Source organism: Sminthopsis crassicaudata, chromosome 5 (assembly GCF_048593235.1).
Source record: "Sminthopsis crassicaudata isolate SCR6 chromosome 5, ASM4859323v1, whole genome shotgun sequence".
In the NCBI taxonomy this organism is placed as follows: Eukaryota; Metazoa; Chordata; class Mammalia; order Dasyuromorphia; family Dasyuridae; genus Sminthopsis; species Sminthopsis crassicaudata.
Window position 1 is genome coordinate 38525022 of NC_133621.1, and position 72089 is coordinate 38597110.

Genomic DNA, 72089 nt, shown 5'->3' on the forward strand with positions numbered 1-72089 from the left:
ATTCCCGGATCTCTTCCATGTCACTGTGAGACATTGGAGGATGTTCCAATATGGGTGTGGCTAGACTTAGTCTATGATATTAGAGGATAAATAAGCTTCATCTTTCTAAGTAATTTTGTGGAAAGTTTAATGGGGCAAAAGATGCCTGAGCTAATGTCAGAGTACTATGTAAGAGAATGTAAAAATTATGTTTTGGCAAAAATGTCAGAATTCTAAATTGAATTTCCAGGGGTGGTGAGTCAAATTTCCACTTATTATCTGTCTCTCAAGTAGAAAATGTTCAACTATCCCCATAAACTGAATTTTCCTTAGGGATAATCTGACTCTCCTTCCTTCTTGCTTGCAAACTCTTTCCTAGACCTTTTGCCTCATGCTTACAAATAAACCCAACTGCATGCTCTTTATAATATTCCTAAAAGCTTATTATTCAAAGTTATTTTAAAGTAGGGATTCATGATCTTTTTGCGTTGTAAACTCCTTTGGTAGTCTTAGAAAGCCTATGGACCTCTTTTCAGAACAATATTTTTAAGTGTATAAAATAAAATACATAAGATTACAAAGGAAACAAATTATATTAAAATATAATGATAAAATACATATTTTTAAAAATCAAATTTGCAAAATCCAGGTTAATAATCCCTGATAAAAAGCATTCATAATGGACTATTTTAAAGCTATTATTATTAAATTTATATTTTTAAATTTGCCTTAAATGAGGATAACTAAAAATCCATGTAGAACCAGAACATCGTGTAATTTCTCATTTAAATTTTAACATATGTTAAACAATTTCAAAGCTCTTTTTAATTTGAGTAATCCAGAAAACTCTAATGGAGGGCTTAAACTTGTATATCAGGGTGGACAACCTTGGGTAAAATAAATCCCTCCAGATGAAAATATGCAAAATATTATCCTGCTAAAATAGGCCATATCCATTGCCATGAATGCTGGTTCTTCAATAGCTTTCCTCTGTCTGCTAAAAAGATTTATAGCATGCATTTAAAAAAGATAATGACCTCATGTTCAATTTAAATCTCTAGCTTGAGAGAACATATTCCTACCCTAACAGTTATTTTTTTCCTTGTTCTTTCTTCCCTAGAAAACAATTAGAGTAAAACATCATAATGTACCTTGCTATCCTATGGATTTAATTATACAACAGATCAAATTATGTCCTTCTTTTACATCAGTATGTGCATACATTGTTACTGTAATGCTTAAAGCCTGTATCCTAGATGTGATTGAGCCCAAGTAGACTGCAAAAGGGATTAGGAAGAGTCAAACAACTGAAACAACTGGACAAATCTGGAGCTATCCATGGTTCTGAACAAGTCCAATGCTGATACTGCTAAATTGCATCTCAGGTACAGAATTAGCTCACTAAAGGGATATAAACACCTTCATCCCAAATCTACATCCAATACCATATCTTTTGGCATTTTGCCCATCTTGAGATTTATACAGCCTATCCTGATTTATAAAGCCCCAAGAAGCTGCCTACTCTTTTCTGGATATCTTGACATGGCCATCACTTTTCACTTTCCCCAATATACTGAGGGCTTTTCCTTGGTGCAATGATCCTGGGAGTTTGGAATTCTAGTGCCTCCTTAAAGAACATCTATTTTATCCCTAAAGTGTTTGGTGTTTAATACTTATTTAAACTTAGGATTGAATTTAGTGACCCTCGCTTCTGATCAAGATTTATTGTATGGACTCTAAGATGCTACCTCAACTTTATCCGATTGGCTAATATAACAAAAAAGGAAAATGTTGGATGTTGGAAGAAATGTGGGAAAACTGGAACACCAATGCATTGTTGGTGGAATTGTAAACTGATCCAACAATTCTGGAGGGCAATGGAATGATGCCCAAAGGACTATAAAACAATGTATAAAACATACCCTATGATCCAGCAGTGCCACTAAGTCTATATCCCAAAGACATTCAAAAAGAATTCCAAAAAGAGGGAAAGGATCTACTTGTACAAAAATATTCATAGTAACTCTTTTTGTGATGGCTAAGAACTGGAAATCAAAGGGATTCCCATAAACTGTGAAACAAGTAAACAAGCTGTGGTATAAGGTTGTAGTGTAATGTTATTGTGCTGTAAGAAATGACAAGAAGGATGATTTTGGAAAAAACCTGGAAAGACTTACAAGAATTTATGTATAGTGAAGTGAACAGAACCAGGACAATGTTTTACACAGTAACAATAATATTGTTTGATGAAAAATTGTGAATGCCTCAGCAATACAGTGATCCAAGTCAATCCCAAAGGACTAATTGTGAAGCATACTATCCATCTCTAGAAAAAGAACATGATGGAGCATGGCATTTTTCATTTTCATTTTTTCTTTTGTTCTAGCATTCTTGTATGAAATGACTAATATGGAAATGGTTTATATAATTACACATGCATAACTTATATCTGATTGTTTATCATCTCAAGGAAAGGGGAAGGGAGAGTGAGGGATAAAATTTGGAATTCAAAATTTTAAATAAAAATGTTTGAAAAAGTCTCATTGCATGGATCTGAGGGAAGCATGTCTTATGTGGCCAATTAAATACTCTTCAATAACTTATTAAGCATCTATTATGTACAAGACATTGTACCAAGCACTAGAGTTACAAGGAAGAAAAAGGATCTAGTTTCTGTCTTCAAAATTTTATACTATACTCTATGTGTGAGGAATGACACATGAAGAGATAACAGGTATAAAGTTTCTTTTGAAGGTATTCTGGTCTGTTCATACTTTTTTAGGAGATGAAGGGAATCAGAATCTGTTCTTGGCATAGTTAAGATGTTTAAAGCTTAACAGCCTAGATATAAACTTCCTCTTAGACTAATTTTCCTGTCTGAATTTAAAAGTATGAAGTGCATTTTTATTTTTCAACAAAAGGCCATGGGGTTGAGTTCAGAAGAGAACCACAAGGCAAAAAACTTCAGAGGGGGCTAACAATTACCATCTGGATGAGCTTCAATTACTAGGCTAAGGGAGATAGAGAGTTGTTGTTTTTCAGGAAAATTCTTCCATTTGTAAGGGAGGAAGCAAATTACCAAGTTCATTTGGCAAGTGATATAGCTTAGAGTCTGAATTTTTTTGGGCATGCCTTTGGAAAAATTTATTTCTGTTAAAGTGCTATTTTTGCCTTCATGGAAGAAAATGACTATTCTTCATGAGAAAATGGTTTACAAATGACAAATGTCCAAGATCTTTCCTGCCCTGTCATAAAGCAAGGTTTACTGCCCCACAAATACACAAAACGATTAGAAATAGATTTACATGTAGTTGTGGGAAAAAATCTGGGAGAGGGAGTCTTAGAATATTGGGAAATCTTATTTCCAGATAACACTCAAAAGGGACTATTTGGTTGGTAAAATTGTGGGTACACGTCAAGCAAAGTATGGAAACAATGATGTCACATTCCTTAACATAATGAACATACTAAGGAGTCAAAATAGCTTTGTACATCCAGAAATCGGTCTACAAAATACAACCAGGCTTTGTCACAAATTGTAATCTTTTATCCCTTGAGAGGCTCTCATTTCAACAATAATTTACAAGTTTACTTTGCAATATGTACAATGAAAACAAAGTTAGTCACAGAATTGATGATATATGCACATATACATAATATGTAATATATTTATGTATACAAACATGCATGTTCCAACAGATTTCAAAGATTATTCTATCATTCTCATTAATAAAAGTCAAAGAAAAATTAATTCAATTGACAGGTTTTATTTTTGGTCAAGTGGTGGCATTTCCATTTATTTCTATGAGACTCACTATTGATCACAGTGTGTGTGTCTTGTCATATAACAACATCATTTTAAAAGACCTGCTTCTTCTATGGCTTTCTTTTTCATGGTACATGCTAGCAGTATGTCTACAAATAAAGAGCCAATTTAAGAATGACTAGTTTTTCAATAATTTAGTTTTATTGATAAACTAATCTCAGTTCAATGAATGTCCTATCATCCTTAAAAATCCTAGATTTTCCTTAGTCTGTTAGCATTAATCTTTGATTTGCAAATTGTTTGTAATAGATAAAATACAGAAATCTTGATCTGTAATAGAGTGCAGAAATCTTGATCCACTTTTCATCTTCTTTTTGCTCTGTCCCAATCAATGCTAGCTTTGTAAAGAAACTAGTTACAAATATAAAATGTGGAGTATACTTTAAAATAAATATACTTTATTGTGAACCACACTTAAAAATAAGATAATGAAACTCAATTGATTGCATCTTTTACCATTCTGGAAATGACTTATTTATGTGACACTGAAAAAAGAATATTTATTAGTCTTCTTTAAATGCCTTTTTTATGTGACTTATACCTAATTTTGTAAAAATTCCTTAAGTTTTGTTAGACAGTCTGTCATTACCCAAGTTGCCCTCAAATCAAAAGTTTTTTTCTTCCTCTAGAGTAGCAGGGTTGTATTTGAGTGGCAGGACTGAGGTCACCTCATAGTCCTCCAGGATAGGCAGCAGGTAAATCACTGCCAAGAACAACATCATAGCCACTTGGGTGGCTACTTCCTTCCCAGTATGGCCTTCACCCCTGCAAGCTAGCTAGTAGCACCCCCAGTCCATTTTTTGAACCAAAAGATCAGACAGAACAGATTAGATGGAGGGATTCTATTGAGATAGAAACAAAGCCAACACAAACAACAGGGCATATATCACCACAGATCAAAAACAGATGGATAGGTTGGCCAGGCAACTGGGGATTTCTAGACCTGGTAATAAGCCTGTGGGCACACTCATTATTTGGAGACTATCCCAGCCTTGCTTTTCTGGTTCTTAGCATGCTCAGAGTCTGGCCAAGGGGACCCCTGTTCAGTGTCTGACAACTACTAATCCTAGGTTTCTTTTGTATCTACTTCTAGGTTTCACACTCAAAAGAATTTAAGGCAATTTAGTACAATTTAAGGCACTCAATTCAGTTCAGTATCGGTCCTGGAGCCTGCATTTTTCTGATTGGTGAGTGCTTCATTTGGTCCATTATATTTAGCTGGCATGAGCCATACTTCTCCGGCATCTTCTTCCCATCCACTCAGCTTAATAATATCATCATTGTTAGAAAGGGTATGTCATTTTATTTCCCTAGAGTTCTATTCAACCTCCCTCTGATTTTTCAAACCCAAATTCTCCTCCCCACCCCTTCTCCTCAGAAAGACAACTGACATGGAAAATATCATTAGAGAGGTGTGTGTCTTAAAAAATAATAGGATTTTGTAACTGTGCAACTGTGATGAATTTGGCTCTTTTCAACAGTGAGGTGATTTCAAGGCAATTCCAATAAGCTAGTGATGGAAAGAGCCTCCACATCCAGACGGAGAACTATGGAAATTGAATGAGGATCAAATATAATTTTTTCACCTTTTTCGTTGTTCATTGCTTGCTTTATTTTTCTTTCTTGTGTTTTTTCATCACACACATGTGTGTACGTAAGCACAGAATGACAAATATGGAGATATGTTTGGAAAAATTGTACATATTTAACCTATGCTGGATTTCTTCCTGTCTATGGAAGAGAGTGGGGGGAAAGGAGGGAGGAAAATTAGAGCACAAGGTTTTGCAAAAGTGAATGTTGAAAACTAATTTTGCATGTATTTAGAAAAATAAAAAAAAACTATTAAAAAAGTAACAGGTCTCGTAGTATATTAAGAGTGAGGGATAATTGATGGATGGCTCGTATCATTAATCCATAGGCTAAAAGTTTCAAGATTGAGGAAGATCTTCAGCCTTAGACTAAGACGTCTTTGAGAACAGAGACAGGTTTTTTTTTACCTCTCTTTGTATTCCCAGTATTTAGCACAGTGCCTGGTACTGATTAATAAGGCATTTCCTAAATGTTAACTTACTAATTGACAGGTTCAGTACATTGGAAGACTTCAAGGTTTACCAAAGGATTTGGAAAAGAGTCAAAATGTAAAGGGATGGGAGGGTTGTTCTCATAAATCCATTGATGCCCTGAAGTATGGATTTGCTCCTACTTCTTCGACTTTTCAGATCAGGACTGTGATGCATAAAAGTTTGAGAGACATGATTTCTGGAAAATTAATCATTTTATTAATTATGTTAGTAAGTAATTGATAAAGTGGCAGTCTCAGATGCTAAAGACCTTCTTATGAAACCCACTTAAGCTTATGTGTCCTTGGAACTATGGGTGTTCCTGAGGGTGGTAATCTGATTGGTTAATACTTAATGAGCAGAATGAATATACTAATGAGAGGAGGACCTATACTAATGAGTAGACAAGACTGATCATTCTCCCAGATAATTTCTATCCTAGAACAATCTGGATAAAAGATCTACACTTCCTCTCACCCACTCAAACTACTGTAGAACACAATAGGTTTGAACCAGACTGATGAAAAGATTAATCCAATCTCATTAACGTCAATATCTTTTAGATTCTGGCTTGATCTAGAAGAGAATAAATAAACAATAAGGGGAAAACCCTGGCTCTTCCCAATAATTGATAATTTAATAATCATTTCTTTTAGGACTTAATTTTTTTTCAAGTACAAATTCTACCATAGAACTCCTCTTATTTGACCTTTTAGGACTTCAGATTGTTTGTAATACCGTGTGTGTGTGTGTGTGTGTGTGTGTGTGTGTGTGTGTGCATGTATATATACATATATATATATATATATACATATGTATATATGTATATGTCACTGAGATTTGTGCAAAGTGGGACAATTTTGCACTAGGCAATTGTTCAAAGGCCACGTCATACTTTTTTTTTTTTGAAAAAAAAAAACATATTCAGAGAACTAAGCCAACTATGCTTTAGTAATTTTGTCATTTGTAAATTCAGAGTAAGTGATCTGTCAAGTATAATATCATCTCAAGGCACTTGGCAAACTAAATCAGAGCTAGAGTATGTAAGAAGAAAAGAGTTTTACAGTGGGGGAAGAAAACCACTTTAGTAGTTTAAAATATTATTTTCTTCTGAGACTCTTCAATAAAAACAACTTAAGCTTATATCAATTAACACAGTTCCCAAAGAAGATGCAATTCTGTGCTAATGGATTTTTTTCCTTGATAGTTCAAACCTTGGCTTGTTCCCAAGAAACATTTTCTAGTTTTATATGACTCCCTTATTGAGCTCTAAAGAGAAAAGTCTATCAGAGTAGGTTTTTAATCTTCTATATTATTTTTAGAGATCCTACATAAGGTATCTAGAAGCTTTCAACAACTGGTAATCCAGTCTCAAATAATATTCTTTCTAGCCAGTAGACCAGTAGAGCATGCCAGAAGAGATAATTATTAAGCTCAATATTATTTCTAATTCAAGTTTGGATGGAATCTGTGGCTATATATATTTCCATGTAAGGATGAAAGAGCTGGAAGATATTTAAATCATAATTTATAAAACATTTGGGGGATATGTTTTAGCATCTGCATATACATTTGATATACTGATCCTTCCTTATTCAGGGTTTTTGGTTTTTGTGATATAATGTGGCTATAGGACTCCCTTTATAAAGCAGACAGAAATTCATTATGTCACTGTATTAATTATCCAACAAGCTATCTAAGGGGCTACAATATCTGAGCTGCCCACTAGGTGATGTTTAATTAAATGTCAGATCAGCATTTTCGTTGGCTCATATGTGGAATATCCTTTCCAAAAGGATTGTTGTATCCCAGCCAGTTATAAAAAATATTAATTCTGAAAAGACTTGAACCATACTGTTCAGATTATATGTACATAAGTATATGTATCTATACACATATTCATAATATAACACACATCTGTATGTATACACATGCATGTTATACAGTATGCACATGTACTGTATGTACCTGTGTTTTGTACAGGCATGTGTGGCTGTAATTCATTAGGAAAATACTTTTCTTCTAGAGGAATATAACTGTGATATAGGACAATTAAAGAGCACAGGGCTTTGTTATTTCTGAATATCAACTTGTATGATTTTGGGAAAATAATTTCATCTTTTTGGCTTTAGTGCCCTCATCTATAAGATGAAAAAGGAGAGTGAAATAATGATCACTAAGAACCTTTATTTAACATTCCACAGTTCTATTTTGTAGCTTTTAGTGTGTCTAATTCTTGTCCTAGTGTGGGGATCGAGAAAGTTGTTTAAATTCGAATTCTTTGAGTTTCTGTTAAGTGCCTCATTTAGTGCTCCAATCTCTTAAGATGAATGGAGCATCTTTTTTTTTGGTGCTATTTCTAGAAAATATAGGTCTTCACAGAACTAATCAACTTTGGCCTCTTTGGCATCCGTGGTTGGAGCACAGACTTGTATTAGCGTGATGTTGAATGGTTTGCCTTGAATTCGAACACATTTCATCTGGTCACTTTTGACATTATATCGCAGTTCTGATTTTCTTATTCTAGGTGGCACAGTGGATAGTGTGCCAGACCAGGAATCAGGGAGTCTCTTTTTGTGAGTTTAAATCTAGCCTTAGGCATTTATTAATTATGTAACCCTGGGCAAGTCACTTAACCCTGTTTAGCTCAATTCTTCATCTGTAAAATGGGTCAGAGAAGGAAATGGCAAGCCACTTTTGCATCTTTGCCAAGAAAAGCTCAAATGGGGTCATGGAAAGTCAGACACATCTGAAAAATGACTAAATAGCAATTTGCATGTTTTTACACTGGGAATTAAGGAAGATATAAATGCAACATCCAGGATGCCCCTCATGTGTGGGTTATATGAAAGTCAGCCTATTCTAAGGCATGCTATGGGTCAACATCCACTCAAAACCAGAGTTCATGTGTTCCCCACCAAAGTGTTTCTTTTACAGCCAACCAGAGGACACATAAATCCCAAGAAAAAGACATTTAATTAAATAGTGAAGCAATTTAAATGACATATGAGCAAGTTTATTTTCTGCCATAGCTTTCAGTAGCAGCAGTGGAGAGGAACTGGGAAATACCACATCTAGCTAGGGCAATTCAGGTCCAAAAGTAGTGTGTGTACATCTCTATATTTTTTTCTCTGTCTTTGTCTCTCTTTTTCTTTCCGTCTCTATCTCTGTCTCTCTTTATCTCTGCCTCTGTCTCTGTCTGTCTTTCTGTCTGTTTTTCTTAATATTGCTTTGATTCTCACCATGCAGATGTCATCTCACCCTTGTTATTTCTATTTTGAGGATTTTTCTATGGTCAGTGTTTCAGTGTTGAGCCAGAAATTCCCTATCTCCTTAGTGCAGTCCAGAATGCATCTTGAAACATCCCAGCTATAGATTTAAGGTAATTTAGCCTAAGAATATTAGAATTTGTAAAATGAAATGCAAATTATTTTCATATTATTAAGTGTTTTAGATAATTCATACTATTGTTTCCCCACATCAATAATCTTATTTAAGAGGTTAGCTACTGCTCTCAGATAGTCAAGAGGCTTTATACAAAATCTTGAAATCTCTTTAGTTGTCACTCTGTGAAGGAACTCCATTGGGTAATGTTCTAATAAATTGCTGTGGGGGGAGGGGAGAGTATTGTTGCTGTTTGTTTCACTCTTGGCTTCTTTCCTGGATGTTTTATTCATGGATATCTTTTCAGAACATTTCATTTTCTGCCTAATTTTTAACTTCTATTTGTCTCCTAATCATCCTGACCCAACCTAGTTACTGAAGGCAGGTAAAGAAGACATATCCTGTAAAGTGGGGGTGGAGAGATGCTATTTGGGAAAGTACAATTTGACAGGTTTCTAAGATGGAATACAGGCCACTTGTTAAATGGCTTCTTGGTCTTTTCCCTCTATATCCAGAAAGCTTATCTAAGGAATGGATTTCCTGGGATGATCCTCATTCCTGGAATTGCTGGAGAAGATGCAGTGAAGGGTCATCATCAGGGTGAATGCAAATTGGAGCAGCTTGTTTTTAGATAAAAAAAAATCTCCCCTGAGGAATTCCCTTTCTGAGAGCCCAGATTTTCATGTAGGCAGATTGCCAATAGTAATCACACTTAATGTTGGGTTCATCCTGCCAGTATGTTGATAGAACATTACTCTACAACAGATAGTCTTTGAAAACCTATGGATGAATAGTCTTTAAAAAGGCTACATAGCCAGAGAGCCATACTGGCACACTGATCTGCCTTGATTAAGACTCTATGCAGCTCTTTATCTGTATGTTTCCACCTATAGTTTTGTATGAATGGTCACGTCTTATCCTCCCATCTCTAAAAAGGATTCATGAGCACAAGAATTCACAAATAGAGGGATTAATTTGGTTCTCTGCTTATTTAGGAGCTACATTCAGATGATGAAAAATATTGCCCTTGGCCCTTAGAAGTCATGACTTGCATTTGAGACATTCTATTGTAGACAGAATATTCACTGGGGCAGGTGGCAATTGCTTAATTTTTTTCCTGTTGATATTAGATGTCTTATTAGTCATATATAGTGTCATAAAGTGAAGGTATGCACTGATGGAAATGGGCTTCCTTGAATCTAAAATAAACAAAGCTCCAAATTTTAAACACTTTCTCTGGAAGCTAGAATATTGAGAGGGACTTTAATTTTTTTTAATTGTAAGGCAAATAAAAGAAATGTTTCCTTATAGAAGACTTGTTCAATTGGAGGTGAATAGTAGCAAAATCTAGAAAGAATTTGATGGACTACATGGGCCATTTGTATGACAAGAAATTTGATTCATTCTGTCATTAATTCTTTCATTAGAAGAGCCTTATTAAGCATCTATTATATATAATGCAGTGTTTTAGGCAGTAGGAAGATACAGTAGAATAAAAAAGAAATGATCCCTATTCTCATGGAGGTTATAATCTAGTATCTTGAACATCTTATCCTCAATTCAAATAACTAAATGTTATTTTTTAAATTACTCTTATGATTCAGCTATGTTGACTGCTATTCTGTAGTAGCCATTTTCTACTAGCTAGATTGTAAAACACTTGAAGTCAAAGATTATGTCAGGGGTTGTTTATCTCTGTGGGGTCATGGATGCTTTTGCATCTAGTGAAATCTATAGGACCTCTTCTTAGGATGTTTTTCATAATGGAAGGAAATAAATTTCAGTTAGATGCTAGTGAAAATGAAAATATCACTTTTTTTTCCAATCCAAATTCCTAAACCCCTCTTAATATGGTCTGTGCATCCTAGGTTAAGAACCCCTGTACTTTTGCCATTTTGATATTTATGGCCTCAGTGCCAAAGACTATGCTTTTATAGTAAAAGGCTCAAGTTTGTTAATCTGAAATATTGTGTATTACATTAAACTCTTTGTGGTGTTTTGGTTCCCTTGTTCTAGATGCAAAAAATGTCTTATGTTTGAAAAATTTTTCCCCTTATCCCGTTGTTTTAAAACAATGTGAACTCTGTACTAGTTTCAATTTGTTATTCTGCATCTTGAGTGTATCCTCTGGAGTCATGGTTGGTCATAACATTAATCAGCATTCTAAAGTCTTTTAAAGTTATTTATCTTTAATATGTGGTTTGAATATATAAAGTGTTTTGATCACCACACAAATCTCTCCAGATTTTTCTGAAATTCCCTTTTGTCATTTCTTATAGCACAATAGTATTCCATTCTATTCATGCTTCATAATTTGTTCAGCTGTTTTTCATTGGCCCATTTAGTTTTTAGCTCTCTGTTGCTATAAAAACAGTAATAATCACATATTGTAATATAGGTCATTTTTCTGTCTCTATCTCTGTCTCTCTTTGTCTCTGCCTCTGTCTCTGTCTTTCTTTTTTTTATTTAATTTTATAATTATAACTTTTTTTTGACGGTACATATGCATGGGTAATTTTTTACAACATTATCCCTTGCACTTACTTCTGTTCAGATTTTTTCCCTTCCTCCCCTGTAACGAGCTGTCGTCTCCAGAAGCTGCCGGATCACTCTCTGGGAAGAGATCTGCTGTGTCTACTCAAATCTTTCCGACAGATTCTTCTTCCTGTAGTGAACCGTTGTCTCCAGGCAGTTGCTGTTAACTCTTGTCCTTAGAAGTGACTTCCCTTCCTGTAGAGAGCCCCGTCAAGCCAGATGTAATGCAAAGTCTTCTTCTTGAATCTCCTCCAGCTCTTATCCTTCTCCAGGCCGATCTGCTCTCTGCGCCCAGTGCTGTCTCTTTTATCCTCCCAGAGAATGGGTGTGGGATAATGCAAGGGCTTCTGGGAAGAACCACCTCAGCCAATGAGCCTGCTCCTTCCATCAAGTCAACCTGAGTTCTCACCTTGTAATTGTCCAACCTGAATTCTCACCTCGTCACTATCCAGACAACCCGAGTTCTCACTTAGTAATCCTAACACTCCCCCAACCCCCTCCCCCAGATGGCAGCAGTCTTATACATGTTAAATATATTACAGTATATTCTAGATACAATATATGTGTGTAGAACCAAATTTCTTGTTGCACAGGAAGAATTGGATTCAGAAGGTAAAAATAACAGTTTACACTCATTTCCCAGTGTTCCTTTTCTGGATGTAGCTGATTCTGTCCATCATTAATCAATTGGAATTGGATTAGCTCTTCTCTATGTTGAAGATATCCACTTCCATCAGAATACATCCTCGTACAGTATCATTGTTGAAGTGTACAGTGATCTTCTGGTTCTGCTCCTTTCACTCAGCATCAGTTGATGTAAGTCTCTCCAAGCCTCTCTGTATTCCTCCTGTTGGTCATTTCTTACAGAACAATAATATTCCATAACCTTCATATACCATAATTTACCCAACCATTCTCCAATTGCTGGACATCCATTCATCTTCCAGCTTCTAGCCACTAAAAGGGCTGCCACAAACATTTTGGCACATACAAGTCCCTTTCCCTTCTTTAGTATTTCCTTGGGATATAAGCCCAGTAGTAGTATGGCTGGGTCAAAGGGTATGCACATTTTGATAACTTTTTGGGCATAATTCCAGATTGCTCTCCAGAATGCTTGGATTCTTTCACAACTCCACAACAATGCATCAGTGTCCCATCTGTCTTTCTTAATATTGCTTTGATTCTTAGGATAAAGGGCCCAAAATTTATCAGTAGGTCAAAGGGTATGCACAGTTAATTGATTTAAGGGACATAGTTTCTTTTTTTTAAATTTTGCTGTTGTTTATTCAGTTGTGTCCAACTTTTTTTTAATTATAGCTTTTTATTTACAAGATATATGCATGGGTAGTTTTTCAGCATTGACAATTGCAAAACCTTTTATTCCAACTTTTCCCCTCTTTTCCCCCACCCCTTCCCCCAAATGGCAGGTTGACCAATACATGTTAAATATGTTAAACTATAAGTTAAATACAATATATGTCTACATGTCCAAACAGTTATTTTTCTGTACAAAAAGAATCGGACTTTGAAACAGTGTACAATTAACCTGTGAAGGAAATCAGAAATGGACAAAAATACAGAGATTGGGAATTCTATGTAGTGGTTCATAGTCATGTCCCAGAGTTCTTTCACTGGGTGCAGCTGGTTCAATTCATTACTGCTCTATTTGAACTGATTTGGTTCATCTCATTGTTGAAGAGGGCCATATTCATCAAAATTGATCATCATATAGTATTATTGTTGAAGTATATAATGATCTTCTGGTCCTGCTCATTTTACTCAGCATCAGTTCATTTAAGTCTCTCCAGGACTTTCTGAAATCATCTTGCTGGTCATTTCTTATAGAACAATAATATTCCATAATATTCATATGCCACAATTTATTCAGCCATTGTCCAATTGATGGGCATCCACTCAGTTTCCAGTTTCTGGCCACTACAAAGAGGGCTGGAGGGACATAGTTTTAAATTGCCACCAGAACGGGGTACTCATCTACAGTTTCACCAGTAATGTGCTAATGCATTTATTTTCCCATTAGCATCTGTCATTTTATTTTTTTTGTCAGCCTTGCCATCTGGTGGATGTGAGGTGGCACCTTAGAGTTGCCTTCATTTTGAATTTATTTATTAGTTATTTGGAATCATTTTTCCCCATATTGACTATTGATGGCTTGGACTTTTTCCTTGAAAACTGCCATTTGCCAAATTGACATTTATCAATTGGTGAATGACTTATATTTTTTTTATAAATTTAAGATAATTCTGTACGTGTCTTGGAAATGAACACAGAGAAATTTAGTGTAATGATTTTTCCTTTCTAATTATAGCTGCATTTGTTTTGTTTGGGCAAAAAGTTTTAAATTTCGTATAATCATAATTATTCATCTATTTTCTGGAATCCTCTTGGTCCCTTGTGTGATTACAAATTCTTTTGTTCATAGATCTGAAAAAAAATTTGTTCCAGTGAACTCTAATTTGTTTATGATGTGACCTTTTATTGTAAAGCCATATGTACACTTGGTGGCTAATCTTGTGTATAAAATGTCTATCTAACCCTAATTCCTACCAGACTGCTTTCCAATTTTCCCAGCAGTTTTTGCTTCCTTTAGCATTCTCTGAAAACAATCCCCTTTGGTTTATAGAATATTTTTTTTTTGGTGGCATGGAAAGTACTTTTGTCAGAACGTTATTATGCTGTTGGTCTACACTTGTTTTGTTAGCTGGCTTGATCAACTGCAAGTAATTCAAACACAGCACCATCTGAAGCTGAGAGAAGCCAATAGTTTTCTGCCATCATGATTGTTTAAAAATGTTTGTGTATTAATTAAGTGCTTCCTATGTGGCAGACACTGAGGCTAGGGATAAGTACTGCACTTATGGTTTCCTTGATAATGGGAAATGCCATGTTAAGGAAACTCCTTTTACGGTTATAGTCTTGACATCTTCTTTGCAGTGGGAGCCTGTGAGATTAAGTGGGCTGCCTAGAGTTATACAGCAAATATATGTCAGAGACCTCAAACCCATATTTTCTTGACTTTGAGACCCAGCTTTCTATGTACTTTATTACATTGATTTTCTGAGAGCATTGGTAATACAAGGATCTCTGCTCCTAAGGGAAAACAACATGTCTACATATATGTGAATTAGAAAAACAAATGTGAGGTGATTCTGAAGGGGAGGCACTAGCAGCTAGGGGATCAAAAAGTCTCAGGGAAAAGGAAGCTAAGGATTCTTTTTTATTAAAGCTTTTTTATTTACAAAGCATATTCATGGGTAATTTTTCAACAATGACCCTTGCAAAACTTTTTGTTCCAAATTTTCTCCTTGTTCTTCCCACCCCCTCCCCTAAAAGGCAGGTAGTCCAGTACATATTAAATACATTAATATATGTCAAATCTAATATATGTATGCATATTTGTATCTTTACCTTGCAGCTAAGGATTCTAAGAAACATACATGAAGGCCGGTGCCATAGAAGAATGGAGATGGGAGGTGGAAATGCCATATATGAGAGCCAATAGACAATTTGATTGAATTATCAGTTACATGCAATGGACAATAAAGTTGGAAAATAGGTTGGAGCCTGGTTAAATGCCAAACAGAGTAGTTTACATATGGTGCTATAGGCATCAGGGAGTCACTGAATGTTTTTGAGCAGGAGTGACCCAGATAGGAAATATCATTCCTGCAGCTATAGGAGGGATGGATAGGAATGAAGAGACCTGAGACAAGGAAAAATTAGGAAGATATTGAATTAGCCAAATAAGTGCCATTGATATCCTGAACCAGCCATTAGATGAAAAGGAGACACCAGAATGTTGTGGAAATGGAACGGATAAGATTTGACAGCTGATTGGTTGTGAAGGGGCTTGGGAAGAGATGGTGATGAGTCAAAGATGATTCTGTAGATGCAAATCTGGAGCTGAGCATTACCCTCAATAGATATAAAAGAGCACTGAGTTTGGGAAAGTTGGAAAGACATGGGTTTTGTGTTGGATCTGTTGGGTTTGAGATGATTATTGCAGTACTATAAGACCTCTAGTCCATCGACAAATCAGATAATTGGCAGTTAAAAGAAAGAAAGGTAAATACAGCAAGCTATACTGGAACATCTTAATTGTGCATGAATTCAATTAATCATAAATTTGTCAAAACTGCCTTTCACTCCTGAAGATTCCTGATTATCTATCCTTGAGCAAAACACTACATTTCTGAGACTCAGTTTCCTCATCTGCATCATAAAAACAGCATCCCCTATAATAGCTACTTCTCAGGATTGTTGTGAAGAGGACAGACCTCTTCTAAACTTTAAAGGGCTAAAAGAATCTGAATTGCTGTTACTGTTGCTGTTGACATCATATTATGTGCCTGCTAAGAGATACCTTTAGTGGCATTTCTCAGTTTTTTGCAATTGTCACTTTATACAAGAAACAAGGTGACTTTTGGGAGTGCATGAATTTGTAACTGCAGACATGACACACCACTAATTGATACTATCTAGTTTTATCTGCAGCTTTGTCTTCTGGGATACATTTGCAGTCAGCCAGTATCTCCCAACTGAGTAGAGGAGCTAGCAGGGAACTATGGAAGCCAAAGATAGCTGTGAAAGGGTCAATGAGGCTGAGGATGCCATGACATTCCCAGAAGCCTTAATACAAAGTGAAAAACTGCTGGTGACATCAGCAGGCTCTCACCATATGGATGGCCAGCCTGTCACTCTGACTTTTATCTTCCTCTTAAGTAGCCTTCCAGGAGACCTTGTTATGTTAGTAGCTCAGATTCTAGGAATCCAATGTTGGTTTACAGCAAGTGTTCCTAATATCATGACCCCTGAGTGTCTTGAGTGGGAGAGAAGATCAAGAATCTGTCAAAATGTCATCATCCCTTTGGATTGTGGGCTGGCACTCTTTGTGTAAATGCTAAGTTATGGTAAGTTGTTCCACTGGGAACAGCATGAGTCTACTCAATATTGGATATTTCATGCTGTTTCTGCATGAGTACTACTAAGGGATGGCAGCTGGCTTGGAATATTAGTAGAGTCTTCTATGAATATTGAGATCATTGATTGAATTTGTTCTTTTTTTAAAGTACCTTAAGACTTTTCATCTAAATATGGAGGTTTTCTACACTATTATTTAAGGGATTTGGGAATAATATTACTATTATTTATTTTGAAATAGATTCATGATTTCTTTAGCTTAGGGAACTCTGAATGAGGAAGTTTTCCCTATTAATACAGTTGAATGCCTGCTCCACAATTTAAGAGTTTTGCTTGAGGTATTGAGATATTAAGTGACTTGCCCACAGTCATACAGCCAGTGTGTGTTAAGTCAGGACTTGAACACATCTTCCGGACTTTGAGACCAATTCTTTATCCACAATGCCTCCAAATGCCTTGTTTTAATTAAGAAAACAAATTAATAATTGCAGCTCACATATCAACCATAGTTAGAGTGCCTGTTGCATAGAAAGCCTTAATACATGCTCATTGACTTGATCTGACTCACATTTACATATCAATGGCGATATGAGATATAAAACACTTTGAAAACCTTAAGTTGCTATACAAATGCATACTATTATTATAATCGATCCAATTTGTGCATCACATTATCATGTATAAACTTGATTATTTCGATGTTCTATTCTCTCAATAGAATGTAAACTTTTTGAGGTCAAGAGAGGTTTTTCATTTTGTCTTCATATCCTTAGATTCTAAAAGGGTGCTCTAGATGGAGCAGATGCTCAAGCAAGTTTATTTTCTAGGATGTGGTACTTTTAAGGCTTCCACAATGTTTGCCCCACAAAATCCTTGCCAGGTAGGCAATAGGAATGTTGCAGCCTGCATTTATAAGTTATAATATCTGCTCTCACCTTTAATTATACTTTTTATCTCTTTAATTTATGTGTCTCTCACCTGACTAAATCATATTCTCCTCCTAGGTTTTGTTTTTAACATCTCATTTGAAAATACCTTTCTTTCCTTGGGAGTTAAGAGAAATGTTTTTTTTTTTTTTTTGGAATGATGTTATTTATCTTCTGTTGTTTTTTTAAGGTAGTTGATATCGATCTTGATCTATGTGAATTCCCTCCGGCAACGCTTCTGCATATGAAATCTGTGTTTGGCCATGTGCAGACACTTGAATTTAAATTAGACAGTATTTTAAAAGTGTGCTTAGTTGCTATAAAGTAGAAGTAGAGAATTCCATCATAAATGAAAGGACTGTTGGGAAATAATGCACCATTGTTAATGTTCTTATCTCAGGCTTGTGGTTTTTTTTCAAGGCTTTTGGGTATTCAAGTGATATTTTTATTCCTGGTCCTTCTTCCATGATAAATCAGAATGATTGTATACAGAATGGCTCATTAAACATAAAAGATATTTATTAGTCTGTGGCTAAAGTTTACAAGCTAGTGTGAGAGGAAAGGGTGCTGGATTTAAAGTCACAAGGTCTGGATTCAAATTCTCTCTGTGTTACTAGCTTTATGATTTTAGGCAAATCACTTGTTTTTATTTCTCTGGACCTTCATTTCCCCATTTTTAAAGCAAAAGAGATGTACTTGATCATCACTGAGGTCCTTTCCAGGTCAAAGCCTTGTGAACAGAGTTCACCAGAAACATTAGCCTCAAACAAGGGATCTTAATCGGGTATCTGTGAACTTAAAAAATTGATAACTATTTCCATATAATTGATTTCCTCTGTAATCATATGTGCTTTATTTTATGCATTTAATAATAATAGAATGAACTTATATAATATTGTAAAGTTTATAAGGGCTTTACACAAATAGTTTTTTTGAGATGATGCTCTTATTACAATCATTTTACAGATAGGGAAACTGAGCCTCAAAAAGGTTAATGGACTTCTACAGGGTAACAGCAGTAATTTCAGAGGCAGGATTTGAATTAGGGTCTCCCTGACTTCAAATACAGTACTTTATAGATTATGGCATTATTCTTAGAAGGGATACATAGTTTTACATTAGGTTCTTTGACACAAAAAAAGCAAAGAATCCCTGGTTTAGTGTGTGCTACTTAGTTTAAAAATCATTCCTCCCCTTTTCATTGTTATTTCTTTGAAATAGTTTTATTTTGTTTCTTCTTCTGGAGGAAGGATTAAACATTTCATTTCATTTAAACTAGATGAACTACAGTAAACAAATAAGAACAAAATTCAATAAAACATTTGAGAAAGAAACTATTTTTTTGCTGTTTATTTCCCTCCTACAGTTTTAAAGGTGAACAATCCTTTTTCAGTTTCCCCACCAGGAAACCTCTTTAAACTAGGTATAATCTTGAAGCCTAAGTATTCACTTAATTTTCATCATTCACAGTAAGTAATCCAGGAGTTTCACAATTCTCCATTTCCCCTTTCATCTTTGTCTTCATTTTGGCAGCCATCCTTCAGCTGGGTTCTAATTCTTTAATGTGTAATCTCTTCTTCCCCAGATGGCTTTTATTCTTGGAGACACAGAATTCAGAGCTAGTTAAAAATCAGGGGATCATTCAGTCCAGTACTATCATTTGACAAATGGAGCCACTGAGGCCCAGAGATGACGATTCTTCAATTTTCACTAGATCTGACAGATTCTACCAAGAATAATGGTTGACATTTATATGGTGTTTTAAGGTTTGCAAAGCACTCTTCATGCATTATCTCATTTGAGTTGAAAAGGTTTTGAGTATAGGCTGCCAATGTCCTGTGTGTCCATCATTTGCTAAGAGCCTGCCTATTTTGCGATCCTCAGCAATATCATAATTATCACTTGACACCTTGCCATTATTTGGAATGGAGAAAATAATAATCCTCCTTCCTCTCACCCAGCTCCCACCAGAGTAGTAAGTAACTGAAAAAGGGACCAGCACTAGTTTTGTTGCTAACGGTTCCAAACTGACTTGTGCCTTAAAAAAGAGAAAGATCCTCCCTGACCCTCTAGTCTAACAAAGAACTTGGAATATAAAAGGTTTTCTCTTTAAAAAAGAGGAAAAGAGATAAGAAGAGTGCTGCAAAGGAGGAATTTTCAACCTTTTCTATATCACAGAATACTTTGTTAATATATAAAGTCTCTAGTACCTTTCTTTGAGTAATTTAAGAAAAATTCATAATTGATAAAAAGCTAAATTTCAGTGGAAAATGAATGAAAATCAAAATGTGACTTTTTCTCCATCCAAGATCATCATGTAGTGGAATTCAACCTACCACACAATATCCTATCACTCATGTTATTTGAAGGTCATAAGAGTTGCCGCATTGGAAGAGGATGTAAGTTCATAGGACCAATCATAGATGTAGACATGTAAATGACCTCAGAGTCCATTTTGTCCAATGTCCTCATTTTGCAGAAGGGGAAAATGAGGACTATGGAGGTTGTATGATTTGTCCAGAGTCAAGTAGTAAATCACTGAGCTAGGATTTGAATCTAGACTCAGTGATCTTTCCACCACACCATGAAGTCTGCTGGTCCAGAACCAATCTAAATATAAGAAAGCTCACTACCAGAAGGTTCACCATTAGGTGAAGAAAATTTTTTTGTAAGGGGCTGAGGCTTTTGAGTCAATTCACTGAGGTGGGACAATCAAGCACTTGAGGCTAATTACTGATTGGACAATACTCTATAAGAGTATTTGGAAAATACCCTTCCCATTATCCTGTGCTGGCCCAATCATTTGGTGTATACAGAGAATTGTGGGAGGGACTAGGAGGTGCAGGGAGATTAGCCAGGGTCACTAGTCAGGAGAGTGGAGGAGGTAAGGTCTCAGAGATCCTAAGGACCAAGAATAAAACTTTTGCTTATCCTGACTCTGGCTAATTCTAAGGTATCCAGGGAGCTAATGCAGTCACCACAATTTTTGACAAGGCTATAATAGTCAATATATTTTATATTTTATATTGCATTTCAATTATTGTGAAACCACTTTGTATGCGCCATCTCATTCAGTCTTCCCAATAATTCTGTGAGGCATGTATGGCAGACTCTTTATAGATTACTCCACTTTCAAGCTAGAAAACCAAGGCTCAAGAAGTTGAATTACTTTACTGACTTGCCTATGGTCCCATGGCTAATCTAAGAAGCCAGATTCAAACCGAGCTTTTCTGGATACCTCTTCCATTATAGCTCACTAATTCTTGTTTCGTCCAGACAATTTATTAAAGCTTCCCATCTCTTGACCATCTCTTGACAGATGGTGGGAGACAGTTGGTATAGACTAAGACATACATTTTCAGACATTAACCACTGTGGCTAAAATTTGATTTTCTGGACTGCACCAATTGATTAGAAAGGAAGAGTTGGTTTTAATTTTTTGGCTGGAGAGATTAATGGGAGGAATTATAGAGATTAAAAGAGAAAAGGATATCAATGAAACATTTTAAAACACATAGAAGAAAGCAGAAGGAAGTTCAGAAGGGTATATTGGCAAATAGGGGAGTATGGGTACTACCATCCCAAACTTAATATAAATTTAAAAAATACTTTGTGTTAGACACTTATGGATTCAGAAACAACCTTCTTTTTCTCTTCACTGTATATGGAAATGTTCATTTATTAATGTTTGCTAAATTCATAGAATAATTTTTTAAAAGCAAAAACAAGTATTATGGTTATATGAACATAGTTTGTCTCCTGTGCTACTAGCGTGGGATATGCTTGAGAGAAGGACCTCTGTTGTTACTATTTTTGTATCCCTTTGATCCTGTGCAGAATGTGCAGAATGCCTTCTTAATACTAGAAGAACTGTTATTTAAGGAAACTTCAAAGGCTTAAATGTTGATTGAATTTGACCCTTAGAACGAGTAAGTCTCATAAAAATGTTTGTAAAGGTCATTAATTTGACAGTGGAGGATGGAATGTCCTCTCAATCAACAAGTACTTTTTATTCACCTGCTGTGTGCCAAATTTTGTGCTAAGCTTTGGGAAATAATATAAAGAATTGTAACATCTCTGCCCATAAGGAATTTGCAATTGCAATCTATGGAAGTTTCAAAGGAGCCTGGGCTCACCTGGGTGCAGACTCATCCTGAGGGCCTTGAGACCCTGGGGAATTGCAGATTTCTTTCTTTGGCTCTGTCCTGGCCCTACTATAACTATAAGGAAAGTTAGAGATATGCATAGGGTATTCCTGGATTCCAGTAATAAGGACTCTTCCAGAAAGGGGTTTAACATAGAATAAGAGCATGTGTTGAGCAGAAGTGTTTATTATCTCCAACTTAGAAACGGCATAAGAAGCAAAAAGCATGCATGAGCAAAACCCAGGAAATTCAAAACATCTCAAATGGTCCATTGTACTTCCCCCGAAAGTAAGGACAACTGTTGGAGAGCATTATCAGAGCAACTCCCAAAGTATAGGTCTCCTGGCCAGTTGGCCCATATTTTTCTGTAATCCATTGGCTACAGATTTTCATCAAAGAAACATTTTAAGCAGGTTAAAGAAATTTTCCCTCACTTGGTAGCAGACCTTAACTCAGAAACTCTCAAACTAACAAAAGAATCAATAACCAAGCCAAGTCCCGGGTGGGGCTGGTGTATAGGGAAGGAATCCCTTTTCCTCTCTTTGCTAGAAACCCAAGGGAGACCAAACATATGCAGAAGAAGAAACAGTCCATCAACCAGCATTTGTTAAACACTTATTATGTTTAGGGCACTGTGTTAAAAACTGAAGATATAGAAAAAGAAAGCAAAAGAAAAAAAGGAAAAATAATTCTTGTCCCTGAGAAATTCATATTCTAACAGAAAAGGCAACATGAAAGTAATTAGATATATTAAGATACATGTAGATTAGATGAAAGATAACTCAGATGAAAAAAATGCTAGCAGCTGAGGAGAATAGGAAAGATTCAAAACCCAATTGAATAAATCATCAACTTGTATTAGGGTCAAAAGACATTTATTAAGCACCTACTGTGTTTCAGGCACTGCTTTAAGCACTGAGATACAAAAAAGGAAAAAAAACTAGTCCCTGCTCTCAAGGAGCTCATAGTCTAATGGAGGAGACAAAATACAAACAACCAAATACAAGATATAGATGATAAATTGGATGTTGTTTACCATCCTTTATTTTTGAAGAGGACCAAGATGACTTCGCTATGTTGGGGTTAAGGTACAATGTGTCTGACTGTGATTGACTGGACCAATATATGCCCTACCACATGTTGGCCCCAAAAACTCCTTATGGACATTTGGGTCAGAGATGGCTCTAAATTTGCAGTTCATATTTCTTTGGAGATACTGTAACTTCTGCTTTGTTCACAGAGCACAGCACCTGTCCAATATCAACACTTCTCCATTATCTATAAGTAATGGTTCCATGTATTGATGTCTGGTGCTGGCTGGTGGAGAACCTTTATTTTCTTGGTATTGTTAGTTCAAAATTAGCAGTAGTAGCAGAGAAAAGTCCCATACTTTGCTGCATTTCATCCCCAGACCTTGTACTGAGTGTGTACACACACACACACACACACACACACACACACACAACACACACACACACACACACACACAGGCATACCACTTTTCTTCTACTTTACTCTTGGCTTATAGTGTTTTCAAGTTAAATAATCTACCATCAATGCAGCAACTGATCCTGAGGCAGAGGGGAGGGACTAAGAATAAGGAGGATTATAGAAAGCTTCTTACATATAGTTTTGTGAGAAGAGTTCATCAATCACCCATCATATTTGAAATAGCTTCTAATAATTAGGGACCGATGAAAAGTAGTTGTGTCATCCCAGCAAGGACTAATCTCTCAGCAAGAGACCAGACTAACCAGCCAGAGCACTGTGGGAAGCACATTAGTACAGCAAACCTGCAAATCCCCCAATAATTTCTGTTATACATCCTATTAAGGGAAGCATATATATACATGCACATGTACATATCTAGACTGTGACTTAGTCACAATTATCTAAGTCACTGGCTTAGACATCAATGTGTACATGGATATTCAAGGCAATTGGGAGTTGAGGTGGAAGTCATTAGCAGTCCTGGGGAATCAGAAAAAGTTTCAAGTTGAACAAGCTATGTTACTGAGTTTTAAAGAAATATGATTCTAAGAGCAGGGGTGAAGAGAAAAGCATGATGATAGTTTGTGCAAAAGTTCCAAGATGATGGATGAATTGTCATTTGTGAATACTTGCAAGAGTGGCAGTTTGGTAGGCCAGAATGAATGAAGGCATCGGTCCTTGTTGATATAATGACCAATCACAATTCCAGAGACTAGATGATGAAGTATGCCCTCCACCTTGTGACAGAGAGGTGGAGGATGAGATACATAGCTTTGGAACAAGGACAAAGTACGAATTTGTTTTGCTTAACTATGTGTATTTATTACAAGAATTTTCCTTTTCTTATTCTTTTCAATGAGGTGAGGTAGGAGGGTGAGAAAATAGATTTTTATTAATTGAAAATAAAATTGAATTTAGGAAAAAAGTACAAAAAGGGGAGTAACATGTAATAAGGTGAAATGGGTGGGTTGGAACCAGGTTTTGAAGACGTTTCAATGTCAAACAGAATTTGTATTTGATTTCAGGTAAAATAGAAGATTACTGAAATTTGCTGAGAAAGAAGGGTGATGTAGAAGAGAAACAGGGAGCTCTCTTTGGAACCAGTGTGTACCCATCACTGTCAATCCAGTTATTTTGACCATCTCCGTAGGTGATGGTGCATCATTTAGCTAAAATGATTAGAGCAATTGGTAGCCATTGTTACGATGGCTCTCTGAATAAGATCGTTTTGATTTGATATGTCTCTAGTCCATCACAACACTAGACTGTAACTTACATGAAGGCAGGAAAGATAGCATTCTCTCTCTCCTTTCCATCTTCCAGTCCCCAACTCCTTCTACCATGCTCTCTGTACATAAAGAATCTACCAATGTTTGTTTAGTCAGTGTCCTGTTCTCTAGGATATTAGAGTTTTGTTTCAATGGAACTAGATGGCAATGAAATGGGGGCCACAGTTATGGATCTTTTTTTTTTAAGGTTCTTGATGATGTGCTTTAAAATGAAAGCTCTTTCTTAATTATATGGGGGCTATTGGCACTATTATGTTTTGTTTTTATTTTTCATGACTTAGCCAATGTCCATTCCCTCCTACGTTTTTTCTTTCAGAAGAACATTCTTCCTTGTTTTCATTTAGGATGAAAAGTAGCCCCTCAGGCTGCTTGCTTTGGATCCCCTCGGATTAATAAGTACAAAAGCTATTATTGTTCAACTTTCATTACTGTTCTCAGCACTTTTCTATTTGTTTGAAGTTGAAAGGAAGCCAAGAAGGCATAAAAACAAATAGATTTTCTGCAGACTCTTGAGGCTTATCTACACAAGAACTAGCTTCCAGGTTCAAAGAAACTCAGCTCTTTTACAAGAAGGAGACTGATAAAAAAGTTTCAACTAGTTTGTTTGTTTTAATCTGTAATTTTGATAGCAGATTTCTTACAAATGGGGAAAATGGAAGTCCTTCTTCCACCCATCCAACCTGGGTCCTGGTCATCATCCTGGTTGATGCAAAAAGACACTGTAAATTCAATGAAAAGGAAAAAATAGGAGAGAAATCCTTGGAAAATTATTAAGTACGGTTCAATGAAGAGAAGTAAACAGAAGCTTCAATTCTGTAGCTGAAAAGTTGCATATCCTTGCCTAAGAGGGGTATCTTGAGCTCCTATTTTTGGGAATTCTTTGACTTTTCAGATTTTGCTTTGTCCATTTCCCAGATTTTCTGCACAATTTTCTCCAAATTGAGAATATTGCTGATCATGAATTGTGCATCTCGTGTACATCTCTGATTCTTCAGTATCTGTCTCTCAGAGGAGCTTAGTGGTGTCCCTGGTGGAAATCTGGAGGAGGTGTCTCCAATGGACAGATGTTTTCTATAGCACCAGACCTTTCATTTTATTAGTATGGGAAGGTCCCTCTATCAATGCAGATTGGCATTTGCAAAGCAACAATAATGCATAGAGCACTTTCTTTGGGGTCAGGAAGAGCTGGTTTGAGGGATACCCTTGACCCACATTGGTTTAATTACTCTGGATGAGCCAGTTAATCTCCTAGTGCCTCCAAACCTCATTTAGGACTCCATTTCTATACAAGAGAGAAAAACGTTGACCTAGCATTTTCCCTATTTCATCTAAAAGATTTGACTAAATTTCCCTCCAGAGGATTACAACCCTTAGGCTGCAGGATGAAGAATCAGGCTGAACATACCATCTTTTCTACTTGCATGGATTTATCCTCACTGGGACAATGTTACCCCATTCCCTGCACATGGGGTCAGTATCATAGATCTAACTTTGGAAGTGTCTGGTAGCTATGTGCGAGGTAAAAAGGCAGACTAGAAAGGTTAGGTCTATTCAGTCCTGAAAAGTATAAACTAGAAAGGAATCCCATAATTTAAATCTACATATTAGTGAAGTTTTTAAAGTCATCAATGCATTTAGCTAGATTAAATCAATCCTTGTTAAATGAATAAACTTCACTAGCACAATATCATAAAGAGATTCAAGTTCAAAACAAATAATAATAATAATAATAATAATAATAATAATGATCATTTATAGAATGTTTTCAAGTTTTAGTAAGGGATTTATGTTAACTTATAACTACCCTGTGAGTTAGATACTATTATTCCTATCATGCAGATGAGGAAACTGAAGCTTTTTAATTTGACTTGCCTGTGATTACATAGGTAGTAAGTGTATAAAGTAGGATTCAAAATTGTTTTTTTCTAATTCCAAAGTTAATGCTCTATCCCCTGAAAATTATTTGAAACTAGATTTTAAACATCCCAAGGGCATGAACTTCAAATCTATTCCCCTTATTGCTTTGTGTACTATGACCCATTGAACAGGAAAATAATTTTTGTTTGTTTATGGCAAATTTTGAAATAAAGTACCAATTGACACAGGGGAGTGGAGAGGAGGCAAATTTATAGATCTCCCTACTCTGAGTTGGATCACTCTGAAAAAAAATGAGAAGTTTAATGATTTAAAGTAAATTAACAGTGAGACCTAGAATATTTGAGGCTGTATACTTTATCCCTTAATAGAAGTGATAGAGGAGAATGGTGTAGATTTCTCTAAGTGCCCCCCAGGTGAAGATTTCTAAGCTAAATAAAGGGTCTTGGGTCTGGCCCAGTGTGAGAATTCTTATGCTATGTATAATCCTATTATAGTACATGTAATACCAGTCCAGTATTATCACCATTGTTTGTTTACTTCTTATGAAAGTTTAAGTTCCTTTGAGAATGATGAGATGTATGTGTAGAACTAGGCAAATATGATGTTTAAGGAGGGAAATTTTATGTCTCCATATCTTAGGGCAGTAGATCTTTATCCAGTCTGAGCATGCAAAGGCGAAACAGGAAACAATCAATGTGATTCCAAAGATGACACATGCTGATTCTTACAAAATGCACTGCATCTGACTCTCTAAGCTTCACTTAAGCCAAACTCCCATTAATTAAATTAATTAGTTGGATTAATTAAAATAGGGTTCTGCTTGTATGCTTTTTGGGCAGTGTTACCATCTATCTTGCACTAACTAAATTGATGCTGGAATAAGATTTGAATTAATTAAATTCATATTTTGATCATATATTGACAGTTATAATGGATTGTAGATCTTCAAATATTTTGTGTCTACCCCAAAAACTCACTCAGTCAATTTTCCTTGAGTATGTGTTGTGGAGAAGATATAGAATTAATGACTATAGGCATTAAAAGGAAAGATAAAGTTGCAGTCCTGATCTTTGAGCAGTTGACAATGTGGTTTTGGAACCAAGACATAAATGTGTCAAAAGCCAAGTAATGATACAGATAGATAACAATCCAGGAAAGTCCTGGCCCAGGTCAGGACAGGATTACTTGCCAAATGTGTTGCACAAAACAATAATATTATAAGAGTTCAGAAGGAAGAAGACATCATGTTGGACTGGTGTGGTCTAGGGAGAAATTATATAGGAGGAACAATTTGTGCTTGGTCTTGAAGGATGAGGGTTGGAAAAAGAACAACATTCAAAATAATTAGACCATTTCCTCCTTTGTACAGGCAGTTTCCAAATGAGAATAGGTTATGTTCCAAAAGTTACCTACTAAGTCAGTTGTTTTGGAACATGGAACGTATTTTCCCATCAACACAACAGTATAAATGGTGGCAAGGTTGTCTGGCCAGCCTGCTCCAGCCTTGATTACATTTTATAAGACCATGTGTGCCATATCTTTTGAATGATATTTATGTACTCCTATCTGTTGACTTCCTAGACTGGAAAACAGTGACTTCTCAAAGGCCTAGAGGACAGAAAATAGCTGGAGAAGTGTTTGGGTTAGGGGAGGGAGTTTCTATGAGAAAATATTTTCAAGATTCAGACTTGTGAGGTCAGACAAGCATTTTTTCCCAAGTCTTAAGTTAGAGTGGGGTCTGCCCCATGCCATAGTGTTCTGGAGCAACAGTTTTCAAAAGAGGAGAGGTGAAAAGGAATGGGGGTGATGGTGAGACCAGGGCTTTTGGATCGATCACTATAATGCCCAGAACTTTCTAATATATTTAACTTTTCTTTTCTAATTGCCTTAATTCCTTTCTCTTTGATATCATTAGTTTCACAGACTAGAATTGAGAAACCTCCTCAAACATTCTAATTTTACAGATGGGGAAACTAAGCCTCAGACAAGTGAATACCAGGCCATGAAGTCATATATGTAGAAAATAACAGAACTGGTATTTGAATTAAGTCAATCTGACTCCAAATCACTTTCAACCAAATTTCTTTTGTGCTCAGACTTTTTATGATTTTTAAAGAGTTTTTTTTTAAACTTCTGATAAAATATCATGGAGTTCAGAGAAGAAAGAAATTTATGGAATCCCTTACTCCATGAATTAGCTTAGTTTGAGCAAAAATAAGATTCAGAAATTTTGGAAAGAATAAAGTAAATAAAGTAAAAGTGTTCCCTTTCATTTTTCTTTTTTCCATTCAAACCTTATAATTTTGATTGTCCAGGACTCATTTCATTACAAATCTTTGGTAGAGAGAGCCATGGTAAAAAATTGGTAGTTGCAACCCATTAATATTATATGTGAAATGATAAAATAGCTAGCATCTACTGAGTCAATTCTTTTGGGGGTATTTATTAGATACAGGAAGGTAAGGGCTACCACATAAGAATAAGACTAACTCACTTTGGCCCTAGAGAATGGAGCTAGGTGGGGGATTATCTTCTTGTTGTCTTTGTATCCCTAGCAATTGACACAGTGTCTTTGTACATGTAGGTGCTTTCCGTGTGTTGGGTTCAAATTAATTATTGAATGGGGGAAAATTATGAAGAAACAAATTTAAGCTTAATGGGAAAAAAATCCCCAAACAACCACTCTATAACAATTAAGGGAGGGAGTTTCAACTTTTTTGTGTATATATAGACCCCTTAGACAGCCTCATGAAATCTTTGGACCACTTCCCAGAATCCATAATTTTAAATAGTTGAAGGAAATGTTCAGTTTCAGAGATTAGTGAAAAGAGAGATCGATTTTCCCCCATTGAAGTTCATAGACCCTGTGGAATCTATCTATGAACCCTGTGAACTTCAAGTTTAGAATGCCTGAGTTCAAATTCAAAGTGGCGTGGACTATTTGGGAACATAATGTTTTTTATTTTCTTTTTTAGAGATCTCCAGATGAAGATCATATTGCTATTTTCCAGAATTACGGTTTAGGGAATACATATTCAGATAAGATTTGGATGAGATGACTGCTAAGGTCTCTTCTAAATCAGGAATTCAGTAATTTATAGCAGCATTTAAAAAATCTTGATTACTGCTCTGGCTTTGTGAATAAATGGATGAAAAATCATTTATTAAACAATTACTGTGTGCAAAGAATTTTATTATATGCTACAGATACAAAGATAAAAACAAGATGGTCCCTTCCCTAAAGAAGGAAAAGTACCTCATCTAGGCAGTTGGGTGGGACAATGAATGAGGTGTTAAACTTACAATGTAAAAAGAATTGAGTTTAATCTCGCCCCAGACACTTGAATAATTATATAAGCCTGTACAATTTTTTAACCCATTTTCTATTTCTATTTCTATCTTACAAAAATAAAGATAATCATTCTTTAAGGGGTTATTGTGAGGAACATATTAAATTTTATATATATATATATATATATATATATATATATATATATATATATATATATATATATATATAAAGTGCTTTGCAAACTTCATACTATGTTATCATCATCATCATCATCATCACTACTATTATTATCATTGTTAAGGGGATCACAGAAAGGTTATTTGGATTGGAACTTTGAGGAATGTTGAATGGAGCCATAGAGCAAGTGATTGACATGCCTCTTCAGGAAGAGTACTATTAATTTGATCACTATTTTTCACATTGTGTCCTGTAGAATTTGGAGAAGAGCCTTCTGGGAGTTTTGTACCAGGGCTCTTCTCAAGTGGACATTCCCTGTAGAGATGTCTTATTCAGATTACCATTCCTGAAAAGTGCATTAATATAGGATTGTTCCTTCTACTCACTGTGATGCTAAGACTACAAATATCAAAACGCCATAAATTTAGCCAGAGTTGTCCTAAAGATTCCCATGAAAAATATAGAAAAGACAAAATCTTATGTTTTAAACATGGTTTTGAGCTCCCTTACTTGAATTTCAGATTTCTTGCTGGAGTTGGTGCTACAATAGCTCATTTTATTTTTCTCTTATGGGACTTCCTTCTCTAAATGCTCTCTTTTCAGAGATATTGGACTTTTTTTTTCTTTTTTAAAAATTATTTTTATTTATTTTTAAAAATGTTTAAATTGCATATAAAACATTTTTAACAATCACTTTAAAAATTTTAAATTCCAAATTCTCTTCCTTTCCCTGTACCTCCTCCTGCCTTGAGAAGTATCATGCAAAATATATTTCCACACTATTAACATTGCAAAAATAAAATAAAATAAAAATAAACAAAACAAAAATGGCAAATTTTAAAAAGTATGCTTCAATCTTTATTCAGAACTCATCAATTGTCTGTCTGTGGAGATAGATAGCATTTTTTTTTTATCATGGGTCCTTTGGAATTGGCTTGGATCATTGTCTTGACCAGAATAGTTGGTTTTTATTTTATTTTAATTTTTTTACAGTAAATCATCATTAAAATGCTCCTGTTACTGTGTAGAATGTTTTCCTAGTTCTTTCACTTTGCTTTGTATGGATTCATATAAGTCTTCCCAGGTGTTTTTTTGAAACCATCCTGCACATTTTATATATGTGTATATATATATAAATATATATATATATATATATATATATATATATATATATATATATATATATATATATATATATTTACAGTACAATAGTATTTCATTATGATTATAAGCTCTAACATTTCCTGTCATTCTCATACCTTTCCCCTTCTACTTCTGTTCTCCCTTCTATTAGCCTCCTCTCTCCCTTTCCCTTCTACTTTCCTATACGGTGAAAAAAGCTTCTCTATGAAGCAAAATGTGTCTGATATTCTCTCTTTGAACCAATTCTGATGAGGTGTTTTTTGCCTCCTCATAAGATGTAATTTACCTATTTTAATTCCATTTTCCTCTTCTTCCTGTATAGTCACCTTTCCTCTTCTAGTTTCTTTTTTAAATCATCACAATAAAATCAAGTGATAACTGCACCCTCTAAGTATACCCATAACAGAGATACAGATCTCAAGAGTTAAACATATGATCTTCCCATATAGGGATATAAGCTTTTTAACTTTAAAAGAGAGTTATTTTTTCTTTCCTTTTTATCTTTTTATGCTTCTCTTGAGTTCTGTATTTGAAGATCAAATTTTCTATTCGGCTCTGGTCTTTTCATCAGAAATAGATGAAATTCACCTGTTTCATTGAATGTCCATCTTTTTCCCTGAAAGATGGTGCTCAATTTTACTGGATAGTTGATTCTTGGTTGCAATCAAAGTTCCTTTGCCTTTCAGAATATGAGATTCCATGCCTTTTGATCTTTAAAGTGAAAACTGCTAGGTCCTGGGTAATCCTGATGTGGCTCCTTGTTATCTGAATTGTTTCCTTCTGGTTGCTTTCAATATTTTCTCCTTGATTGGCTAATTCTGAAATTTAGCTACAATGTACCTTGGAGTTTTCATTTGGGGATCCCTTTCAGGAGGTGATTGGTAAATTCTTTCAACGGCTATTTTACTTTCTGGTTCTAGGACATGCAGTCCATTTTCCTTGATGATTTCCTGAAAGATGATGTCTAGGCTCTTTTTTTCATCATGGTTTTCAGGAGTCCAATAATTCTTAGATTGTCTCTCCTAGAGCTATTTTCCAGGTCAGTTGTTTTTTCAGTGAGGTATTTTATATTTTCTTCTATTTTTTCATTTTTTTTTTGTTTGACCGATTCTTGAAAGTCTCATTCACTTTCATTTGTTCAATTCTAATTTTTAGTGAATGATTTTCTTCAGTTAGCTTTTTTTTTTTTAATCTCCTTTTGCATTTGGCCAATTGAGGTGTTTTGTTTATTGCATTTTTTCCCCATTTCACAAATTCTGTTTTTCAGTGAATTGGCTTCTTTTTCATATCTATTTTCTAAGGAGATATATGCTGTTTCTATTTACCAAATCTATTTTGTAAGGAATTATTTGCCTTTTCCATTTCATCAAATCTATTTTAAGGAGCTTTCTTCAGATAATTTCTATTTTTCCTCTTCCATACCCTCTTGCAAAGTTCTCATTTCCTTCCCCCATTTTCTATTAATTTTCTTTTAAGATTTCTTTTGAATTCTTCCAAGAGAGCCTTGTGAATTGGGGACCAACTTATATAAGCCTTTGGGGCTTCATCTGAAGCTGATTTGCCTTTAGGATCCTCAGGGTACGAGATCTGTTCTCTTTGTCCATAAAAATTGTCCATGATTAGAATTCTTTTTTGCTTTTTTTGCTCAATTTTTTAAAGGTTGAGGTCTGCTTTTAAGGCAAAGAGATGACAGCTGCTTCAGTTTGCCCTGGGGCCAGTGCTGTCAACTTCTGGTGCTGGGTAGGTATGGCCAGGTCCCACATTTTTCTAGGGTTCAGGGGCTCTCTATTTGCCTTTTATATTTGCTTTGAATATCTTACAGCTAATCTGCTGATCCACTGCCTTGTAACCAGGACAGAGTAGCCTAAGAACATTACAGTAGATTTCCCTGTGCATGGTTGCCACAAGGCCCTGGATCCCAATCCCACCTCCTTGCCCCAGGCTCCTTGTGCTACAGTCTGGGCTTGGCAGCCTCTCCTCCTGCCTGATTTAAACAGATCTTTGCTGAAGTTCATCCATAGTATCATCTGGAAATTTATTGTACTACAGATATTTGTGGGTTCTGTCACTCAAAACCAGTACAGAGGCTTAATCTAATGTTGATTTTAGGAGAGCTTAGAGGAGGTCAGGTAGAGACATGTCTACTTTCCATCATATTGCCTCCACCTCCCATGTTCTGTCATTCTCCAATTGATGAATATCCTCTTGATTTCCAATTCTTTTCACAACAAAAAAAAATAACTGCTATAAATGTTTCTGTGAAAATTGATCATTTCCCCTTGTCTCTGATCTCTTCAGAATATAAACCTAAAAGTGGTATTTCTAGATCAGAGGGTATATAAAAAAGGCACAATTTCATAGTCCTTTGAGCATAATTCCAAATTATTTTTCCAGAATGATCGGACTAGTTCATAACTCTACCAATATTAGTTTCTCAATTTTTCCAAATTCCCTCTAGCATTTGTCATTTTCCTTCTCTGTCATGTTAGTCAATCTGATATATGTGAGGTGGTATCCAGAGCCATTTTAATTTGCATTTCTCAGTAATGATCAGGGATGCTGTTCCTAAATCTTGACAATGGTTTGATTTGGAGAGCTCTTAGAGTTTCTTCATGGAAGAATACTAATATCCAAGAGCTTCCCTCTCTCCTTGTAGTTTGTTCCTGAATATTTTTAGCTAATCTGTTTTTTTTTTAATTCAAAAAAACTTTTCTCTCTTTTTTTTTCTTTCAGAGAATCAAATTGTGTTTGGTTAATACCACACTTGCCTTTCTTGCTCTGAAAACATTAAAAGTTTATGCTACATGAGAACAACTAAAAATAAATTAATTGATGGAGTGTGGAACTTGAGCTATTGTCCCTTTAATTCTTTCTTTCTTATCAAGAGGGTGTCAGTTCCTAGAAGTCAGGTTGTGTTTTCTTTTGGATTAACAACCCTAGTACCTACCTCATTACTTGGCACACAGTAGGCACTGGATAAATATTGCATTGAATTAAATTTGAGGAATCAAATGGATGGATTGGATGCACATCACTTTGTAGATGAGATGCATTCTTGAAAAGTTGCCCAGAAAAAAGCATGTCTATATCTCAACATTCATTTTCCCAATTACTTTTTATTATATAATTGGAAATATTCTTTCTTTTTCTTCTCTTACTTTCCAAATTTCAACCTTTTAGTATCAAGACCAAGCTAGGATGTGATTGAGATAAGCAAAAAGGATGAGTGAAGATGTTTCTGAGTTTGACTGACTGACTGATTGCATTTGAAAAAGTTTTTATTATTTACACTAATGAAAGAGTAGAGGCACAGATGATCTCCAAACCATGAATATTTGGCTTTGGAATGAACTAGAATATGCAGAGAGACACAAATCCATGGCATCATGGAATTTTAAAGTGATAAAGGAACCTGAGTCTGATTCTCTTGTTCGGTAGATGAAACAGCTAAGTCCCATAGAAGATGAATGCATTGGCCCCTCTGAGATTTCTGTCTGGAGCAACTTTTGTTTCAGCTGACTGCTATTGTTTTTCTTATATAGTTTTTTGAGTCTTTTAGGTATCAGAAAGAACAAGAAACACATGATAGAGAAGGTCTCTAGGCATTTAACTTAAATGAAGTTGCCTGAATTTATTAAAATGTGAATCTAAGAGTGGGACATTCAAAGAGACTCAGAATTCTCTGTGGGATAGGGAATAGATAACAGAAATGTTGAAACTGTGAGATGTAGGCAAGAGATGGTGGAGTTTGCTCTGTCTTGTGTTGAAGAGGGAATGAGAACTTTTGGGGGCTGAGGAGCAAACTTGGGAAAAGATGTTAAGATTGATGATGGCACATAGCTGTGGCTTCTCTGTGAAAATCTGTCATTTCCTGACTTATACTGCAGATTTCCTCAACATATGCATAGGTTGTAAATCCTGTAAAAATTCTGTAGTGATGACAAAACAAGAATATGCATTAGTAATAGTAGTACCTTCTTTAGGCAGGTAAAAATATCTTTGATCATTTTTCATTCTTTTCTACACTATGAGGTATTTTGAGAATAGATTTTTTAATCAGTGCCATCTACAGCATGGATTCCTTCTGTTTGTCAGATCTAGCCACTTTTCCCTCCTTCATCTGTTTCCATTATTTCACATAATAATTGCCTGGTGAAGGTGGTAAAATCCAGATGTGGCAGTTCTGTTGTTGATGAGAATAAATCATTGAGAAAATGCTGACAGATCAGTTAGCTGCCAGTGGATGAGATTTTTGCCTATAGTGATCCATGAAACAAACAAAAATATAGGAATATTTATCTCTTATGTAAAGAAATTTGAGTGTGCATGATGTATCAGTGGAGATCTAGTTGGGGAGAAACAAGCCTTTCAGAAATACCCCATGTTCACTTGTCTCTGATTTGTAGTTTGGCATTACTAACTCCCAGGAAAATTTGGGTTATTAGTTTTAAAGATGGGAGATTCCTATCCTCAGATATTTTTAATAATATTGCACAGTAGATTTTTTTTACTGGTTTCCTTGGAGACCAATATTTTATCTAGTTTTTAATCATGACAGGTGTGACAATAACAGTTATTGTGGTCCCTTTCTACTTCAGGGACTTTTGGTGTAGACCCATGAACATGGATTGATTTTGGTTCTGGAGAAACTTGACCACCACCAAAAGGATTAGGTGATTTTGTTTGTTTCTGGCTCTTTATGCTCAGGGGAAAATTAATTAAAGTTAAAGTTTTGGCTTTTGTTTGTTGTTGCTCAATCGTATCCAACTTTTTGTGATCCCATTTGAGGTTTCCTTCACAAAAATACTGGAATAGTTTGTCATTTCCTTCTCCAGTTCATTTTATAGATGAAGAAACTGAAGCAAAGCGGGTGAAGTGATTTGCCCAGGATTACACAGCTACTAAGTGTCTGGGGTTGAATTTGAACTCAGATCTTCCTGATTCCTGGCCCGATACTCTATCTACTGTATTACCTAATTGTTGCTTTGGATCTTTCAAAGAGAGAAGGAGATAGAAAGTTACCAATGCATAACAGTCTCTACCCAAAAGAAATGTTTAGCATATACAAGACCCCAAAGCACATACTCATAGAACAACTTCAACAAGAGTATTAATATGTAACCACTATTATACTCTTTCAGAAAATTTATATTTAAGTATCAAGGCATAAGCAGTTTGTAAGACCACTGAATATGCAACTCGCAAGTCACCTCAGTTCTGTACTGTCTAAATAATTCCCTCCAGGTCCAAGTTCTCTGGTAAATCAGAACAAGATTTGGATTCATCCTCCTGTCAGTGGTCATCTTTTCTTTCAAGAATCCCAGCAGGGGATGTAGAGGGAGTACCCCTTGAAGTTCAGCTAGCATCTTCTGAGGATACACAGTCTTTCAAACTTTCAGATGTATAAAGTGCCTTCCAAAGCTGGATATGTCCATCTCAGGATTGGCTGCTCAGTCATGTACGATCAAGCAAAGCAATTCAAAGCAAAAGAGAAAGCTTGTCTAGCTGAAGGCCAGCTCCAACTGCCACATGAGAGCAATTCATGTCCCAGCAGAGTTGGGGAGGGGAGGGAGGGCACTGCCTCTCTTACACTCCTTCACAGCAATCTAGTGAGGGAGAACTACTTGCCATGTGGAAGAGTTGAAACAAGAGAGCAGCTCACTGTTCTCCTCTGACTTAATTACATATAATCATTATTTCAAATGATAGCCAAATATCTTGCTTCCATTTTGTGGCTTGTGTAGCAAACACATGTGTATTTGTTTTTAAATAAAACATAAACTTATAGTTATTTGATACAATTTGATGTAATTTTCCTACAACTTCATCCATCATGTCCTGGGGGTCCAAAAGTTAAAAATCCTTTAGAGGTAAGCACATATTTTTTTGGAAGTCCTTTAATCTGATTTGCAGCTGAAATCTTCCACATGTGTTTTCTCCCCCATTAGAATATGAGCTGCCTGAGAGCAAAGACTATCTCTATTTTTCTATTTGTATCCCCAATGCTGAGTTCATGGTAAACACTTAATACATGTTTTCTTTGTTCATTCATTTATTTGAACTTTTCATGGGTACTTAGCATTCAGACCATCCATTTGTTATTCCTTGCATGCATTCCATGACTGTTCAACCATTTTATTTGCTTCAATTATACATTTCCTTGATATGATCTTCACTTAAGCGCTATTCTGCTGTGTCATTTTCATGGAGTGGTGGTTTTCAGACCATGTCAATGAAGGGTAAGCTTCTCACAAGATAGAAAAATTTTGAGTACAGGTCTGCTATCTGTCATTTAAGACCAGCTTTAGTTTGGAGAGGCTCTTCACTGAACAGGTTGCAGCAGAATAATGTTTTGGTCATGACTTTCAAAGATGCTTTATTGAGTCATGGAATAGAAATCTCCATTTGTGGAGGGGTCTCTCTATATGAACAAGATGAGTTCCCAGAAGTATTTTTTTGTGTAACTTTTTGCCATCAATTCACGTTGAGAATATTATACCATTTACTTATACTTTTTTTGTCCATAGCTGTTTGAGTTTTGTCCCTTCCATTAGAATGTGAGCTCCTTGAGATTAAGTACCATCTTTTTATTTTTTAATTTTTTATTTTCTTACATTCCTAGTACTTAGCCAGTACCTGGCACATAGTCAGGCCTTAATAAATATTTGTTGATTGATGTACTATATATTAAATTATTAGTTTTCTGAGATTATGGTTTTATGTGTTTTGAAGATATTTAGTATAATTAGTAAAATATCAAAAGATTGGTTTTCATGACAGGAAACATCTTTGTACTGAAAAAAAGTGGTTCCCATGTGCAATCTAGCTCATTTTCTTCCTCCTTTTTAATTGAGTCCAATTTTTTGTCCATTCCTTGTTCATCTCCAAAATATGTGTTTCCATAGATTAACTTAGAGAGCTGCTTACCCATTTGTATGATAAATATTCTTCATGCACTTGATTTTTTCTGCATGAATTGCTAAGTGAATCTCTTCTCAGAACCTATGAGTCTTAGTAGAATCTAATCTATTGGGAATTCTTAATGCAATTTTGCCATCTTAAAGATGTCCATGTCATCTTAAAACGGAGGACTTCAGCATCCATAAGGTAGAGTCCCATTTGGACATTGAGTGGCACAGCTTCCAAGATGAATCATGCTGATTTACCCAGAAAGTAAATTAGGAAGAACTATAAGCTTTTTATTTGTTTTACAGAGAAACAAGAAAAAAGAAAGACAGTGAAGGATCTTAAAAGAGAATGAAGGAAAATAACACACAAAAGGAAGCTGAAGGCAAGGTAGAGAGGATCAAAAGGTATCATGTTCCCTGGAGTCCAAACTAAGCTGCTGATGAATAATGTTGGAAAATATTGCTCAATCTCTTTCTCTAAATGCCAAAGGAATCTTCCATCTTAGGTTAGAGTATCCGGATACATCTCACTCACAATCTCTATTAGAGTGCTCTATGTTGAATCCATGATAATAATTAATGTATGCAGAGAACTTGGACTTTGTTTCCTTCTACTTCACTTCCAAGTAGGATTGGGGTTGGGATCTCACAGGAGTTGTGGTTATGCCATGGTGCTATTGGAAGCAAATTAAATTACGATGTGAGGAAACATGTAGAGTACGGGAAAAGCTTAGCCCAGACTTTCTATGCAAGATGGGGACAATATTATTACGCAAGCAAACAGAGTATAAAGAAATGTTATCTGAAATAGGAGACAAAATTGGAAGTCAGGAGTTCTGAGCACTCTTTTTATCCTGAACTTTTCCTACCTTGCCAATCTTTTCATATCTTATGACCATTTTATGGTCCAGCAAAACTGGCTTCCTGACTCTTTTTGGCACATGCAAGCTAGTTGTTGCTCATTGTCTCTCAGGTATATGGGATGTTAAGGGATCTCTGGTGTAAAGTCTGCTGAGTCCCCTTTTCAGGTCTGCTTTTTATCTTTGGTGTTCACTTGCCACTCAACACTCACCTGCGGTTCAAAGAAGATCTAGCATATACTGCAGCCATACCCTGGTAAAACCCTTTCAGCAGAAGGGCTAGACCTCAAATCCAGTTGATCTGAAAGACAAGTATTTCTTGAGAGGGCTCTTAGCAAGTATTACATTCAAATAGAAGCCCTGAGTGAAACAAAACTAACAAATGAAGGGCAGTTTATTGAACTCAGAGCTAGATACACATTTCTCTGGAATGGTCATGGTGATGAGGAGCACTGTGAAGCTTGTGGAGTTTTCACAATCAAATCTAATCTAGTCAGGCTGGTAGGTTTCTTAAAAGGACGATTCAAGAGGCTTTATGACAAAGCAATTATCACTTGCCAGAAAGTGTCATACCACCATCATTCATGTGTATATTCTTACCATGGTAAAACCTGCTAAAGTCAAAGAAGAATTTTATGAAGACTTGGAGACTCTGTCACCAAAGTTTTAAGAAAGGACTGGGTGATTTTAATGACAGCGGAAGCAAGTCTAACACACATGAAATAAGTCTTTGGAAGGAATGGGTCAGAAATAGCAATAGCCATGGTCACCAACTACTGAATATGTGTATCTCATGCTCTTATCATCAACACTATCTTCTTTTTACCTACACACAACACTTCATAGATGTACCCTCACAGCAAACACTGGCATTCAACAGATTGTTATTGTAAGGCGAAGAGACAGACATGCTATGATTGTGACTAAACTGATATGTGGCACAGAATGCTGGACTGATCATAGACTCATCTTCTCCAAGTTAAACATTTTTATTCATGAGAATACAACATCAATTAGAATGTTTCTCAGGATGTGAATAGTTTGTTGCTAACTTGGAGGGAAAGCTGAGCCAGCACATGGTTAGCAACAGTGGAGCAGAAAAAGAGTGGGCAACTTTGAAAGATTTGCACAGCAGCACATTTACTCACTTGGCCTAAAATACCCCCAAACATCAGTATTGGGTTGATGAAAGTGATTGAGAAATTCAGAAGTTACCAAGTGAAAAATGAGACCTCCAACAGGGTTTAACAATAGAATTCAACTCTATCAAAAGTAAAGTACAATTAAAGCTTAGAGGAATGCAAGATTCTTGGTTCAGTAAAAAGTCAGATGAAATTCAGTTTTATGCAATAGTAATTCACTGAAGACTATAGTGCAAATCAACAACTCAATATTGTTTATTAGTGGTTAGTGATAAAGACATGATCCTGGAGAGATGGACTGAGCTCTTCTCTAGTGTTCTTAATGAACTGTTATGAACCAATGTTGAAGTGATTGACTGTATACCTCAGATTGATCTTTCTAGCTGAACTTCCAAGTGAACAAAATATTTTCAGTGTCATTAGGCTCCTATTATGTGGCAAAGATCCTGGTTCTATTCCAACTGAGATTTATAAGTAGGGAGACCACTGTTTACAAAAAATGTGACAGGAATCTTCTAGGGAAAGGGACAAAGAGAAGGTTATCATATACCCTTAGAGTTCAAGTTTGCCTGAATTGTCTGTGGAAATAGGATGTTCTGTGACAATCACAGAGGTGTCTTGCACAAGGTAAGGACTCACACAGATATTAACACAAGGACACTCCCAAGGTCTCCTTGAAGAACTTTGGAGTTATTGAGACAAGGGAGACACTGACACAGAATGCTTGGCATGGCATATCTGCATCTATGTTCTGAGAATAAAACTGAATTTCACTAGCTGAAAAGAAATGTTTGGAGATATCTAGAGACAAATTTAGAAACATTTCCAATCCAAATCTTCATTGGACTATTTGTGCCAGCCTGTGGTAGAACCTTCCAAGCTCTTATTGATCTTGACAGCCACTCAGACACACTATACATTGACCGCAATGTAATGAAATCATTTTGATTCTCTGAATACAAAGGACACTTCTTATTGTTTTTATCTTTTTACTTTCCTGACTTTCTTTAAGTCTTAGTTTCTGTAAGAAGCCTTTCCTAATTCCTCTTTAATGCTGCTACTGCCTTCCCTTTGGAATTATCTCCAGTTTATCCTGTTTATCTTATTTACACATAATTGTTTTATTGTTTGCAGCTATATCAACAAAATCACTATTTTTCAGAAGACCTTCTTTAATTCATTGTTGGGAATATAACATGGTCTACTTACATCTCTCCTCTTTGTGTGCTTCTTGAGGGCGTTCCTGGAACTTAGCACCATGTTCTCCACATAGCTAATGGTTAATAAATACATTTTGACTTGACTCAGATTGACTAGAATGGGCTTAGGGAAGAAGAGACGTCTGAAGAAGATTCTATGGGGACAAACAGGAGGACAAATATGAACATGCCATTCATGAACCAGACCAAAAAACCATGATCTCATTGCCAAGACTTCAATAACAGCTGAGATTTGGCAGGGAAATCTCAATTTTTCCATCTCATCTCATCTCATCTTTCTTTCTTTTCAGCCTTCTTTGGAAGTTAAAGGATCTATCCATGTAAATTTAGGCTCTGCCTTTCATTTCCCCTTGATTTTCATGTAGTTGAGTTATACACCTCTTATTCCATTGCAACCATGGGCAGACACACCTTGAATTAAATAGATCCCATTTATTATCATTAGTTAGTGACTTCTGAACAAATAGTATCACTCAATTCTATAAATGAAGATTAGTTGGCCATTCCCAAATCACACCAGCTGTACTCTGGTCATCTGCCTCCTCCACCTCTACCCCTGGAACCCAGGGCTCAAATAGATGAGCTTTTATTTTATTGTTCTCAGAACCAGATTACCTTGTCCCTTGCCAGCTTTTTCTAAACTATGCCTTTATGAGGATATACTCATCTTCTTCCTCCTGGAAGTTTCTGTTTCAAGCTTCTTTTTATGTGATCTCTTTCTCTGTGAGAATGTAGTTCTGTGAGGGCAGGAACCAAGTGGCTTTCTTGTTTTTGTGCTTTCAGTGCCTAGAACAATGTTTTGCACATAGAGATAGCTAAGTGGCACAATTAGAACATAGATCCTTGAGTCAGGAAGACCTGTGTTCAAATCTGGCTTCAGACTTACTTACTCTGAGCAAGTCATTTAACCCTTTCCACTTCAGTTTCCTCAATTGAAAAATAGAAATATAATAGAACCTACCTCTCAAGGTGTTGTGAGAATAAAATGAAATAATATTTGTAAAATATTTAAATAGCACCTGGCATAATAGGTATTTATTAAATACATAGCATTTTTGGTAAACAGAAAAAGAAAGGAAGATTGATGTGATCATCACTTTCTCAGCTGTCAAGTCTTGACCATGGATATGAAGGACCAAACAAGGGATGTCTAGAGAAAGAAGCTTATGTGTGCATTAGCACATACCATCAATATCATTTCAAAGAAGAATAATAGTAAAGTGGTTCATACTGATTCATGTGGTGAAGATGGAGTCATTAAAACTGTCAGATTCAATGTTGACCTGATGGCATGTGATATTCTGATGAAATCGGTGATGGCCAATGAGATATCATATGTTCATGATGGGCAAAGCTGTCATATATGAATTTGGCAGTTGCTAGAAGAATAAGAAATGGATGAATAGAAGAGATAGATTTCTGATAATAAAGAAAGCAGTTATTGTGTGGCCCAGAAGGAATGTAAATGGGCTCAAGGCAATTAGTAGAATTTTTTCTTTTAATTGTCTTGAGTACATCGGTACAACTCATGGAAACAAATGGAACTGTATGGTAAAGAACTATTCCTTTTGTTTTCTCAATCAGTAATTTGCTCATATGTAAAATGCTTACTACAGGAATTTTGAGGATTGAAGAGTTATCTTTTAAATAATTTGGAGATAGCAGCATATGATTCATCCTATTTTTCAGCAACTATTTATTTCTATCTTGTCCAGAGCTTTAAGATTCCCTGAAGGGAATCACACTAGAAACCAGGATTTTTCTTCATCAAGATTCTCATTGAACATGGAACAGAAATATTAATGAAGTGAGACAAGGGCAATTGTTGATTGTTAAATCAGCTTTCATGCGGGAATAAAGAAAGACTCCAACTTCACCTCTCCTTAACATCGGGTAAACCTGATTTATTGAAACGACTAGGGACTGCACATTATGGATCTTCCAGCTCAATAATGTCCTGAGACCAAGAATTCAGTAAATGTCAAAAGTTCTTTTATGTGAATTAACATATGTAAGGTTACCTGGGATAAAAGTGACAATATATGTGGATTTTTAGCAGGGCTTGGGAAAATACACACACTTTTTTCTGACCAATTTAAAACATATAAAATTTATTTTCAAAGACTGATAAATCTCTTGAAGCTTCTGCTTTAAGCCCCAGAAAGATCATAGAATCATAATTTTAGAGCTTTAAAGGCACTGAAGATGCATCTAGTCCGAAAGTTCTTAACCTCAGAATCATGAACTGCCAAGATGTTTCTGGATAGATCTCAAGAGTTCTGTGAACTTGGATGAAAATTATATTATTATTATATTTTTACTAACCTCTAGTTGAAATTTATCATTTCATTATGCTATTTCAAAGAGAAATCTTAGTAAGATGGTCCATACTGAAGAATATTCAAAAATACTATTCTGAGAAGGGATCTATAGTATTTTCTTGGCATTAAAAGATTAAAAAACACTGATCTAGTCCAACTCTTTCATCTAATAGTTGAGAAACTGAAACTCCTGGAGGTTTAGTGACTTACCTAGGGAGACAGAAATACTAAGTAACAGAGCAAGAATTTAATTCCAGGTCCTCTAGCTCCAAATTCAAGACTCTTTCCATAATACCATGAAATATACTGAGTGGGGGCAGGTAAACAATAATTCAAACTACCATACCATTAATTTTGTTAAGATTGTAGGAGACACCGTGTTTTCCACAGTTAAGGTCCAACAGAAAGAGTATATCCAGAGCCTGGCATTACAACAATCCCTTGTGCTCACCCTCTGGATGATCTCAGTTACAGTAAATCCCAATTGTTTCTGTTCATGAAGTCTCACTATGAATCAAACTTGTCACATTGTTCCTGTTACCCCTCACTCTCAGGGCTACAACTCACTGGTATAAGTATTGGGATCTTCCCACACCTCCTCTGGTGGGACTCCAGCACAGGCGTCCTGCTTGCAAGCTCTTCCCTCATTTGGAAATCAAATTTCTATTTGATTACTGACTTTAGTGTTCATCTCTGGTCACCCACAAGTTAGAGACCTGTTCTGGTCCGATTGAAATTAATTGGTGTCAGAAGTGGGAGTGGACACAGAACCAGGCCATTGGCCTCTCCAGTACTTGTGAGAATGGACTAGGTGCCACTGGACATTTGTTTTTTTGTAGTCCAAGCCCCCTTAATCTGGGAAGTCCCCTGTCCTTGTCTCTGCTCCAATCCTCTGAGTTTCCAACTTTGTTGAGTTCAGTGTTGCTTGTGAGAAAAACGCCAGGCCCCTTCTGTAACCAGATTCATTTAAGATCACTCTGGTAAGGATATCTTTTCTTAACTGTCCACTTCTGTTAATTAGCCTTTCTGCACAACTTTGTAAAATACAACCATGTGCCTAACTGTACATCTCAGTAACTGTTTGTCTCAGCCCAACTTGGCTCTGTTTGTATCTTTTCATTTTGTCTTTTTGTGTCCTTGTAAAATGTTAAATGTCCATGTCATTTTGTGTAAGCTAGATTCTATTACTGAAAATCTTCTAAGGATTATAGCCAGAGAGTTTAGAATGCTAGGAAAGATAATGAACTTTCATAACTGAAACAATTGTCCCAGTATGTAGGACTAACTTCCACATTAGGCTTTCCACAGGAAATCAGGCTATAAAAAAGAGGAAAAAGCAAAAAAAACCCCAAAACCCTGCAAGATAACTTTTTTTGCCTGTCTTTTCAGCCTTGGGTTATGTTGGAATTACAGAAATAAAGTCAGATAATTAAAGTTTTAAAAATGTCTCAGTAGATTTTGGAAGTTTGGAGATTAATCATGAAGGAATTTAAAGATTGATCATTTTAAGAATGCAGAAAACTCCTGAAACTGTGAGTAACTTTAGGAATTTACTCCCTTCTGAAATATCTCAGTAAGTTTTGGGGTATCATTCTGTAGAATTTGTTTTAAGGGAAGATAAGGATTAAATTTAATAAATGTTAAAATTAAATGGCAAGATCAATAGCTTCATTGTTTTAGGGCAATGAAGGAAGGCAGCTAATTTGAAAGTAATTCCAGAATAAACAAAAAAAAATAGGTAAATTATTTGCATCTTTTAGCAACCTCTTGTTAACCCTTCCTTGACATTTCTGATCATGAAAAGAGAAAAGATTGTTTAAATCAGAGATGTGACATCACCAGGTCAAGAGATCCTCTTCCTGTTAACTCCTCTCACACCGTATCAGATTCTAAAATATGAATTTTGAAAGAAAATTATCCAGGATCCAGGACCCCCCCCCCCCCCCGTGGAGGAGGAGCAGTAGCTATAACGGGGTCCCCCACTGGCAATGATCCCACAGGCCCTATGCTCCTGACTATCTTGCAGCTTGACCCTCTAGGCAAGCCTGGAGGTAATTCCTAGGTCAGTACAAACTACCCACCTTGTCCTAGGAGCTTTAAGTGGTCCTAGCCCTAGAAGCACCTGGGCCCAAGCTGCTGCTTTGGTCAGGCTCTAACAATCAACAACTAGATCTAAGGGGGAAATCTTGTCACTAGCACCTCCAGCCTCTGGGTTCCCATTCTGTAGTCAGTGGCCGTCTGCTGTACCCTGCTGTCCAAAGTGTAGTCAGTATCTCCAAAGCCAGCCCTCGGCAGGCCTTTCCCAGCTGTTGTTTGGTAAAGTCCTGATGCTCTGGCAGTGCCCGTTGTGGCAATATGAGGTGGGGAGCCGCCAGCTTTTGCCTTTGGTGAGCATACTCTTCTCTATTTTGGTTGCAGAAATTTATTAGATAAAAGTTATCTTATCTCTGTTTGTCCCAGTGTCTGGATCTGTAAAGAGAAAAATAATAATGGTACTCACTTCCTAGACTAGATGTAAGATCTAGATGATATAATGATCACAAAATGCTTAATAGAGGGACTGGCATATGCTAAACACTGCATTATTTCTTTAATTGAATGTAATTGTTCTATACTTGATTATTCTAAAGTGGATTTAAAGTGCCAAAGATAATAAGATCAATTATTTTTATATGGGATAATTTGGAAATGCAATTGATGCTGTCTGAAGTTTTGTTTCAGTTTTTAATACACAATATTGTTTGTGTTCTATTTCTAAATTTTCTATTATTGTGAAATTTGAGAGACCACTGTAACTGAAATACTGTTAGACAAAACAACTTTTTATTTGGGATGCTGTTACACATGAGTTTAGCTTTTAAGAGGATGTGATAAGAAATAGATATTTGAAACTATTAAATATTTAATAAAGTATAGTTTTATCATAAAGCAGATAATAATATATAATAGCAAATTTTCATTTGAAAATCTTGGCTAGTATGAAAGTATATATAGGGTGATTTAAAGAAGTACTTTCATCAAATTAATGATGAACCAATTATCAATTATTTGCTATATATATGAAGCTCTGAATATGTAGTTTAATTTATGAGTAAAGGATAAATGAAATGTTAACTGCTACGGAAACATTAGGGAAGATTTTCAAGCCCTAAATTGTGGTTAGTAATATTTTGCTATTTAAGGTAAAAATTCCTGGGACTATAATTTACTATTGTTTGGAGCTTTAATTACGGGGATGGTTGTCTGAATTGTAATGAAGCCAATAGTAGAAAACGGCATGTGCTGCATTCTGGAAACTGCTAACAATTACTCTTGGTACTTGGGAAAAGTTTTGAAGATGATTTAGGCCTGGCCTGAATGGGATCCTCCTGACTATTTCTCCATCGTGCTGTTTTCTTGCTGCAAAGGAAATTTTCCCACCTGAAATTAATCCTGAGCCTTGTTTTCAACACCTTGTGACTATAGGATTGCCCATCAGATATGACTCATGCCTGGAATCAAACAGAGCTATAAATATATACTTTTCCCCTGTTATAGCAAATTTCTATAATCAAGAAGTTTTGGAAAAAAGAGAAGTTTTATAAGTACAATACTAAATTTATTAAATGATAGGTTGATGTTAGAACTTCTCTGAGTAACTATAATAGGATGCAAGTATGAACATCTTACAATTTTAACCTATATTTGTGGTTAAATTATAATATAGGGATCATGCCCTACTAAGGGAGAAATGATTAAACAAAAAATAAGACAAAGATGTAATGTAAAAGTTTTCTAAATAAATGAAACAGAAAATTTTGAGAAAGCAACTTTCTTTAAGAGTTGCATACATATACATATGATTAGCTTCCAAATTTATCATAGAAATTCAGGCTTTGAGCATGTTTTAGAAATAAGTCCTCAAAATTGGATTAAAGATTTATAATTAAGGAAGCTACACATAAATTGTATGGATTTTAGTAGAAAGAGTAAAATTATTTCCCCATTATTATAGTATTAGTCTGATAATTTAAAAATGCAGTAATATTTACTTTGCAGTTGGAGCCTCATAAATTTTAAAAAGATTCTTATATCATGTATAGAATTTGGGTAAGGAGAGAAACAGTAAATGACATATAAAATGAAGTTCTCTGAAGTTTCAAGATTGGAGAACCAAATTTAAGTGATTGTACTAAATTATATTAAAAGTGATTATATTAAATTATATTAAGTCTTGTAGTAAAATTATCTAGAAACCTTTAGATTTGGAACCAGAGAAGAACTCCTTTCAGAGTTTTCCCAAGAATAATCCTATTGTCCAAGAAATTATATCTAAGGACCAGATAACTACATGAGACATCTAGGACTCAAAATATGCTGATTAAATGAATTTTGAGTATGGGTTACTAAGATATGAGACTTGATGTCGGTTAACATCGGTGATAACTATTGTATTGCTTTGGTCTTTTGTTTCGAGATATTTATGTTTATGTTTTCTTGGTTATCTTGGTGACATAAATTTCCCTTTTAGTCCATCATGAACCTTCTAAGTAGTTTGATTTGTGCCTGATGATTTAATTATATCATTATGGGAACTGGGAGAAAGTTTTTATTGTATTATTTCAATCTAGCCTTGCATGGCTGAGAAACTGGACCATCTGTATGTGTTGTTTAGAGAGTCTTAATGGACCCATGTTATGCAGACTAAAAACTCAGTTCCAAAGATTGATACAAGGAGTTTTCTCACAATATTCAATCCTTCATTTTTTTTTCTAAAGGTCCCTACCAGGTCTTTCTGACTTCTCCCCCATCGCCAAACTTATTGGTATATATTCTTAGAGCATCTGAAGAAAACCCTACTCCTGAGTGGACAGCAAAACCCTCCAGGGAACTCAAGGTCTGTCTAGTATGGATCCAGAAGCAGCCAAAGTCCACATAGCTACCCCAAGATTCCAGAGGAGAGCTGAGCCAATTTAGTTTTTTTTTTCTTTTTCACTTTTGTTATATATTTAACCCACCAAGGCCCCGATTCAAGTGTGGGTTAGCATTTTACCTCTCTAAATTCTGGTCCCCTTTTTCTGCTTGCAAACAAACAATGGTTGACAGTGATACCTGGGACACATTTCTCTGATACGTCCCTTCAAGGAAGCCATCCCCTGAGCATCCTGGCCCAATTGGCCTCTCCTTTATTGGCCCTAAGAATAGGGATTCTTTCAGACTCTCTTCCTTTAGCCAAAATGGGGAAATGTCCAAATATTAGGAGACATCCTATTTTCCAGAATTAAGACCCGGCAAGCAGACTGTGCCCTGAGTTTGGCATAACAACAACCTTATATGCTTACCATCTGGACGGTCTCAGCCTCTGGAAAAATCCTAGAATTGTTCTTTGTCATGAAACCTTGCAATGAATCAAAATTGTCACATTGTTGCTGTCACGCTTTATTGTCAGAGCCACAACTCACTGCATAGCCATAGGTATAAATATTGGGATCTCTCCACATCCCCCCTCCCCAGGGGCCAGGCTCTGCCACATGTGTCCTTGCTTGTTTTTCTCACTTTAAAATTAACCTTCTGTTTGATTCCTGATTCTCCTGTATCTAGCCTGGTTTTTTTGGGGGGAAAGATGCCAATGTTTATTATTCTGAGATTTCAGAATGGAGAAGGTATTATAAGCTTACATTAGTCATCACTATTGTCTAGTTTCATATCTTTTTTTGCTATTATAATAGCTTTTTATTTTCAAAATACATGCAGAGATAGTTTTCTAAATTCACCCTTGAAAAACCATGCGTTCCAAATTTCCCCCCACTTCTCTCCTCCGACAGTAAGCAATCCAGTATATGTTAAAGTACAATTCTAAACATATTTCCACATTTATCATACTGCACAAGAAAAATCTGATCAAAAAGGAAAAAAAGGGAAAAAAAACAAGCAAACAACAAAAAAGGTGAAAATACTATGTTGTGATCCATATTCAACTCCCACTGTCCTCTCTCTGGATGCAAATGGCTCTCCATCATAAGACCATCAGTACTTGCCTGAATCATCTCATTGTTGAAAAGAGCCAAGTTCATCAGAATTGATCGTCATATATTCTTGCTGTTGCCATGTACAATGTTCTTTTGGTTCTGCTCACTTCACTCAGCATCAGTTCATGTAAGTCTCTCCAGACCTCTCTGAAATCATCCTGCTGGTCATTTCTTACAGAACAATATTACTCAATAATATTCATATTGCATGACTTATTCAGCCATTCCCCTACTAATGGGCATACACTCAGTTTCCAGTTTCTTGCCACTACAAAAAGGGCTATTACAAACATTTTTGCACATATGAGTCCTTTACCTTTTTATGATCTCTTTGGGATATAGACCTAGTAGAGACATTGCTGGATCAAGGGGCATGTATTGTTTGAGTTTGATAACCCATTGGGCATAGTTCCAAATTGCTCTCCAGAAAGATTGGATCAGTTCACAATTCCACCACCAATGCATTACTGCCCCAGTTTTTCCACACCCCCTCCGACATTCTTCATTATCTTTTCCTGTCATTTTAGCCAATCTGACAGGTGGTACCTCAGAGTTGTCTTAATTTGCATTTCTCTAATCAATAGTGATTTAGAATATTTTTTAATATGACTAGAAATGGCTTTAATTTTCTGTTCATATCTTTTGCCCATTTATCAATTGGAGAATGTCTAGCTTATTTTTCCAGCTCTGGCCACCCACGGGTTAGAGACCAGTTCTGGTCTGCTTGACAGTTTTCAGGGAAGATTTTTTTTAAATGTGGTCACTTGTACTTTGTGATATGTTATATCTAATAAAAAAGATTAAAGGAGCTAGAAAGATCTTTGAAGATCATCTAATTTAATCCCATCATTTTATAGATAAAGAAACTGAAATCTAATAGATTCTTTCCTCAAGGTTGCAAGTTATTTAGTGACAGAGCGACTGTCAAATCTAGACCTTGCTCTTTCCCTTTCCCTATATAATTCTTTTAAGGACAAATCAAAATAAAATTCTGATGTGCCCTAGGAAAAATTTCCATTGCTGTTGAGTTAGTTAAATCTTTTAAACTATATATCCCAAGGAAATACTAAAGAAGGGAAAGGGACCTGTATGTGCCAGAATGTTTGTGGCGGCTTTTTTTGTAGTGGCTAGAAACTGGAAGATGAATGGATGCCCATCAATTGGAGAATGGTTGGGTAAATTATGATATATGAAGGTTATGGAATATTATTGCTCTGTAAGAAATGACCAGCAGGAGGAATACAGAGAGGTTTGGAGAGACTTATATCAACTGATACTGAGTGAAATGAACAGGATCAGGAGATCATTATACACTTCAACAACAATACTATATGATGATCAATTCTGATGGAAGTGGATTTCTTCAACATAGAGAAGATCTAATCCAGTTCCAATTGATCAATGTTGGACAGAATCAGCCACACCCAGAGAAGGAACACTGGGAATTGAGTGTAAATTGTTTGCATTTTTCTTTTTCTTCCTAGGTTATTTTTACCTTCCTAATCCAATTCTTCCTTTGCAACAAGAAATTTGGTTCTACACACATATATTGTATCTAGGATATACTATAACATATTTAACATGTATGGGACTGCCTGTCATCGAGGGGAAGGGGTGGAGGGAAGGAGGGGAAAATTCAGAACAGAAGGGAGTGCTAGGGATATTGCAAAAAATTACCTATACATATGTACTGTCAAAAAAATGTTATGATTATAAAATTAATAAAAATTTTAAAAACTGAAAATATCTTTTTAACTGTTAGTGAAATTTCTTATTTAGTATAATCTACATAGTTAAGATTTAGTTTAATTACAGAGGAAGGCAAGTAATGACAGGAAATAGCATGCTTGTGTGAGTGTGTGTGTGTGTGTGTGTGTGTGTGTGTGTGTGTGTATGTGTGTGTGAGTGTGTGAATGAAGGAGAAATACCCAAAGGTTTCTATAAGGAAGGAGAAATATCACAATTTAGGAGAAGAGTGGTATTTATTTTCAGGTTATGTTATATGATATATCTCATCATCCTCCATTCCCATTTACCACAATACACATACACACAAACAAGCACATGTATTTTACTTTTCCAGAACATTTCTCCTCGATTGTATAGCTTCAGTTACAAGTAACAGCAATGATGATTATATAGCTTTATTCAAAAGAATTAAAGAACTTGAGGCATGTGGTTTGCCAAAACTAAAGTGTTAGTGAGGACTTACTAATATAACTAATTAGTTAGAAGTTTTATTGGATTTAAGATACCATCAGCATGAATTGACTCACAAATTTTGTCAATCTTCCTTTTTCAAGTACTGAAATATTTCTGTAAAGGACTAAAGATAGTATAGCTACATTAGTAATACTGATATATACTTGATATGTTTGGGACATATATACATAGGTCCCTGAAGTCTTAAGCTGTAAAAACACACTAGAATTTTTGGTATACCCCATATTTGTTAGACTCTTCCAAGATGAGGTGTGATTTGAGAAGCCCTGCAAGACCCCACATATCTAAAATATGCTTTTTACTAGTCTGTCATGATATTTCTCTTCTCCCCCTACAACCAAGCAAATTTTGAATGTTAAAATTCCTCCTTTCTTCCAGTTAATGTGTATTTTAAAAATACACACTAGTAGAGGAGGGAGAATTCTAGCATATCAGTGCATGGTAGTTAGCAATCTCCTTGGACACTTTGGAAGGAACAGGATGGCAGGGCAAAAATACAAGTTTAGGACAAAGAAGGTCCATCGGGAGAGAGATTTAAAAATTTTACCTCAAGCAAAATAATGTAGGAAATAGGCCAAGGAGCCTTCATAATTCATGGCCCTGGCATGTAATTGGTAAAGAGTGGTGTTACAAATCATAATGTTGGTTTTGGTGAGTATGATAGGACTAAAAAGTAAATAAAAAAACAGAAAGGGGAATGTTTCACTCACAGACATCTGGCTAGTTGAAGTCTTGGCCATAGCTACCCTTCTAGTAATATTGCTGGCCATGGTCCTGACACTTCTCACCCTCCTGGCATAGCTTACCACTGACTAAAGTGCTATCATAGCTAAAAAGCTATTGCTTCTGAGAATTGCTGAGTTAAGGGGATAAATCTTATTGACCAGGAGGTGATTTGATCATTTCTGATTTCCTAAACTAGCCTGAATTTGATTTACTGACCGTCACTTTAGAGCTTAGAGTTCTGGGTGCATTGTATTTTCCAGTGTCTGGTGAATGAGTTTTTAATTTGCTTTCCTTCTCACCTGAACATCATCTGGCAATCATACTATCTGTGCCATTTATAAAAAATGTTGAGTAGGACAGGATCAAGGACAGAATCCCATAATTCAATCCAATTAACACATATTTATTAAGTGCTTACTGTGTGCAAACCACTGCATGAGCCACTAGGAATAAAAAACAAAACAAAACAAAGGTGAAACAATCCCTTTGAGAGGGAGCTTGTGTTCAACTGAAATGAAGAATGGCAAGATTGATTTACCATCGAAGATCTGCCTCCAGATTGACATTAACCTATTAAACACTTATATCACTTACATATGGTTAAAAATTAGTTCTAAAACCACTATGTATATAAGAGACTCATGGAATGTAAACAAGCTATTATCAGGGATAATTAACAATTTTTGAGATGTTTTATTTAATTTTCTATCTTTTATATTAGTTAACTTCCCAATGACTCCAAGAAAAACTCTTACTAGTAAAAAAAAATCAGCACTGGTATTATGCTAGATCCTGGAGATACAAAGACAAAGTAAAATGATGCATACCCCTGAGAAGATTACAGTTTCTCAAGAAAGACAAAGAGTATCCATTGATGGTATATAAAACAGCTTTAACGGAGTAAGGTGGGGGAGGAAGACTACTAATATTTGGGAAGATTTAGAAAAAATTCACATAGAAACTGGCATTTTAGCTGAGTTTAGAAAGAAAGCAGAAGTTAAAAGGAGGTGAAAGTGAAGAGAGGGAGGAAGAATGAGCAGTCCAAAGGCACTGAGACAGCATATGGGTAAGTGAGCACTTCAAATTGAAGGATGGCCAGATGGACTGCAGCAAAGCACCAGCCCTGAAATCAGGGTGATCTGAGTTCAAATATGGCCTCAGACACTTAACACTTCCTAGCTATGGGACCCTGGGCAAGTCACTTAACCCAAATTCCTCAGAAAAAAAAGTCTGAGGATGGAAATAACTAGTTACCAGTAATAACTAGGGAATAAATCTGGTAGCCAGTTTGTTAAGGCTTTAAATGACAGAGCAATTTATATTTGCTTTCAGAGGTTATAGAGATCCATTAGAGTTTATAGAAGAGGAGAATGAGATAGGCCTATACTTTAAGAAAATCATTTTGGCATATGAGTGAAGGAGGGATTGGACTAGAAAGAGGCTTGAAACAGGGAGCCCAGTCAGAAAACCATTACAACAGAACAGTCAAGAAGTAATGAGAGTCTGAGCTAAGGTGATGATTGTGTGGGTGTAGAAAAGGGAAAAGAGTGAGAGATATTGTAGAGGTGGAAATAACAAGTTTTGGTCACAGACTGTATATGTGGAGTGAGTGAGAGTGAGGCGTCAAGAATAACATCAAGTTACAAATCTGGATGATTGACTGGTTGGTGATGTTCTCAAGCAGAAGCAGGGAAGTTTAGAAGAGGAGTGAGTTTGGGAAGAAAGATAATAAGTCCAGTTTTAGACATATTGTGTTTGGGATGTCCATGTAAATATATGTTCAATATGAAGTTAGTGATACAGGAAGGGGGCTTAGAGAAGACACTAGAAATAGTTATATGGATTTGGGAATGATCTCCATAGTGATGATGTTATAATGGTATAGGGTCACCAAATGAGAGAATATAGAAAGAGAAGGGCAAGAGTCTGGAACAAAACCCTAGCATACAACCACAGTTAAGTAGAATGATTTGGATCTTGATATAGCAAAAAAAAAAAAAAAAACAACAAAAACAAAAACAAACAAACAAAAAAAAAAAAAAACAAAAGGAGAAGAAGCAGACTCATAAGAGGAGAAACAAGAGAGAGCATTATCATGAAAATCCAAAGAAGAAAAAATATGAGGAGACAGTGACCAGCAGTTTTGAATGCTTTAAGGATTAAGAAGAATAAATATTGAGAAAAGCCCAGCTGACTTGGCAATGAAGAGCTCATTAGTAACTTTGAAGGGAAGAGTTTTACGAATGATAATGAAAAAAGTAGACTGCAAAGATTTGAAGTGTGTGAGAAGAAGAAGTAGAAGCATCAACTGTAATTAATTTTTTATAGTTTGGGGGAAAGAGGAGTGATATAGGAGGAATAAAGTCAGGAGAATGAATAAAACATATCAGATGACAGCTTGAGTTAGGTTTTTGTTCTTGTGCAGTTGCTTAGTCATGTCTAACTCTTTGAGACTCCATGAAACATGGCACCCCAACCCTTTCTATCCTCCACTATCTTCTGAAGTCTGTCCAAGCTTATTTAATTGCTCATCCTGTGCTATTCCTTCCTCCATTTGCCTTTAATATTCCACATCAGGCTCTTTTTTAATGAGTTCTATCTTCTGTGGTCAAAATATATATATTTTAGCTTCAGTATTTCTCCTTTTAATGAAGAATCTGAATTAATTTCTCTAAGTGTTGACTGATTTGATCTCCTTGCAGTCCAAGGGACTTCACAAGTCTTCCATAACACTAAGCTTTCCTTATAGTCCAACTCTTGCAGCTGTACATTACTACTGGAGAAACCATAGCTTTGACTATACGTATCTTTGTCAGCGAGATGATATTTCTGCTTCTTAATATGCTGCCCAAATTTGTCAAACTTTTCTTCCAAGGTCCAAGCATCTTTTAATTTCACAACTGCAATTACTCTCTTCAGTGATGTTTGAGCCCAAGAATATAAAATCTGACAATGCTTCTACATATCTCTGTGATTCCCCCAAAGACTTTAGTGTAGTCAATAAAGCAGAAATAGATGGTTTTTCTAGGACTTCCTTGCTTCCTCAATAGTATAAGGAAATTGACAATTTGGCCTCTTTGAAAACCAGACTCCATTTCTGGTAATTGTCTGTTCATATATTTCTGAAGTCTTGCTTGCAGAATATTAAGCATAACTTTGCTAGAGTAAGAAATGAGTATAATTATTCAATAATTTGTATATTCTTTAGCATTGCCCTTATTTAGGATTGGGATGTAAGTTGATCTTTTCCAATCCAAAGGTCATTGTTGAGGTTTCCACATATTGAGTGCAGAACTTTAACAGCATCATCTTTTAGGATTTTAAATAGTTCAGTTACAATTCCATCACCTCCACTAGCCTTATTGTTAGCAATGCTTCCTAAGACTCACTTGACTCCACTCTCCAGTATATCTGGCTCTATATCAATAACCATACCATTGTAGTTATTGGTGGTTTTAAGATATTTCTTATCATAGTTCCTCTTCTTACATATTAATATATTCTACTTCTGGTAAGTTCCTACAATTTTTATGTTTTAACATGCCCATTTTTGCATGAAATATGCCTGTGATAGCTTTAACTTTCTTGAAGAGATCTTTCCCCCATTCTATTGTTTTCATTTATTTCTTTGCAGTGCTTATTTAAGAAGACGTTTATATCTCTCACTGCTGCTCTTTGGAATTTTGAATTAAATTGGGTATGTCTTTTCCTTTCTCCTTTCCCTTTTACTTTCTTCTTTCTTTCCAGAACTATTTGTAAAGCCATATAAGACATTCCTTTTTCTTTCTTGCTCTTCGGTGGAATATTTTTTGAATATTTTGTGGAAATTTATCTCCTGTACAATATTGCAAACATCTGTCCATAGTTTTTCATACATTCTATCTACCAGATCTTATACTTTAAATCTGTTCAGACTCATACTTCTCTACTCATACTTCATAAGGGATGTTATTTAAGTCATACTAATATGGGCTGGTGATTTCTCCTACATTCTTCAATTTAAGTCCAAATTTTTCAGTAAGACATTCATGATTTGAGCCACAATGAGCTCCAGGTCTTGTTTTTTTTTTTTTTTTTTTTTTTTTTTTTTTTTTACTACTTTTACAGAGTTTCTCTACCTTTGGTTGCAAAGTATATAATCAATTTGATTTCTATACTATCCATTTTGTGATGTTCGTGTATAGAGCTGTCTTTGTGAATTATCTTGACAAAACTCTATCAGTCTCTGCTCTGTTTCATTTTATACTCCAAAGACAAACTTGTTTTGTATTTCAATCATCTTTTGATTTCTTACATTATCATTGCAATTCTCTATGCTGAATGGCATCTTATATTTGTTTGTTATTTTGTTTTGTTATTTGTTATAGAAGATGTTATGGGTCTTCATAGAACTGATCAACTTTGAACTCTTCATTATCAGTGGTTGAAGCATAGACTTGTATTACTGTGATGTCGAATGGTTTTCTTTGAACTAAAAAAGATATCATTCTGTCATTTCTGAGATTATATCCTAGTACTACTTTTCTCATCTTTTTATTGACCACAAGGACTACTCCACTTCTTTTAAAGGATTCTTGCCCATAGTTGTGTATATAATGATTCCTTGAATTAAACTCACCCATTTCCATACATTTAAGTTTATTGACACTCAATATATTGATGTTTAAATTTTCCATTTCCTGGTCAGCCATATCCAATTTACCTTGGTTCATAGATCTTACATTCTAGGTTCCTCCACAATATTATCTTTGTAGCATCAGACTTTCTTTTCATCATCAGACATATCCACAAATGAACTTCTTTTCAGCTTTGACCCAGTTGCCTCATTCTTTTTGGAGATACTTATAGTTTTTCTCTGTTCTTCCCAGTTAGATACCTTCTGACCTGAGGGGCCCATCTTGCAGGCTAATATCTATTATCATTTTAATACTGTCCATGGGTTTTCTTGGCAAAATGGAGTTTTTTCTGGCGTTGTTGGCTATTTCCTTTTCCAGTGGAACACCCTTTTTGAAAACTCTTCACTATGACCTCTCTGTCTTGGGAAACTCTGTATGGTATAGTTTCATTGAGTTACTCAAGTCCCTCAGCCATGATAAGGCAGTGATCTAGGAAAAGAGATAGGTTTTTGAAAGAGTTTTCAGGGATGATGGATTCTTGGTCATGTCTGTAAACACTAGGAAAAGACCAAGGGGATAAGAAGATAATGAAGATTAGAAAGAAAAGAGAATATTTGAGAGGTAAATCAATTGGGGAGCATATCAAGAATATTTTAAGAGGATTGGTCTTAGTGAGAAGGGTCATCTAATCATCAAAAATTGAAATAAACAACTGTTTGGACATGTATACATATATTGTATTTAATTTATACTCTAACATATTAGGCATGTATTGGTCAACCTGCTATCTTGGGGGGGAGGGGAAAAATTGGAGCGAAGAGTTTGGCAGTTGTCAATGTTGTGGAATTGCCCATGCATATATCTGGTAAATAAAAACTATTAAAATAATAAAAAAATCAAAAATTGAAATAAAGGATAAAAGAATGGGGAATCCTAATGGCAAGAAATATGAGATATAGAGAACAAAAAAGAGGAAGCTTATAGCTCATGGCCTGTAAACTAAGAGATATATTGGGTGAGGCTGGTGAGGGGTGGTATATGAAAACTATAGACAGAGCAGAAGAGACTGGAACAGTTTATATGCAGAATGGGACAGAGAACTCATTAGGAATGAGTGAAAAGATTGCTTTACTCTATCAAGGGCTCAGTTGAAATAAGGTAACCACAGATTTATAATGAACCCAGTTATAAGGTCACATAATTTATCATACCAAGGATATCACAGGTATCCCACAATGGCATCAGAGTAGGTCTGGAAAAGGAAGATGGAGAAACTAACCCAGGGTTAGGGTTTGCCAAAGTATGAATTGAAATAGAATAAAAGTCGGGTATCCAAGAGTAGAGAACAGTGTAATGTTGAATAGATTAGTTAAAAAATTGAGATTGGAAGGGAAAGAAATGAAACCAGAGAGGAGAAAAATGGCAAAGTACCAAATGTTGAAGGTTTTGGAGGTCATAGAGAGAACAAAGAATAGTTTAAGAAGTGAAGCATAGAGAGAGAGAATGAGAGAAAGTTATAATGAGACACAGAAATTTCAGGGTTCTTGATTGTACAAGTGGAACAAATATGTGGATAATGGCAAAATTAAGGGTGTGACATGTGTGTATAGCTAAGGTAGAATGAAGGACTAAGAAAAGCAATTCAGCAAAACAAATTAATGCAGTGTCTATGTATCAAAATGTATACCCCATCCTGCACCTACCCACTACCATATCTCTGCTAAGAAGTGGAGGTATGCCTTACCATTGGGCCTCTGAGACTATAATTTGTTAGTGGATCGACTAAAATTCTGAAGTTTTTCAGTTGCCTTCCTGTGCATTAGTGAAAGCACCATGTAGGTTGTTTTCCTGGTTTAATTATTTAATTATACCTGGGATTTAATTTTTAAAAGTGACTGCCAGGTCATAGGGAACACAGATTCAACCCAGTATCCCACATTTGCTGAAAACAAGTACCTCCCAGATGAGAATTTGTGTTTAAGGTGATAATAATCTTACTTTACATTTCTAAAGCACGTTTTAACTTTTGCAAAATACTTTATTTCTGAATAATCAAAGAAAGATTAAATTCCATCTTGCACCCAGCAGAGTACTTGTCAGCACAGTAGGGACATCAACATTTGTTTAAGTATTAAGAACATTTTATTGACTTCAGGAATAATTGATATATGGATGGGCAATTGATTTAACTAAAATAATCAATTAAGCAAACAGAGGAGGCAGCATGACCTAGCAGATAGAGGACCAAAAAGATCTAGATTCCAGTTCTGTTTTGGACACGCTAGCTATGTGACCACCAGCAAGTCATTTAACCTTTCAATTCCTGAGACTACTCTGTCAGATGGTTAAATTAGTGGTCCAATTGCTAATCCACCTTGATGGAATAAATGGAAAACTTTATTTATTAAGAACTTACTGTATACTAGGACGTTGTTAAGTGCTGGTAATATAAAGAGAAAAGTGAGCCCCTCTATTCTCTCAAAGAGCTCACAATGTAATTGAGGGAAGCAACACATTTAGAAAGGTTATACAGAAGTATTGGCAGAAAGGCCTAATGGTTCTTGGGATTCGTCAGCAAGATGGGATATGTCAGGGGTAAAGAGAGCTCCCATACCAGGAGTTCTCTACTTCTGATGTAGTCAGAGATCCAGATTCCCCTCCCCATGCCACACAAAAATCCAGTTAGAGTATTCCATATCCCAGTAGTGATGGATGTAAAAGGATTTCAAAGCATTCTATACAAATCAGGGGATTTTGAATTTTAAAATCTCTCCTTTTGCTAACATTTCCACTGAATTATGTTCTCTTTATTATACTACTCAGAAGCAATAAAAGGTGAAAGTCATTTGGATTATTTGAATTTCCTAGCTGAAGACAGAAGACAGAAGATGCCAGAACAAGAAGCTGGCATCAGAAGGGCACATTGCACTAGCTGGTTCCTTAAGGAGCATCACATCTCCAATCCTGTCCCAAAGGACAGAATCTGGTGTTTTGCTCCTAGAGCTAGTTGACAGATGTATAAAATCACAGGTAAGCTGACAGCTGCTCCCTGATGACCGTCCCTCTGGGATGGTTCTCACATGCAATGTTTTAATTAATGCTAGTTCTTCATGTGTCATATTTTAATTAATGAGATTTCTTCATTGCCATGATTATATTTTAATTGCTTACAAAGTATACTAACCTCCTTTGTAAATGAAAGGTAAGAAACTCACTATTGGTGGAAAAATTATTATTGCTATTTTCCTCAAGAATTCTCCAGAACGTGATCTCTTATTCTGTGCCTAATTAGGGTTTATGAGTAGCTCACAAATTACTGTAAAGAGTAGCAAGAAGGCAATTGCCATTCTTCTTCTTCAACCTCTTGCCCTATCTATTCTACTTTGGATTCAGTTTTAAAATTCAAAACAATTTCTTAAATTTGTACAGCATGTCTCATTTTCCAAAGCAACTTCACTTTCTATGCTTTATCCATTTAGTCTTCTCTGTAGTTCAGTGAGACAGAAAGAGACAGAATGAAGTTGAATCATAAAATGTTAGAACTGGAAAAAAAATCAAGATCAATCTCTCCATCTTCCCATTTTATCCTTTTGCAAGCTTCTCATTTTGCTATTGAAGCAGGATGGTACAACAAGAAGAGCTTTGACTCTAAAATCAGAAAAACTTGGATTCAAATCCTGCCATAAATATACATATATACACATATGTATACCTATATAAACTCATAAACACATACATGCATATATATATATATATATATACAATCTACATACACACATATATGTCTACAACATACACAATATACATACATATACTAGATGACCTCTAAGATTTCTCCCAAATTAAAAGCTATGATCCTTTGATACCTTGAGAAGGAAGGTAACTTTCACAAAATACCCAAATGCCTCCCTTTTCTCCTGGCTTCCATCTGTTCACAGTCATGGAGTAACAACCACCACCAAGACTCAAGGCTCTTCATTCACAGTTCTGAGCCATGATGCCTTTTTGGTGACCTGGCAGGTCTATATACAGAGCTGAGCTACATAGAGCAGAGGGAAGAGTGAGTGAATCAGAAAATATGCATAATCACACTTTCTGCAACAAACAAAATTAGAATTAATTACTCAGTGGCCAGTGTTTACTTTTTTGTTGGTTATTTCACACTCTTTAATTTAAAATCCTCTTCGGGGCACTGTGAGATAACTGCCTTCCCTGCCAATCCACCCACATCTAGTTATTGTTGTAATAAATTAAGGAAGATAGCCATTTGGGCAGTTCAATTCATCACCCTGTTTTCCTTCCTTAAAAGAAACTTCTTGTTTTCCCCTCCAGCAACTTCTTCTTAGCCATCAAAGCTTCAAAGAGCTTGATTGATTTTTATTTTGAAGCACAGCATCAGAACCTTGGTCTGGTCACTTCTCAGCTTTCCAATACAATAACAATTTCCTGTGATAGTTGTTTTGAATTTTGGCTTGCTAGCTCTTCTTTATGCGTCATTCCTTTTCCTATCCCATGTGTTAAACAAGGCTAATCTTCTAGCACCTCACAGAATTTCTAATTTCTAATAAAAGTTCCAGCACCATCTCCTCATTGAAAATCTAGCTATTCCCTCTATCCTGCCCCAATTATTTAAGTGGCAGCTTAAGTGGCTCAGTAGATAGAGCACTAAGTCTGGAGTTAGCAAGACATTTACTAGTTGTGTGATAGTAGATAAGTCTACTCATCCTCACTTATCTCAGTTTCCTCATCTGTAAAAGCAGCTAAAGAAAGGAATGGCAAAAGATTTCAGTCTCTTTGCCAAAAGGACCTGTGGATGATACTGATATGCTATGGTCTGTAGGGACATAAAGAGTCAGACATGACTGAACAGCCCAGTTTTGTGTACTCTTTCTCTTTTTAAGCTTTAAAAAAATAACTAGTCTGAGTATGTGTTGTGTTGTTGATTTTCAGTAAGCTGCTGATTTCATCTCAGGCTTTCAATGTTCAGTACCTAGTTTTATGCCTTGCATAGAGTTAATAGTAAATCAATGTAATAGACATTTGTTGAACTTAATTGAATTGAACCTGCCGTGGACGTTAGAAATTGGCCAGTGTCAAAGGAAAAATAGAGAGCCAGGGAAGTGAGACATGCTAGGTGCTAATTGGGTTCAGAATTTCAAGGAACATCAACAAAGTGATGCACTGAATTTTCTAAGCACTAGTTTTTTTGATATGTGAAAATGGATGTGGTAACTTAGTAGATATATTCACTCATACAAGAAGGATACAGGATGTGAACCATACTTCATAGCCATCTCGGGTCCCTGTTTTGGTCTGCTTTGGAAAAGTGGAATGATACAGGAGTGTAATTGAAACCCATACTCAGTTGAGACAACTATTGTTCTAGTTGGTTTCCAGATTTTAGGGGCAATGTGGGTTTTATAATGATATAGACAAAGAGAGCTGGAGAACCATTTTTAGGATATCTCTGAATGGACCAATCATGAACAAACCAGATCAGGATAAATGCAAAAGTTGGTAGGATTCTTTTGGAACCGGAGGCTTTAATTGTGGATAATCATGAACCAATTGAGGTATTTTCTCTTTTTGAGGCTTAACTTTCCCACTTTTCCTTCAGGAATACTTAAGCATTTCTCAGAATATTACACTGAAAATTTTTAAAGATTATAGACTGGAATGTCTATTCCTTCTTCCTTTGAAGGAAGAAGTTTGATAGAATCAGCTTGCATTGCAAAGTAACTCCAAGTCAGTAGAAATCTAATATTTGGCTACTGTTTCAGTTCTTTTTAAGGACATATAAACTGATATTAGTTAGACGCAGCTCTCTGCCAGCAAGAGAGAAAATATTCTAATGAAATTGGAAGTTTTATACATATTTATCATATAATGAACTTCTGGGGAACATGGAATATTAACCCATGGCTTAGTTGAAGGTAAAATGACTTTACTATTTCAGCAACTCTCAACTGTCCACCTTTTTCATTATCATAACTTGTTTGGTTTCTTACAAAACAAATCTCATTGATTTTTCATAAATCTAATTGTTTCACTAATTGTTTCAGACAATCTTTTTTTTTCAGCACAGCTGTTCCATGAAACGATAAATTGGTAGAATAGTATTTCACTGCTGTATTTTCTGGTTATTTGGGAGAGAGGATTTATAATTGTGTATCAAGACAATATTTCTTACCAAAATATTCTAATAAAACCAAATTTAGTTAGAGGTAGATTTTAGCCTTAATGGTTAGGAATATTTCTCCTTATGTTCCATGGAAATCCACATATGAGCAAATGCTTTCCTTGGGTCATAATTCTATAGGCAGAATAAGTCTAACCTTGTCTACCTCAAGAGACCCATATTGAATGATTTGAAGACTGTTATTCTCAAGTCTATTAATGTGTTCTTTCCAGGTTAAGCATCTACATCTCTTCCTTAAAATGTTGATCTTAAATACATTTTTAAACAATACATTGTAAACTTTTAAAGATTGTATACCAAGATGTTCTTTGTCAAGGGAAATTGGAGGACTGCTGATTCTAGATGGAAAGGATTCAAGGACACAGAGAGACTTATAAATGTTTAACAACTGGCTCTCTGTAGGAAACCCCATGATTTAATCTTAATTTGAATCTAAATTATTAACCTTTCCCATCGTGTTTTAAACTTTAAACAATCCACAAAACAGTAAATTAATCACCAATTTGTAATGTTTGCTGATTTTTGAGATGTAAATGTTCACACCAAAAATTTGATGTTCAGCTCTAGCAAATTATTATGAGCTAGCTCCAGCATATGCCTATCTAGAGAAACAGGATTGTTGAGGGGAGGTGGGTGTAAATAGTTTATTTTAGAGGACCATAACTGAGTGTTGTAACCTACTTTCCACTCATCAATTCTTCCCATTCTGTTCATTCTCTCCCCCACTCAGTCTGCATCTTTTCCATCTTCTTCCTGCTCCTTTAACAGCTACACTTGCAGTTTCCATTCCTATCCCAATCTATATATCCTTTTCTCTTGATCCATTTCCTAATAATGAAACAAAATACTAATTTGTGGTAATTTAAAAAAAAACCTTTATTTTTTTCCATGACTTCTTCCCGTAAGATACAAAATCAATGAACAAATTTCTTTAACCAGTCACCATAAATGATTTTTTTTGGTTATTTGTGATGATAGCAAATTTAGTTGTTCTGCATAATTTCATTAAGAATTATCTAAGACATTTCAGGAAAACACACTCTCCTGGAAAAGACTAATGATGAGTTATCATTTTGGCTACAAGATCAATGAGTTAATTTATTTTCTCCAGTTGGAGCAGCAGACTGAGATTTCATTCCTAAAATTGGTGTTTAATTTTTTAAGGAATAGGTTGTAGGGAAACTCAGTCTGGAAAGATGCCCAACTCATTCCTATCATTTTTCTTTGATTTACAGCCTTTCATTGGAAAGAATCAGAGGTTCATAGATCTATAGAGCTAGAAAGGACTTAAATGGCCATTCAGTCCAATCTTCTTATTTTATAGATGAAGAAGCTGAATCATGGGATTATTAAGAGACTAGCTTGAGATCACAGATGGAGTAATTGTCAAAGGGAGAATATGAACCTTTAGCTCCAGAGACTTTTTTCTCTTTTACTATACTGCTTTCCTCTTCAATCTTAAAGACTCATAATTTTATTGATGTGAATTCTTTCTCAACTAATGGAGATAACTGTCCCCATATACCTGAGCAGATGGTTTTCATGAGGTATTGTGGCCAAATATCCATCATCTCGTGGCTGGGCTCCTAAAACTAAGTCTTTCTATACTTAAGCTGATATTCAGTTGAAAGACATACAAGTCCATCACCAGGTGTATAACAAAAGCCATCTCATATTTTCAGGCTCTACTAGAGAGGTCATTCTGCTGTCATAGTCTTCGAGAACTTCAGAGCCATCTCTGGGCCATAATGAGGTATTGGAGTCAAATTTCAGTGCAGGAAATGTTTATCTATATTATAAATTTCACTCTTCTGCTCTTCTGAGATGAAAAGGTTTTAATCATAGTAGACACCATTCTGGGATTCTCTTCTGTAGGTAGAATAAATGTTTCTTTAGGAACTGACTATACTAAGCTTCTCAGATTTTTCCTAGTGTATTGCAACTTGAGATAACATTTTCAATAGCATCATCTTAGTCTTAAGTATGACAAAACATCCCAAATTGTGCTCAGCCCTGCTTCACCAAATCAAATATTAGATTCTTCCCATTTTGTGATTTTTTATAATATCTGCAAGAATTCACAGTATTGCACAATGCAATATCATTCATGTTGCCCTAGAAGGGGACATGGTGGTAGTAAGGAAAAGTCAGAAACCCAGGAATGTAGACCCCCTAGAAAAGTCCAGGAAAGCCTTTAGTTTTCATCAAATAATTGGTATCTTTCTACATATTGAAATTTCAAAACCACTGTTAAATCTGTTTTCTTTACAAAGGGTCTCTTCCTTTCCTTTTTTCAAAACTAAGATTCTTTTTACTCAAATTCCTTTAATAGAGAACACATTTTATGCACACACACACACACACACACACACACACACACACACACACACAGAAACATGGTTTAAACTGCATAACCAGCATAATTTAGGAGACAGGACACATTTGCTCAAATTCATACTGAGATGTAAATGATTGATGCTGTTTAGAGTGCTAGAATTGGAACTGGAAGATTGAGGCTTATATCTCTTCTCTGTTCATTACTATCTATATTATCTGTATAATGCTGGGCATGCCATGTGGTAGTATGATGATGTAGAAAGAACGCTGAATTTGTAATTAGAAGATTTATTCAAATCCTGTCACTATCAATTTTACTGCCCAAGTAGCTTTGGACAAGTCACTTGATCTTTCTGGGCGTCAGTTTGCCTTACACATAAAAGGAGAAGTTGGCATCTCATCCCAACTATGATCATAGACTTAAATAATCTTTAACTTTCTACTTCTCAATCTTTTTCTAAGAGCAAGGCTTCTGGGAGAAGGAAGGAACAAAACAGAGGCAGTTGTATCTGAAGGAGATGCTCTAAGGATGGGGGAAAGAGTGTTAAAGAGAAAGACTGGGGGTTATTAAGGACCATGCCTAAGTGAAGGGGCAGGTCAATTCTCCAAGAGCTTCCACAGCTGTGAATCAAAACACTTGAAGGAATTGCAAAGGAGTCTTAACAGATGTTCCCTGTGGATTGGGAATGAAATCAATTGGAGGCAAGATGGACGAGGAATGAGGTCAGAGAACAGCAACTACCTCTCAGTCTCCTTGTGTTGTCGTCATCGTTATCGTCGTCGTCATCATCATCATCATCATCATCATCCACTCACATGAAGAGATCCATTCTACATGTCTGAGTTAGACCTCTAGCAGCCACTGGAAGGTAGCTTCTGTGTGGCAACAGCTGATGATAAAGACAATCACATCATGGTATAGTATGAAGAGCACTAGAGTCAAGAAACCTAAATTTTAGTCTTGATGTCACAAGTAACCAGCTTTGTGATGGTGGGAAAGTCTTCTCTGTATTCCAGCTTTCTCAGCTTTAAGATGACAAGGGGACAGGGAAATGAGAAGGATCATATGATCTACAAGATCCCCGTCAGCTCTTCTTTTATGATTCTTAATGACAGAAGAGCTGGGATGGATGGACCTGTGTATTGGTCTTCTCCACTGGTGTTCTTGCTTATCCACATATATGATTGGATTCTTGACAGTCTCTCTTGGTGTAGGATAGATGCTGTTTTGGTTTTTTTTTTTTTTTTTGCCTAGACCTATAATTTTTTTAAGTGTTGGTGGTAATGGTGAATTCTTTCCACCAATGCAAGTCAGCAACTCTTTATCACTTACAGTTTAGGGGATTATCTGGAACTCTGAGAGCTTAAGATAACTTGCCCATACTTCTTTTCCTCAGATAGCAAATATTTAATCTTTTAGTCAAATAGCAAGATATGACAGCCAAGGGCAACACTTGTTTAGTATATAAACTATTTTTGTAAAATATTATACAAGATAATGGTAGAATGTTATGAGAAATATAAATAATTATGAAAGAAAATATGTTTGTGGAAGACTTGGTAAGAAATGTAATTAAGCCAGATCATACAGAAATCTTTTAAGGGACAAACTGGAAGTACAACAAATAGACAACATTTGAGAAAAACTTTTACAACAAATTATTTTTTTCCATTAATGGGGAGTCATAACATTTGGAATCTAATAACTTGATTTCTGTTGCATGAGGAAGTAGAAATTACATTAAAAAACAAAAAGAGGGCCAGCTAGGTGGTGCAGCACTGAAGTCAGGAAGATCTGAGTTCAAATCTCGTCTCAGACATTTGACACTTCCTAGCTGTGTGACATTGAGCAAGTCACTTAACCCCAACTGCCTCAGCAAAAAAAAAAAAAGTCAAAATAAAACAAACACAAAAGACAGGATCTGGATCAGATCTATGACAGAGGAATTCTGTGGTAGAAATGATACATTTTTTTTTTAAATTATGGCTTTTTATTTTAAAAATATATACACGGATAATTTTTGTCATTCATCCCTACAAAACCCTGTGGTCTATTTTTCCCTCCCTTTCCCAACCCACAGCAAGTGATCCAATATATGTTAAACATCTGCAATTCCTCTATACATATTTTCACAAATATCATGCTGCACAAGAAAAATCAGATCCAAAAGGGAAAAAAAATCAGAAAGAAAACCAAATGCAAACAAACAACAACAAAAAGTAAAAATTCTATGTTGTGCTATTTCTACTGTCCTCTCTCTGGGTGCAGATTTGTCCATAATTTTGAACTTGACTTTTACTGACTCCAAGGTCAGCTTCTTAGATACCATGATGTCTCTCTGGGTGGTCTCCTCATGATTCATTTGATGTTGTGGAATCCTTATCTCTACTGCCTGCCTTTGCAGATAGGTACACAATCTCAAAAGCATATTTATATTTTTACTTGTCTGGAAAATTTCCCCAAATTCCTACTCAGGCTTCCCAATGACATTGCTGGGGATTTTATGTACTTCAACTTTGTCCTCATATCACTACCTGGAAGCTCTGAGAACATGCAGATACCAAAAGCTAGCTTTGAAAAAAGCAGCATAGAAAAGCCTGAAACTTGAGGCAGGCCTTCTCTACCCCAGGAGGGATGAGCCCTACTTTAACATAAAGTTCAAATTCAAGAAATAGGTTTGAAAATGAACAAAAAATTTGACCATAAAAAGCTACTATAGGGGTAGGGAAGTCCAAGACACAAATTCAGAATAATTTTAATTAAAACCTCAAAGAAAAATTTCTAATTGCATCCAAGACCAGCAGGAATTCTTGTAAGAGTTAAAGGAAGAGATGAGTCATATAGGAAGAAATGAGAGTGATGTAAGAAAATGATGAAAAAAGAATTAACAGCTTAGTAAAGAGGCACAAAAACAGTGAAGAAAATAATATCTTAAAAAGCAGAATTGTCAGGGGCAGCTAGGTGGCGCAGTGGATAGAGCACCAGCCTTGAATTCAGGAGGACCGGAGTTCAAATGTGGTCTCAGATACTTAACACTTCCTAGCTGTGTGACCCTGGGCAAGTCACTTAACCCCAGTCTCAGGGAAAGAAAGAAAGAAAGAAAAAGAAAGAAAGAAAGAAAGAAAGAAAGAAAGAAAGAAAGAAAGAAAGAAAGAAAGAAAGAAAGAAAGAAAGAAAGAAAGAAAGAAAGAAAGAAAGAAAGAAAGAAAGAAAGAAAGAAAGAAAGAAAGAAGACTATGGATACCTTAAAAAAAAAAGCAGAATTGTCCTTGGCACAAGGGATTAAAGCACTGGACTTAAAATCGGGAAGATTCAGTTTTCTGAGTTCAAATCGATCTCAGACACTTGCTGTGTGACTCTTGGAAAGTCACTTCATCCTGTTTGCCTCAGTTCCTCATTTGAAAATGAGCTGGAGAAGGCAATGGCAAACCACTACAGCATTTTTTCTGAGAAAATCCCAAAACTGGTTGTGGAGAGTAAAACAACTGAAAAAATAACAGCCACAAAAAAGTACAAAAATTCACTGGAAAAAACAAACAAACAAACAAACAAACCTTAAAAAGACAGACTTGGGAAAAATTGGAAAAAAGATACAAAACCTCACTGAAGAAAATTCTTCCTTAAAATTCAAATTGGGCATCTGTAAGCTAATGACTCTATGAGACATCAAGAAACACTAAAACTATGTCCAAAAAATAGAAAACAAATGAAATATTTATTGGAAAAATAATTGAGGTAGAAAATAGATAATTTAAGAATTATCCTACTACTAGAAAGCCATTGAAAAAAAAATCTCAACATCTTATTTCAAGAAATTATAAAAGAAAACTATGCTGATATCTTAGACATAAATAGAAATAAATAGAAATAAATAGAATTCACTGATCACCTACTGAAAGAGATCCCCAAATGAAAATTTAGGAATATTAGAGCCATATTCCAGAGCCCCCAGGTCAAAGAGAAAATACTTCAAGTAGTCAGAATGAATTGTGGAGTCTCAGTCAGAATTACACAAGGTTTTAGCAGCTTCCATGTTAAGAAAGCTTGGCATATGATATTCTTGAAAACAAAGGAGCTAGGACTACAATCAAGAACTACCTATGCAATAAAACTGAGCATTACCGTACATTGGAGAAAATAGATTTTTAATGCTGTAGAAGACTTTCAAAGATTCCTGATGAAAAAAAAAACAGAGCTGAATAGAAAAGTTTACATTCAAGAATAAAAATCTAAATGTGAAAGAGAAATCATAAAGAACTCAATTAAGTTATTGTTCATTTTCCTATATGATCTCAGACAAAGCAAAAGCAAAAATAGACTTAATTAAAAGGGATTATCAAGGAAATTACATTTTGCTTAATGGTACAATAGACAATGAAGTAATACAAATTTCTTAAAGTAGCTATCTTTGATTAAAGCCATATTTTAAAAAATATTTAGATCATTGAGTCAAATTTATAAAAATAAGAACCATTTTCCAACAGTTTTCAAATGAAGAAATCAAAGTTATCTGTAGTCTTATCAGATATGACAGATGCTGGAGGAAATAGGGGGAAATAGGTGCATTAATGCACTGTTGTTAACTGGTCCAACCATTTTGGAGAATAATTTGGAACAATGTCCAAAGAGCTATAAAACTGAGAACCAGCAACATCACTTTGAACCTTTGAGTCACAAAGGACCCCTCTAGATTGTATCCCAAAGAGATCAAAGGAAAAGGACTTCTATGTAGAACAATATTTATGGCAGCTCTTTTTGAAGTAGCAAAAAGTTAGAAATTGAAGGGATACTCATCAATTGGGGAATGAACAAACAACTTGTGGCTTATGATTGTGATGAAGTAAAATCATGCTGTGGGTAATTTATACCTCAGTGATTAGCAAATACTATAAATCAATGCTTGATTTATTGTTTGGTTGATTGCAAAAGTGATAGAGGAAATTTTAATACTTCAAAGTAAACTTAAGAGTGCTGTGCAGACATTTTTGGGGATGGCAGGAGAGCTAGTTGTTAATATTTCCCAGCATACCAATGTAATCCCAGAGAAACTGAGGCAAGATAAAGATTAGAGAGTTTTTAATATTTTATTTGTATTTCTGAGAGGGAGAGATTTTATAGGACCAAAAGAATCATATTTTTGATCTCAGGACTAAATCAGACTTTTGTCTCAAAGAATTCAGCCGTGAATGTGAGTTTCCCATGAAATACATACACGTGGCTCTAAGCGACCAGGGTTGACCAAGGCAGGGCAGGGGCAGAGTCAGAACACTGAGAGTGGGAATTTCCAAGAAATGGAACATAAATCCAATTCTGAAAGGTTAGGGGTTAGGACCATAAATTCAGATAAACCAGGAGGACTTAGGAGCCAGAAAGTCTGAACTCCCCCTTATCTTGAGTTTACACATTTACAATTTATAACCTTAGAGTAACCAGCCCTAAGTTATATCAGTCCTAATGGGATCATTGGGGGGGGGATTTGCAACCAGGGGTAATGAGGCAGAAGAATTCAAAGTACTGAGGCAGAACAATTTAGAGAAACTGAGGCAGGACAATTAGGGAAACTGAGGCAGGACAATAAAAGGAAACTATGGCACAACACCACCATGCTTAGATAGGTCTCCCAAAATTTGCTTCATAATTATACCCATTTATTGAATACCCAGTCAGGTCCTGTATTATGTACATTCAATACAAAGGCAAAAATAAAAATAGTTCCTGTCTTCAAGGAGCCTTCATAAGGCACATACAGCAAGCTTTGCTCGGGTCCCCCACATCATCACAGCTCTCCACTTTATCTACTCATCAAAGCTCTAGCAGACCTAAAGATGGCTGGCTGGATGAGAGAGGTTTGCATTGTTATGCTCTCCCCTCTGATTTGTCTGTCCCTACTTCTCCAAAGTAGTATTAAGGCTCATTCACTACTTAGCTCTTGGGACTCTGAGCCAAAAGAGTTCTGGATACTAAGATATAGAAGCAGTGAAATCCTGGGAATACTGGCAGATGATTACTAGAAGCTGAATGAACTTCCACTCATCCAAGTCTAATCAACTGAAGAAATAAATCCTATGCAATGGGACAAGGCAATTAAACACAAGTGTGTATGGTTTTCCTTCTCAGATGAATAGAAATTTCATGGTATAGACTTTTGAGACAAAATGCTAAAACTGAGTCTAGGGCATCTTATTCCTCTCCCATAAGATCACATAAGAATTCAAAAATCTGATGAGATTAAAGACTGAATTGCTATTTTCTAACGGGGTTTATTTTAATGAGAATAGTGAAGTTTCCAAAAATCTCAGCTCTCATTTCTTTGTAGCTCCTCATTCAGTTTTGACTCTATTACTGTTACAGATTTGCTGAAGACAAAACACATTATCCAAATGGCATTTTTTCAGCTAAGTTCAATTAACATTTTATTATGTGAAGTCTTACAGGCACTTACTCTTTAAACTTATAGCCTTGAAT